The sequence below is a fragment of the Rutidosis leptorrhynchoides genome, chromosome 4, assembly GCF_046630445.1.
Source record: "Rutidosis leptorrhynchoides isolate AG116_Rl617_1_P2 chromosome 4, CSIRO_AGI_Rlap_v1, whole genome shotgun sequence".
Lineage (NCBI taxonomy): Eukaryota > Viridiplantae > Streptophyta > Magnoliopsida > Asterales > Asteraceae > Rutidosis > Rutidosis leptorrhynchoides.
Window position 1 is genome coordinate 361,326,670 of NC_092336.1, and position 72,089 is coordinate 361,398,758.

The 72,089-nt window shown below is 35.6% G+C and overlaps 2 protein-coding genes across 4 annotated transcripts; both read left to right on the forward strand.

Moving 5' to 3' along the window:
• The first annotated feature begins 2,073 nt into the window (after positions 1-2,073).
• Positions 2,074-25,677, forward strand: LOC139843808 (protein DETOXIFICATION 43-like). 2 transcript variants are annotated; one of them, XM_071833964.1, is made up of 26 exons: positions 2,074-2,095; positions 3,252-3,380; positions 3,540-3,661; positions 3,734-4,006; positions 4,082-4,275; positions 4,362-4,497; positions 4,573-4,669; positions 4,751-4,851; positions 4,983-5,146; positions 5,353-5,424; positions 5,602-5,718; positions 5,822-5,917; positions 6,000-6,121; positions 22,168-22,320; positions 22,426-22,547; positions 22,713-22,991; positions 23,070-23,254; positions 23,340-23,475; positions 23,567-23,663; positions 23,760-23,860; positions 23,975-24,138; positions 24,414-24,485; positions 24,822-24,938; positions 25,031-25,126; positions 25,226-25,347; positions 25,470-25,677. In XM_071833964.1, the coding sequence occupies exons 1-26, from the start codon at positions 2,091-2,093 to the stop codon at positions 25,510-25,512; spliced, it is 3,315 nt and encodes a 1,104-aa protein (XP_071690065.1). In that variant the 5' UTR covers positions 2,074-2,090; the 3' UTR covers positions 25,513-25,677. The 2 variants fall into 2 exon arrangements, with proteins under 2 accessions (XP_071690065.1, XP_071690064.1); XM_071833963.1 differs by lacking the exons at positions 22,168-22,320; positions 22,426-22,547; positions 22,713-22,991; ... (8 more) ...; positions 25,226-25,347; positions 25,470-25,677 and adding an exon at positions 6,900-7,271.
• Positions 25,678-33,425: 7,748 nt separating this feature from the next.
• Positions 33,426-49,850, forward strand: LOC139843810 (protein DETOXIFICATION 43-like). 2 transcript variants are annotated; one of them, XM_071833966.1, is made up of 26 exons: positions 33,426-33,447; positions 34,606-34,734; positions 34,894-35,015; positions 35,088-35,360; positions 35,436-35,629; positions 35,716-35,851; positions 35,927-36,023; positions 36,105-36,205; positions 36,337-36,500; positions 36,707-36,778; positions 36,956-37,072; positions 37,176-37,271; positions 37,354-37,475; positions 46,341-46,493; positions 46,599-46,720; positions 46,886-47,164; positions 47,243-47,427; positions 47,513-47,648; positions 47,740-47,836; positions 47,933-48,033; positions 48,148-48,311; positions 48,587-48,658; positions 48,995-49,111; positions 49,204-49,299; positions 49,399-49,520; positions 49,643-49,850. In XM_071833966.1, the coding sequence occupies exons 1-26, from the start codon at positions 33,443-33,445 to the stop codon at positions 49,683-49,685; spliced, it is 3,315 nt and encodes a 1,104-aa protein (XP_071690067.1). In that variant the 5' UTR covers positions 33,426-33,442; the 3' UTR covers positions 49,686-49,850. The 2 variants fall into 2 exon arrangements, with proteins under 2 accessions (XP_071690067.1, XP_071690068.1); XM_071833967.1 differs by lacking the exons at positions 46,341-46,493; positions 46,599-46,720; positions 46,886-47,164; ... (8 more) ...; positions 49,399-49,520; positions 49,643-49,850 and adding an exon at positions 38,254-38,625.
• The last annotated feature ends 22,239 nt before the right edge of the window (positions 49,851-72,089 follow it).

Sequence of the window (72,089 nt, forward strand, 5' to 3'; positions counted from 1 at the left end):
CTAGAGGAGAAACCTAAACAAACAAACCAATAGTAAGAGCCGTACAAGTAGGTAAAACATTCCAATTTCGAGTAAGAAATGATTTTATTCATTAAGTAGGTAAAACGCTCCAATTTTGAGCCCGTGATGTTTCCTTTTCTTACCTCTGTCTTTCTGATTAATCATTTCCCTTCCACCCTTGCAACGAACACACAACATCACACATGGATTGAAGAACACTGACAGGAACTGCACCTGACTCGATAGTGGCCATAACCTTTACGACATCACCCGAAGACGAGGCGTCAACCAGAAAATCAAATACAGATGGGAACCATCTGACCCCATAATAGGAGGCTTATCCAAACGATGAGATCAGACGTCCTTTCTAAATTCAACACTACACGAATTCTTAAAGGAACCCGAACCCTTACCGAAATCATCCTGATTAAAATTGATGGAGTGACCTGTAACACCCTAGGCAAATCCCACATCGCCCACGAACATGAGTGATCATGGGATTATAAGGTAATACTCACGCTTAAATGGCACAACGCGTTTTGGGATCACAGGCTGAGTAGAAGTGCGAGTACGTTGTGGTTAAGCGTGCTCGGGCGAGAGCACTACCAGGATGGGTGACCTCCTGGGAAAGTGCTCGTCGTGTTTGGTCGCCAAGAAAAAGCCGTGCGCCTACGGGCAAAGCGGACAATATTGTGGTCATGTTAAGCTGGGGTGTTACAGAATGGTATCAGAGCCAGGCCCCGGACCAAACGTGCACAGTGAGGACGCTGTGTCCCATTAGGGGGGAGGATTGTAACACCCATGTTACATCCGTCCCACATTAGTTGGAGAGGGGAACGAAACATGCCATATAAGGGTGTGGAGACCTTTCCTAGCATGACGCGTTTTGGGACCACAAGCGCAGCAGATCCCATGAGAACTCTGCAGTTAAGCGTGCTCAGGCGAGAGCACTATCAGGATGGATGACCTCCTGGGAAAGTGTTCATCGTGTGTGGTCGCCAAGAAAAATCCGTGAGCAACCTACGGGGGAGACAAGGGTACGTCCCTATCTCTGCAAAGCGGACAATATCATGCTACGGGGAACGTTTTACCTAGGGTGTTACATGACCATCACCCGACACCCCTAAATTATGAAAAAGGCCATCCAACAAGATTTTAACACCACAATTTACCACACCCACGTCAACCTTAAGGTGGAGCGGAGAACAAGAATCAGCAACAGTAAAACGCAAGATAAGGGTTCAGGATTACGACTTCACGAGGTTGATAATAATAAAAAGTTACATATGAGGAAGACTAAAAAGTTTAAGATGAAGGAGGCCGTTAACGATTTCACGCTTTGGGATGAGGACGAAAATGAGGAGCTTGAGTCGGATTATAACGGGCTTGGTAAAACTATTGGTAACTGGTAGTTAATAACTGATAGCTTGTAGCTGTTAAATTTTTAAATGTATTTAAGTGTTTGACATATTAACTGGAGCTGTTACAAATAAAATTAACATGAGAAAAAATTATGAGTTTTTTTAAACGCTAGATCTAGGAGTTTTAAGCTATTAAATTTTGTCCTCCATATTTTCTTCTAAGCTATTCTAAATTAAAGAAACTTTTTAGTATATAAATATTTTTTTCATAAAAGTTTAAAGCTCCTAAAACTCTATACCAAACATAACATACTTTGAGATATATTTTGCTTTTTAAGAAAGTTAAAGAAAACAAATATAAGATTTAACGAAAAAGTATTACTGTAATTAATATAGTAATTATTTTAATTTTAATAAATTAATAATTAATAAAATAAACTATAAACAAGAAAGTTAAAAAAAAAAAAAAAAATTTAAAATTAAAATTAAAAGTTATTTATAACCAACCGATTTTAAAATTAACACATTTTTATGACACTGCTTAACTAAAAAGAGTCAGAAATACTTCCATCTGCATTCTTTAACACAAAAAAAAGTTGGATGCAATGTGACAAAAAGTACGACGATTCATGGCGATGGTTCACTGGAACGCCGTTTAGAACGCCGTAAGGAGTTGCTGTACGCGAGCTTTCCAGACCGGAATACTGTCGGAAATTTCGCCCGCTCTTTATGCTGTTAGGGTTTTGCTTTTTATAATTGAATCCCGTAACCATAAATTAATCGAAATGAAACCAAAACTACACACATTCATCCAAACTTTGATCAATTCTGATTCTCAATTTCTTGAAAACCTCCCAAAAATTTCATCTTTATACATTTTTCACCTTCTATTTTTTACCCTAACAATTATATAATAATGCTGTATAAGAGAGAAAATGATTGTATGTATGATCACTCCTGCATTTTCAGTAAGTTTTAGGGATTCTGAATTGTTGATTGTAATTTCGTTTAATAAATTGCAAATATTTAGGGTTTTCTATGACCATGATGTTTCTGTTGCTTTCGAAGTGTTAATACATACAATATAATGGCATTATTTTCGTGGATTGTGTAAAGATTATTTGGAGTTAAGTTTGGAATTCACTTCAAAGAAGGTGGTATCTGAGGGCGGCATCTTTTGTATTATTAGTAATTATGGCTTTTAAATTTAATATAATATGACAATTTTCGAGGACCTCAGAAAGGGGTCGATAACTCGGTTAGAATGTGTACATACGAGTAAAATATCTCCCATATTTCGGGTATATGTTTTTCCTGTTCAAGAACCGGTTAAAAAAAAAGTGTTTATGGTGTCATTTAGTTTACTTGGTGGTGGGTTTTTTTTTTTGTGTGTGTGGGGGGGTGGGGGGGGGGGGGGGGGGTCGGGTACACTTGTTTGAGTGAGGCTGTAGTTCTGGATATCTTAAATTTGAGAACTTTGTAATATGCTGTTTCTATGTTGGTCCTTAAATCTGGATATCATATTTAGTTTTTTGAATTGAATGTCGGTAATGATAGTATGAATCAAAGCCAGGTTTGTAATATCGATTATTAAAAGTCTTGTATTGATGTAGAATTTGTCATGAAGTAGTGTCCTTGGTTTGTATTTGATATAGGTCTGCAGTAAGTCCTTATGCGAGTTTACGTACATTGCATAAAACTTTTTTAGATGCATTGGTTTATTACATGAGATGAAACCTTTTACCCCTTAACTTCTTGCATGCTGTTAGCTGAAAAATCGTAAACATTGATATCACTATTTGTACATTGATTATGCTGGTTATAGGTAACTAGCTACGTTGTCGAGCACATTCTAAAAATGCTACTAACATGTATGTATGCATCATACAGATTTTGGATCTTACACGTTCAGGACTCCAAAGTTTTCACGTTGTTCCCTTCTATGGCCGAAGATGGCGTTGTGCTTCCATCAGAGAGAAATTGCAAACTTCCAATCTTTGTTTTCTTCAAAGATCTTAGGTACCTCCCTCAAATGGTTCATAAATTTGTACTTTACGCACTACATACTTGTTGATGACGGTGTTCATTTTTTATGAATCCTCGAGTCGTTAGATTTTCACTGAAACTGTGTTATTTTCTTAATTATTATGTTTTTTTTCTTTTTTAATAATTTTGTAGGCTTGTCTTGAAGATGGACTCACTTGGAAAGGAAATACTTACAATTGCTGTACCGGCAGCCATGGCATTAGCGGCTGATCCTATCGCTTCTTTAATTGACACTGCTTTTATTGGTCGTATTGGTATGTATTATAGCAAGTAACTTAGTTTTGTGCGAGTGTATCATTTTTTAAAACATTTATTTTTATGTATAGGCCCGGTTGAAATTGCTGCTGTTGGGGTATCTATTGCTATTTTCAATCAAGTGTCGAAAGTAGCCATATTCCCACTTGTTAGTATTACAACTTCATTTGTTGCCGAGGAAGAAACGATCGAAAGAATAAACAGTGAATCAACCAAGCTTGAGAAAACTTGGGTGAGTAAACGGGAGACAAACGAATTGAAGCAAGATGATGTCAAACTTGAAAACTTGGAAAATGATTCGACAGTTGAGGATGAGAAAACCGAATTGGCACCAGATAATAACAGTATGTCAAGATTATAAATGAAGCTATAAATTTATCACATCAATAAGTTGTATTCATGATTTTGCTTTTAATCAGGTTTCAAAACAAGTCCATGCAAGCATGTGGTTACTATCGAAAGCAACTCAAACGGGTCAAAGGTCAAAAGACAAAAGAGAAATATCCCTTCTGCATCAACTGCATTGTTCTTCGGTGCAGTGCTCGGTCTTGTTGAAACGCTACTGCTTGTACTTTTAGCAAAACCGTTATTAAGTTTGATGGGTGTAAAAACCGTAAGACTCTACGTCCTAGTAGTTTTTTGTCTTTAGGTTTTAGTAATGTTATCAATATCTCACTCATGTTTTTTATAATCAAATAGGGTTCTCCAATGCTATTACCGGCTCATAGATACTTATCGTTACGTGCACTCGGTGCTCCGGCAGTTCTACTTTCGTTAGCAATGCAAGGTGTTTTTCGGGGCTTCAAGGATACTAAAACTCCTTTATACGCAACTGGTATGAGTTGATCACACAACTACTTTTCGTGGTCGTTTTAAAAACGGCGTTTACATCTTTACGTTCCTAATGCAGTTGCAGGGGATGTAGCAAACATAATCTTGGATCCAATTCTTATCTTCGCCTGCAAATTAGGAGTTAGTGGTGCAGCCATTGCCCATGTTCTTTCCCAGTAAGTTGACATATTTGTTCGATATATATTTTTCGCATTATTACTACAAAATGTGACTAAACACGGTCTCTTATTTTGTAGGTACTTGATATCGGCAATCCTGTTTGTCAAATTAATGCAACAGGTTGACCTACTACCTCCGAGTATTAAAGCTTTGCAGTTTAGTAGGTTTCTTCAAAATGGTATGCAAAGATTTTCCAATTGTGATAGTAAATTGGTACCCCACTTTAGATAATTAGAACATGATAAATATATTAAAGTTATGCTATATAATCATCGGACACCGTTACAATTCTTGGTGGCTTTTGTGCAGGTTTTCTGTTACTGTTTAAAGTAATAGCAGCAACCATATGTGTAACGTTGGCTGCATCATTGGCTGCAAGGTTAGGTTCAACGCCTATGGCTGCATTCCAAATTTGCCTACAAGTATGGTTGACGTCTTCTCTTCTTGCTGATGGTTTGGCCGTTGCTGGACAGGTAGATTTTTTTTTTTTTTTTTTTTGATATATCATCATCCAAATAGTCAATTTGTAAATATTGATCCTTTACATGCTTTTAGCACAAGTATAATCGATTTTTCTCAATATCTTCTAGTTAGTAGGATGCGTTGATCAATATCTTCCAAATTGTCTTAAAGGCCTACACATAGGTGATCAATATATGGTTTACTTGGGATTTTGTAGGCGATTATTGCTTCATCATTTGCTGAAAAGAACTACGAGAAGGCAACGGCAGCAGCAGCTCGAGTGTTACAGGTATGCTTGTTTTGTATGGTTATTAACTATATCAAATATAGATGATGGTTGATGAATTCATGTCCTGTCCTTATAACAAAAAGTTGTTTATCAATCTTCTTTTTTTATTTTTGTTGGATATTAACACATCAAGTGTACGTAAAAGTATAACTCTTGAAAAATGTTGCAACTTTGTAGATGGGATTCATAATGGGTCTGGGGCTCGCGCTGCTTGTTGGACTCGGGTTGAAGTTTGGTTCTGGGGTGTTTACTAAAGACATAAATGTTAAGCACATAATAACCATAGGTGTTCCGGTATTTATCCTATCCTTTTTTAATTATCAACTGCAACCGGTTTGATTTATTTTGTATCATTGTTATGGTTGTTTCATTTAACTATAATGTCTCCTGCAATCAGTTTGTTGCTGGCACTCAACCAATCAATTCAATAGCATTTGTTTACGACGGTGTTAATTTTGGGGCATCTGATTTTGCTTATTCTGCGTACTCGATGGTTAGTATTGACCACTTTAGAGACAGCTTTTTCATATGCGTTAAATTTATATTAACTTTTTATGTGAATATTGTCTTGTTAGATCTTAGTGGCGATTGGGAGCATTGGATCATTATTGGCGTTGTACAAAGCTGGTGGTTTCGTAGGAATATGGGTCGCTTTATCCATTTTCATGGGATTACGTGCTATCGCAGGCATTTGGAGGTAACCTTCTTACGTTTTATCTCTGAGGCATTAAATCTGTAAATCCTAAGCATATTACTAAAACAGTGACCGAACATATATATAATCTTCCATAGTGTATTTAAATGCATCGAAACCTCCGAAATCTCCTATTTATTAAAAAAAAAAAAATTGCAGATGATTTTTGTAAGATTATAGCATATGGAATCATATTTAGCAAAGTCAAATTTACAAAGTTTTAAAAGTATATTACAAAATGTTTGTGGATCAGCACAACCATCACCTAGGTGGACTAATGGTAAGGCATCAATGCGCTTACCAGATCTTATATTCGAACCTCATTAGCCGCACATACTGATGTGGACATGTAAAAGGTCGCAAATTAGACCGAGTACAACCAAGTAAAAAAAGACTCACCCTCCCTGGGTAACCTAAAATTCGTTTACCGTTTATCTGTTTGTGGGTTAGCCCAACCCGACCTAACTCGTTTCGATGCACTAACGTTTGACCCATCATCTAGCCCCCAAATTGACAGCCTCGATCGTCTTTGACCAAAGGACTTATAGCCTAGCAGTATTCGAGGAGCCTTTCAACCAAAGAGGTGGGGCATTCAAGCCCTATCGTGGCATATTCATGGATAAATTCGTGTTGGGTGTTCCATCTTACTTATTTCACGATGTAAACGAGTCGCGATCATTAAGTGAACAACAACAAACCACTTGTCCAAATCATTAAATGAACATTTAATAACCAAATATTTATGATTCGCTTATAAGTTTGTATCTCTGCATGCTTGCAGGATGGGAACGGGAACTGGTCCATGGTCATTTCTTAAGAAGTAGAAAATCGTTACGAGATTTTGAAAATTAACGAATAAGTGTTTCATTGTTAGATGTCGAACTCCTTGTGTAGAGTATGTGTCACCTTACCTACATTTTGTATGTTATGTAAAGCTGATTTTGTAATCTTAATTAGCACTACTATGTTATGGTACCCTTAGTACACTGCTTTACTTAAAGGTTCCACACAACGTTACATCCATTGCTTAACCTTATTTGGCCGAACAAATTTGTACGTAACCATAGTTGTAAACATCAATCAACTATGAATCTTAATCACATTACATTACCCTCAAGTTAGAAAGTAAGCGTAAAGCATGAAATTATGAAAATGGAAGAACCCAACAAGCTTGTATGGACCTAATTTATACGCGGTTTTTGGATTTTGAGACCGTTTGCACATAAATTCGTTAAATATGGCGCTCTAATAAAATCATTTTTATATTATTAGTGAAGAAGATCGACTACTCATAAATGAACAGGATGTATGATGATAATGATGAAGTACTGACCCGTTTGACTCACGGAATTCAATTGGATTCCAGCGGATTTTGAATTGAATTTAGACACGAGCATGTCTGAATTCGTTAAGTAGTTAACCAATCATGTACACTATAGTTAATTTTTTGTTTGCATTTACACTGACCAGTTAGTCATAAAGTTGTAGAACATGAATTAAAGTTCATTGATCAACAAATGGCAGCTTGAATATGATGTTTCTGTTGCTTTCATTTGAAGTTATGTTACTTATGAGTATGTCTACATCCTTGAATAATTGTTTTTGATTATTCAATTACAAGTTGATAATTACTTAAAAGTGGGTGTTATCTAGGGGAGAATCTACACATTGTTATAATAATAATAATAATATAGATATGGATAGTCAATTTTGGTGTATACATATAGTCAATTTTGGTACACAAAGTATGTATTTTTATATTGAGATTTTAGGCTATAAATACTCATGAATGCAAGCATTAAACTTGCACCATTTCTCACACTTACAAAGTGTTTCTTTCTTTCTCTCCATTATCATCTTTGTTCTTACACTTCATTATTAGTATTCTAAATCAAGAATCAAATCACTAAAGGTAGTTATAAGCCTACTGAATTATAACATCAAGAATCAAACCACTAAAGGTAGTTATAAGCCTACTGAATTATAACATCAAGAATCAAACCACTAAAGGTAGTTATAAGCCTACTGAATTATAACACGTTATCAGCACGATAATCTTAATACTAAATATGGTTGGCTCTGCCACCAAAATGATATATGGTCGGTTATACCACCAAAATGATATATGGTCGGTTATACCACCAAAATGATATATGGTCGGTTATACCACCAGAATGATATAGGTCGGTTATACCACCTGAAAAAATATATGGTCGACACTGTCGCCAAATTTTCATTTATGTTTACTAATATTTATATTTTTGTTATATAACATTTATTTATGATTGCTTACACATGGTCGACACTGTCACCTACTTATCATTTATGTTATATTAAATTTATGTTTAATGTTTATATACTTATGAATATAAATTGACTCTAATTTATCATGATGTTTGTTTTAATTTTTGATAATAGAAAATGTCGAATCTGGAAAAGCTTAAATTTACTCCTTTAGAATCAACTGGAAACAACTACATGCCATGGGTTATAAAAGTAAAAATGCATCTTAAATCAATGGGCATTCTTGAAACCATAAATGAAAACAACACTTGTTCTGAAAAAGAACAAGCTACGGCATGTTGCTTTATTCATCAACATATTGATGAATGCTTACAAAATAATTATGTGACTGTAGAAGATCCCCATGTTTTATGGGAAGGTCTCAAAAGCAGATTCAATAATCAAAGAGAAATTTTACTTCCAGCTGCAATGGAACAATGGAGAACATTAAGGTTCCAAGACTTTAAGAAAGTAAATGAATACAGCTCAGCTTTGTATAATACATGTTCACAACTTAAATTCTGTGGACATGAAATTAGTGATGCAGACATGATGGAGAAAACTTTCTCCACAATGAATGCTGCAAACATCACAGTGCAAAGAAATTTGAGAATGCTAAAGTTCAAAACATATCCTGAACTTAATTCATATCTCTTAGTTGCAGAGCAAAATGATGAGCTATTAATGAAAAATCAGCAATCCCGTCCTACTGGTACACTTGCAATCCCTGAAGCAAATACTGCAAATAATTATAAACAGGGACAAGGACGCGGGCAAGGTCGTGGTTATAATAACCATCACCATCATCATGCCAAAAGCCATAACTATGGTAGAAACCATCCTTATGGTAATGGTAATGGGCGTGGACGTGGTCGTGGTCGTGGCCGTGGTGGTCAAAGAAATAGTAATCCACGAAAATATAAATATCAACCACAAAACAAGCCCATTAAACAAGATGTTGAAGAAAATTCTTCTAAAAATTCTGAAGAATCTTGCTACAGATGTGGTAGAATGGGCCACTGGGCTAATACTTGCCGAACATCTAAACATCTTGTTAAGATGTATCAGGATTCGCTGAAAGGTAAAGAAAAGGAAGTAAATTTTGTGGATAATATTGATCCAACAGTCACTGAGAAACCATCTGATTTATATGAAGATTTCTTGAATGTTTAAGTTGTGTGTCTTTTGAAAAATAAACGATTTAATATCGTCTGTCTTTGTCATTATGTTTGCTAAATGTTTCAGTACTATCTATTTGCGTTTAAAATATTGTGTAATATTAATGTACTCACTATTTATTTCTTATATATGAAGTTCAATATGAATTTTGCTGGAATACAACATCAATCAAGTGGTGGAGATCTCTGTATAGCAGACAGTGGAACTACACACACTATACTTAAATCCGAGAAATATTTTATTGATCTAAAACCAACGGAAGGAACTATACATACAATATCAGGACCTGCTAACTTGATAAAAGGGATAGGAAAGGCAAATTTCATACTACCAAATGGTACAAAATTTTTAATAAATGATGCCTTATTTTCTCCCAAGTCAAGCAGAAATTTATTGAGTTTCTCCGACATATACCTTAACGGGTATGATTATCAGTCAGTGACAACAGAAAATGAGAAATATTTAAGTATCACTGACAAGAGTCATGTGGTTGAAAAACTGCCAAGACTTAGTTCTGGATTACATTATACACATATAAATGTACCAGAAATACATATGGTAGTTAACGAAAAATATATTGATCCTGGTGTATTCAGTTTATGGCATAACAGATTAGGCCATCCAGGATCAACAATGATGAAAAGGATTATTGAATGTACTCATGGACATCCACTAAAGGATAGAAAAATCCATCATGATACAATGGTTCCATGTACATCTTGCTCTCTTGGAAAATTGATAACTAGACCCTCACCACTTAAGGTTGAGAAAGAATCACCAATGTTTCTTGAAAGAATTCAAGGTGATATATGTGGACCAATTCATCCACCATGTGGACCATTTAGATATTTCATGGTTCTAATAGACGCATCTAGCAGATGGTCTCATGTTTGTCTGTTATCAAGCCGTAATGTGGCATTTGCAAAATTTCTTGCCCAAATTATTAAATTGAGAGCTCATTTTCCTGATTACACCATTAAAAGGGTGAGACTTGATAATGCTGGTGAATTTACATCTCAAGCATTTAATGACTATTGCATGTCTATAGGAATTGTTGTTGAACATTCTGTTGCTCATGTGCATACACAAAATGGTTTAGCCGAGTCATTGATTAAACGTTTACAGTTAATCGCTAGACCATTGATAATGAGAACAAAACTCCCTGTATCTATATGGGGTCATGCAATTTTACATGCTGCTGCATTGATTCGCATCAGACCAAGTGCAAGTCATAAATATTCCCCCCTACAACTTGCTTTTGGTCAAGAGCCAAATATTTCCCATCTTAGAACATTTGGTTGTGCAGTGTATGTTCCAATTGCGACACCACAACGTACAAAAATGGGTCCTCAAAGGAGGTTGGGAATATATGTTGGATATGAAACATCTTCAATATTAAGGTATATTGAACCTATGACAGGTGACGTTTTTACAGCACGTTTTGCTGATTGTCATTTTAATGAAACATTGTTCCCTAGATTAGGGGGAGAAATGAAAAATAAAGAAAATGATGTTTCATGGTGTGAACCTCAATTAAAGTATCTTGATCCTCGCACAAAAGAATGCGAGACAGAAGTTCAAAAGATAATGCATATACAAGAACTTGCAAATCAATTGCCTGATGCATTTACAGATACAAAAACGGTGACAAAATCATATATACCAGCAGTAAATACTCCAGCTCGAATTGAAATTCCAAAAGCTGGCAATAACGTCACTCATGAATCTTTGCCACGTCAGAAACGTGGAAGACCAATCGGTTCAAAGGATAAAAATCCTCGAAAAAGAAAATCAGCTGATAATGAAGTAAAAGAAAGTGTTCAAGAAGAACCACAAATCAGTACTCCTACTGCAGAGGAGATTGATGATGTCAATACAGAAATTGCAATCAATTATGCATATTCAAAAATATTATGGAACCGAAATGAAATGAAAAATCTTGATGAGAAATTTTCATTTAATGTTGCATATGACATCATGAATAATGATGATGATCCAGAACCAACATCTATGGTTGAATGTCAAAATAGACATGATTGGGCTCAATGGAAAGAAGCAATACGAGCTGAATTAGAATCACTCAATAAAAGAAAAGTTTTCGGATCCATCATTCTCACTCCTAAAGATGTGAAACCTGTAGGATACAGATGGATTTTTGTCCGAAAAAGAAATGAGAAAAATGAAGTTACAAGGTATAAAGCTAGACTTGTAGCTCAAGGTTTTTCTCAAAGACCGGGAATTGATTATGAAGAAACTTATTCTCCTGTTATGGATGCAATTACTTTTAGGTACTTAATCAGTCTGGCAGTTTCTAAAAATTTAGAAATGCATCTCATGGATGTTGTGACTGCTTATCTATATGGATCACTTGATAGTGATATATATATGAAGATACCTGAAGGATTTAAGGTACCAGAAGCATCAAATGCAAAACCCAAAGAAATGTATTCGATTAAATTACAAAGATCTTTATATGGGTTAAAACAATCGGGACGTATGTGGTATAACCGATTAAGTGATTACTTGATAAGCAAAGGGTATACAAATAATCTTACTTGCCCTTGTGTTTTCATTAAGAAAACAACATCCGGATATGTGATCATAGCTGTTTATGTTGATGATCTTAACATCATAGGTACAAATAAAGAGATCCATGAAGCCATTCAACTTCTAAAGAAAGAATTTGAAATGAAAGATCTCGGAAAAACCAAGTATTGCCTTGGTTTACAAATTGAGCATATGCCTAATGGTTTACTTGTACATCAAACAACATATACTGAAAAGATTTTGAAACGTTTCAATATGGACAAGGCAAAACCATTAAGTACTCCTATGGTTGTTAGATCACTCAATGTTGAAGCTGATCCATTTCGTCCATGTGAAGATCAAGAAGACATTCTTGGACCAGAAGTACCATATCTTAGTGCAATTGGAGCTCTTATGTATCTTACAAATTGTACAAGACCTGACATTTCTTTTGCAGTTAATTTGTTGGCAAGGTTCAGCTCTGCTCCTACCAAAAGACACTGGAATGGGATCAAACACATATTTCGATACCTTCGAGGAACTACTGATTTAGGATTATTTTATTCTAACGAATCAAAACAAGATTTGGTTGGTTATGCAGATGCAGGTTATTTATCTGATCCACATAAAGCTAAATCTCAAACTGGATATGTATTCCTAAATGGAGGTACTGCAATATCATGGCGTTCTCAAAAACAAACACTTGTTGCTACATCGTCAAATCATGCCGAAGTGATTGCATTACATGAAGCTACTCGAGAATGTTTTTGGTTGAGATCAATGACACAACTCATTACTGATTCTTGTGGACTAGAACGCGATAAAAGTCCAACAACTATCTATGAAGATAATGCAGCTTGCATAGCACAGATGAAAGAAGGGTATATCAAAAGTGACCGAACAAAACACATACCACCTAGATTCTTCTCATACACTCAAAATCTCATTAAGGACAACCAGATTGAAATGAGATATGTGCAATCTAGCAAAAACTCTGCTGATCTTTTCACGAAAGCACTTCCAACTGCTATTTTCAGAACACACGTTCATAACATTGGCATGAGACATGTTCAAAAGATGTAACAGCTGAAGCGATGTCTACTTGAGGGGGAGTCAACTCCATGCTGCACTCTTTTTCCCTTAGCTAAAGTTTTTTCCCACTGGGTTTTCTTTAGCAAGGTTTTTAACGAGGCAGTAATTTATAGTTGATCTTCAACAAAATAAAATTGCTATCCAAGGGGGAGTGTTATAATAATAATAATAATATAGATATGGATAGTCAATTTTGGTGTATACATATAGTCAATTTTGGTACACAAAGTATGTATTTTTATATTGAGATTTTAGGCTATAAATACTCATGAATGCAAGCATTAAACTTGCACCATTTCTCACACTTACAAAGTGTTTCTTTCTTTCTCTCCATTATCATCTTTGTTCTTACACTTCATTATTAGTATTCTAAATCAAGAATCAAATCACTAAAGGTAGTTATAAGCCTACTGAATTATAACATCAAGAATCAAACCACTAAAGGTAGTTATAAGCCTACTGAATTATAACATCAAGAATCAAACCACTAAAGGTAGTTATAAGCCTACTGAATTATAACACACATATATATCTTTTGCCTAATTATTTTATGCATAACTTATAATATCTCACGAGGTCCAATTTCTGACAATCTTTAATATCCCAAGAATTACATGTTTGTTTCCTATACAATGAAATTATTCTAGATTAGTAGGGAATGTTGAGTGGGGGAGGTATACTTTGTGAGTCTTTTCTTGACACGTTATCATATAATAACTATAACTATAACTATTAATTATTAATTATAATAACTGATAATTGATAAGTAGTCAATATGAGTTTATATTTAAAGCAATGAGAGACTGACACGTGTGAGACCAAGGTAAAGTACATGTTAACTTTTGAAAGTTGGTCATATGATCTTAAAAGCTGTTGATTATAGGTATAACATTTGCTCATATATAATACTGCTGAAATGTTAGATGCATGTTTAACATTATTAGTGTTAGAAAATGATTATTTATCACCCACAAACAATGAAAGAGTAGTTGAACCAACTAATGTCTTCTTGGCACATAGTACATGTTTGTTTAATATAATGGGAGTTGTTAACCCATTAAAGAGTACAATCACTACATATAACACTTAACAAACATAGAACAAAAGATGCAGAGAAAAACATACATATAATTCTATTGAGATTTTGTGAGTATACTTGTTCAAGTGGAACATTGCGAACCGTCGAAGGAATATAGGCTGTGAAACTGTGAAAGCTTTCCATTTGTGATTGCTTTCCCGACCGGTGATCTAAACGTCGATCCTATTCGCTTCCGCCGCTCGTATTCGGTATGTCTCGAACTTATATAAATTCAACATTGGCATCAAGAGCTATCTAAGTTTATTTTCCGGTTAACATGCTAAGTTTCCTTTCATGGTACTTGATGTTGCATAAACATACTAAATGATAAAATTTCATAAAAGAGGCTTTTTGAAATACAAGTTAACAAAGATGAAGTCTTGACGGTATCTTTTCCTAGCTAGTTAATTGTGTTCAGCCTTATTCATAATTAGACCTTTGCTATTCGGTTTGTAGTTACTTCGCTTGTTTTGCTAGAAAGAATTGGCTTTAACATATTAATAAATTAATATAAAAAGTGCAATCGTATAGAAGAACACCTGCAAATAGTTAACCCTAAAGATATAAAAACATAACTATTAGATTCGAAGTAAAAAAAATAAAAAAATAAAAAATATGAACAACCAATTTTTTTTAAATACCTGAAAAGTGTGATAGTAAAAATTTGGGAATTAATTGATCTTTCAAAAAGTGTGATAGTAAAAATACTTGGAAAGAGTATGAATATAATGGAGATAAAAGTTAAAGTCATCATGATTTTCATCTAAGAGTGACAGATGTCATCACTTTTTAAACAATACGTGGTAGCTTTTATTACATGTGTCATAACAAAAAGGTAAACCAATAAAAAAGTGACGGTTGACAATACTTTACTTGTATGAATTCACCTAAATAATGAAAATTAAGGGGTAAAGATGTATAGCCTTTCTAGAAAAAGTCTTACGCAAGCTAAAAAAAAAAAAAAAAAAAAAAAAAAAAAAAAAAAAAAATCGGACAAACACCATAATTGGTTACGTTGAAAGCCCAACTAGTGCCACGTGTTTTAAGCAAAAGATGAGAAAATAGTTGAGATATTAATATTTTCAACTTTTATGCAACTAACAAGTTTTTGTTTCGAGATGTCTATTATGCATACTTACAAGTTTATCTTTTGATACTTGATTAATTAAAACTTCATATTACTAGTGATTTTTTTTCGTAACATTACATTAAGCATGTCTTAGATAATAATGATCACTATAACATGAGTACCTTGTAGTACACTTTTTATATGTACATAAATATATCTATGTGAATGAGTATGTATCATTTATTGCATAGATCATTGTTTATGAAAACACTTATATGAATTGATATGTTTTCAAAGTTTGAAATATGGTACCGAAAAGTCGTGCCAATTCGGATTTATAAGAATTATAATCTTGTATATTATTGTGTTAATAATAGTTTCATAATAGGTTTTATAGATGATAATTGGAAACATAGTGACCTTTTTCTCTATAGCCTATGATGACCTATTATTAATACAATAATATAGTTGCAAGATGATTGCATATTTTGATGGATATAACTAATCTTGCATTATTGTCTTTCATATAGAATTTTTTGTTCAATCATGGCTTCCGCATCAAAGAACATTGTTGCTGAACTTAACAAAGGTGTTAAGTTGAATGGTGACAACTATGAAATATGGAGCATGAAACTCGAATATGTGTTGGAAGAGCAAGAGGCTCTTGTTGCTCTTACTCAATCAATGGAAGTACCTGAGGTGGGTGATACGGAACAACATAAAAGGGATGCTGAAGTGTATATCACTTGGAAACGTAAGAACACCATTGCTCGCATTACGTTGCTGAGCAGCATGGATGATGACATCATGCGTGATTTTTGCAAGTATGAACTAGCAAAAGATATGTGGAAAGCATTGGCTGACAAGTTTGGTGCAACCTCGGTGACCAAACTGAGATCTCTCACTATCAAGTTTGACCAATATAAAAAGAAGTCTGATCATACCATGAAAAAGCATGTCAGACAAATGTCAAACATGATAAGTGAATTGAGAAACGCAGGTCATGTTCTTACTGATGAACAACAGGTTCAAGCTATGATCCGTTCCTTGCCTCAAAGTTGGGAGCAAATGAAAATGCATCTCACACACAATGAGAATATCAAGACTTTTGAGGACTGTGCACGCCATTTAGAGCTAGAAGAAGATCGGATTGAGGCCGGTAAGTCAATCACTGAGGTGAATATGGCGACAAGCTCTAAAAATGCTTTTGGGCATAAGCGCAAGTTTCATCACCATAAGGGTAAAGAAACTTATAAGTCCAACAAAAGGCTAAACACCAATCATCGTGGCAAGGGAACACGTCCCTCCAAGAAAGTAAACATTGCAAAGGTAAAATGCTACAATTGTAGCAATAAAGGGCATTTTGCTCGTGATTGTCCTGAGCCTAAAAAGGTATACTCTTACGATGCTTATGTTAGCAAACTTTGTGTTGCTAGTTCTGTTTTCTTAACTGAATCTCAACCTTTGTGGATTGTAGACTCAGGAGCAACAGACCATGTAGCTAAGGACAAAGACGCCTTTGTAGAATTTCGACGAGTTTCTCATGGAGCTATGTGGATTTATGTGGGAAACAACTCAAGAGTTCCAGTTGAAGGGATCGGGTCATGCAAGTTAGTCATGCGTGAAGGACGAACCCTAATCCTACATGATGTTTTATATGCTCCTCAAATTCGTCGAAATTTGATTTCTGTTTTGGTTTTGTTAAGACTTGGTTTTCATTTGTACTTTCGTGATAATGTTGTTGAGTTGTCTTTGGGAACAAACTCTTATGGTTTTGGTTATGTTCTTAACGGTTTTATCGTGATGGATGTTGATTATCTTAATAATAAACCATGTTTTTCCTTAGTTGCATCTTCTAATAAATTTGATAATGATGTAAACAACTGGCATGCTAGACTTGGTCATATTGGCCAACAAAGAATGAATAGATTAGCTAGAGATGGTTTACTAGCTAATATTGATAAAGTGGAATTGTCTACTTGTGAGCACTGTCTGGCAGGAAAAACTGCGAGAAAACCATTTGGAAAAGGAACTCGTGCCGATTATCCATTGCAACTAATACATTCAGATATATGTGGTCCTATGAATGTTCGAGCAAGGCATGGAGCGTATTATTTCATCACATTCATTGATGATTATTCTCGATTCGGTTACGTCTACTTGATCTCTCACAAATCCGAAGCATTGGATTGTTTTCAAAGTTATATGAATTTTGTTGAGAATCAATTAGAACGTAAGATTAAAGCATTAAGAACCGATCGAGGACGTGAATACCTATCTGATTCGTTCAAAGCTCTATGTGATGCTAAAGGTATTCAACGTCAATTAACTACTCCCAGGACTCCGCAACAAAATGGTGTTGCAGAAAGGCGGAATAGAACGCTTCTTGAAATGGTTAGGTCAATGATGGCACACGCAAATTTACCTATCACTTTTTGGGGTGATGCTTTATTAACTGCCACATTTGTACTTAATCGTGTGCCTTCAAAATCAGTAACTTCCACACCATATGAGTTATGGACAGGTCGCAAACCTGACTTGAATGTGTTAAGACCTTGGGGTTGTGCAGCGTATACTTTGGATTCCTCGCACAAATATGGAAAATTAGGTCCAAGAGGAAAGAAATGTGTTTTCATTAGATACTCTGAACAATCAAAAGGTTATGTGTTTTTAGGTGAACACGAAAGTGGGAGCATAACTGAATTTGAATCTCGAGATGTTACATTCTTGGAAAATGAGTTTCCAAAACAAGGAGACCTTGATAAAGATTGGTCTTTATTTGAGACTACAGAATTACCTCATTCGAGTGGGAGATATTTGAGGAGTGAAGACGAAGAATTTGTTTCTTTGGATACAACTCCTCAACCTATTGCGAATGAAGATAATTCTTATCCGAGTGGGAGCAATATGGCAAATCAAGAACATGTTTCCGAAGAACCTCAACCCGTTGCTACCGAGCATAATTCTGATCCAAGTGGGAGCAATTTGGTAAACCAAGAATCTGTTTCACTGGATAACCAACCACGACGAAGTAGTCGTCAAAGTAAACCTCCACTTCGGTATGAGATCGAAGATGGTTATACTTTTATGGTTCAACTAGAAGAGGATGAACCAAGAGATATAAATGAAGCTCTCACTTGTCCTGCAAAGGATGAATGGTTCAAAGCAATGGAAGAAGAGATGGAGTCTATGAGATCCAACAACGTTTGGGAATTGGTTGATCTTCCAAAAGAAAGAAAAGCCATTGGGAGTAAGTGGATTCTCAAAATAAAGCGTAAAGCTGATGATAGTATTGAAAGATACAAAGCTCGACTTGTGGCAAAAGGCTACAATCAACAGGAAGGGATTGACTATGAGGAAACATTTTCACCTGTTGTAAGACTCACATCAATTCGTTTGATTCTAGCAATAGTAGCAAGTATGAACCTTGAATTACATCAAATGGATGTAAAGACTGCTTTCCTCAATGGAAATTTAGATGAAGAAATCTATATGGAACAACCGACGGGTTTCATTAAAGAAGGCCACGAACATAAGGTTTGTAGATTGCTTAAATCAATATATGGCCTCAAGCAGTCATCAAGACAATGGTATATACATTTTCACAATGTGATCACGTCACATGGCTTCACTGTGGTCAATGAAGATAATTGTGTTTATATCAAAAGGTCTAAAGGAAAAATAGTCATATTGTCATTATATGTTGATGATATATTGATTGCTGGAAATGATAAGGAGTATGTTTTCGAGGTTAAAAAATGGTTATCATCTAACTTTGAAATGAAGGATATGGGTGAAGCTGAATATATCCTTGGAGTTAAGATTTCAAGGGATCGCTCAAGGAAGTTGTTGGCTCTTTCGCAAGAGACTTATATCAACAAGATTCTTGAACGTTTTAACATGCATAAATCTAACCCCATAGACACTCCTATGGCGATTAGTGATACGTTGAGCATTAGAGAGTGTCCGCAAACTCCACAAGAGAAACATAAAATGAAAAATGTTCCTTATGCTAGTGCGGTTGGAAGTCTCATGTATGCTATGATGTGTACGAGACCGGATATCTGCTTTGCTGTTGGCATGGTAAGCCGATACCAATCCAATCCAGGTTTAACCCATTGGAAAGCCGTGAAAAGGATTCTTAGGTATCTTAAGGGTACTAGTCATTACTCTTTGTGCTACGAAGGAAATAATCTGCAAATGAGAGGCTATACTGATGCTGATTGGGGAAGAGATATGGATGAAAGAAAATCTACCTCTGGCTTTGTTTTTCTGTTAAACAAAGGTGCTATATCTTGGAGTAGCAAGAAACAATCATGTATAGCATTGTCTACAATGGAAGCTGAATTTGTGGCATTTTCAGCGGCTGTACAAGAAGCCGTGTGGCTTAATCGATTTTTGAGTAATTTGGGGGTTGTTGGCAATACCATTGATCGAGCATTGATATACTCTGATAATGAGGCTGCCATTGCATATTCAAAAGACCCCAAGTTCCATTATAAGACAAAGCACATAGACATAAAGTACAATTTTGTGAAAGACAAGGTTGCAAGAAAAGAAGTAAGTATAGAGTACATATCTACGCATGATATGGTAGCAGATCCTTTGACAAAACCCATACCTAGAGATGCATTTGTTAAGCATGTTAGGTCTCTAGGATTGCGTAGATTTTAATAAATGTACTATTTTAATAAATGTACTTATAAGTTTAAGTTTATATCCAATGCAATGAATTTCTTTTAAATCCTTGTTTTATTGTTCGCTCTTTGTGTTGCGAATCGAGAAAAGTATGTCGGACAGATACATGATTAGCCCACTCACATGGGTAATCAATTCCATTTCATGTGACAAATGGAAAAGTGGTGTATATTAAGCACATTGTTTTAGTGACAATTGAGAGCTCGAGATTGAGATAATTTGACGCCACATTCATAAGTATATAAATATTATGTGAATTTTCACAATTCACCTTATCTGTCATGAGTATCCAGATGTGAGTTCTTAATAGTTTTATGAGTAGATAAGTGAACTCGAGTTTTGAACATTGAGTATGTTTGAACTATCATCTGTGCAACATTAATTTAAAGACATACCTCCATTGTGAAAGGAGTAATGTTGCAGCATGTGATTCATACCACATGTGATCAAGACGACCAATAAGGGAAATAGAAGAAACGATCTCTACTTCTATGTTATGTGAGTCCCTTGAGGTATTAGTAACCTCAATTTAATGTCCTTATGACTTTTTCTTGTCTCTTGAAGCTTAGTTTAATGTTTGCTATCTTAAGGCGTTGCTTAAGGGTTATGAGTAATTCAACCTGGCTGGACGTTCTTAGAAAAGCAAGTTGACCTAAGGCCAACGGATTCTAAGAAAAGGGAAGATCATTTGAAGTTCACATTAACTTGTATTCACCGGTCGACCAATTATCTTTTGTCTTAGTGACAAGTCTTAGTGATAAATGATAATTGTGAATGCAAAAGGGTTTTATAAGTAAAACTGAGATCATGCGAGTTACTAATATGATTAATGATCTAGGACATTGCATACTAAATCTACTCTTTCCAAGATTATAGAGATGCTATATATTCCTAACAGATGTATAGCAATTGAGCTCTCAAAGTATGCCGGTCGCACAGCCTAGTTCCCAGTATGAATGGTTTGCGTACTACACGGTATGTTTTTCAAGATATATGAGTATATCAAAATTGTTTGTGTGCGAGTGGGAGATGTTAGAAAATGATTATTTATCACCCACAAACAATGAAAGAGTAGTTGAACCAACTAATGTCTTCTTGGCACATAGTACATGTTTGTTTAATATAATGGGAGTTGTTAACCCATTAAAGAGTACAATCACTACATATAACACTTAACAAACATAGAACAAAAGATGCAGAGAAAAACATACATATAATTCTATTGAGATTTTGTGAGTATACTTGTTCAAGTGGAACATTGCGAACCGTCGAAGGAATATAGGCTGTGAAACTGTGAAAGCTTTCCATTTGTGATTGCTTCCCGACCGGTGATCTAAACGTCGATCCTATTCGCTTCCGCCGCTCGTATTCGGTATGTCTCGAACTTATATAAATTCAACAATTAGTGTGACTAACTAGCTAGTTGTTTGATTGTTTGATAACCATTATAAAACACACTTTAACTAATATAAAAATAACGTATATTAACTATAAAATAAAAGAATATAGTTGTTTGATAAGAGCATCATTTGTAATTCGGAGATTACAAATAAACGTGTTGAATGCCGAATGATTTAGCATTCAGAACAGAAACATTCCATTAAAGGTTATAAACAAACGAGTTTCAGTTCATTCTTTTAAACACCGACACGGGTTAGGTGTAGAGATCTTGATGGAAGCATCATTGGAAATTTCGCATTGAAACGGGTAGTCAACAGGAGACTATAGTTTTTCTAACTTAATCTGACATCCAGGGGAGGTTATATGTGCTTTTACAGCTCCTTAAATTGACTTGCAGTATGTCATCAAGAAGTGTCTTACTGCATACTGATACATTCTTGTCGCGTTCTTAACATCGCTATATCGCTTTAAAAAATATCAGATAGAGGCTTCTACGTAGTCCATATCTGAGTCGGCGAGCCTTGTATGACATTTGTTTGTTTGTTTGTTTGTTTTTGTTAATTCTCAGTTTTAACTTCTTATGATTACTGTATTAGTGTAATTAAGTACCACATTTCATTACCATGATTTAATTTATTCATCCATGCTACTACTACATTGCCTATAGCTACATTGTGTTACACATACTTAAACTCAACACATTCTGATCATTTATGAATGCAGTTTGCAGATTTTGAGTGTTAAGCGTCTGCAAGTTCCAATTTTTTTCAAGTTTTTGCATACAATTCGTCTTTCGACCATGGCTGAGGAAAACAGTGTAGCTCCCATAGAGACAAAAAAACCACATCCCATCTTTGTTTTCTTCAAAGATATTAGGTATATATGATGAAATGAGATCTCATGCTCGGTTACTGAACTTCCAATTTTATATAAGTTACTCGAGTACTAGACTTGTTATAGTTATATGTAATGGTTTTGTAGGCTCGTCCTAAAGATGGATTCGCTTGGAAAAGAAATACTTACTATCGCGGTACCTGCAGCCATGGCATTTGCTGCAGATCCCGTTGCTTCGTTAATTGACACCGCTTTCATTGGTCATATAGGTGTGCATTCTTAATTAGCTCATCTACTTTTACAATCTCTTACTCATCTCCAAAAAAAAAAAAAAACTCAATGTTGTTCTGAAAAGCAAGTTCTCACGAATACATACATTAATCCACGGATATTTACAGTTTGTAATCTCTAAAATGATTTATTCTTGTGTATAGGCCCAGTGGAAATTGCTGCAGTTGGAGTATCTATTGCTATTTTCAACCAAGTGTCGAAAGTAGCCATATTCCCACTAGTAAGTATCACAACTTCCTTTGTTGCTGAGGAAGAGACTTTAGAAAGACTCGAAAGTAAAGTACCCAAAGTTGAGAACGAAGATAAAAGTTCGAAGAATACAGAGGAGACAAAAGAACTCATGACAGATGATGTGAAAGTTGAAAACTTAGAAAATGGTTCGACAATTAAGGACGACAAAAAGGAGTTGGCATTAAAAGATGGCAAGTGTATTCTCTTGACAATGTTATGGCACATTACAAAACGAAACATGTTTTCATGATCTTATGTGTCTTGATCAGGTTTTAAAACAAGTCCGTCGAATCATGTGACGATTACTCCAAAAAAGTCAACTTTCAAAAGAAAAAAACGAAATATCCCGTCAGCATCAACTGCTCTGCTCATTGGTGCAGTACTTGGTATACTTGAAACGCTACTACTTGTCTTTCTTGCTGAACCGCTTTTGAGCTTGATGGGAGTAAGACATGTAAGTATCTTCATTCAAGTAGTACTTTGTGCATAGTATTATGTACCGGTTAAATAAATAAATCTTCAATTTAATTATATTACAGGGTTCGAAAATGTTGTTACCTGCACATAAATATTTAACATTGCGTGCGCTCGGAGCACCAGCAGTTCTACTTTCGTTAGCAATGCAAGGGGTCTTTCGTGGTTTTAAAGATACTAAAACTCCCTTATATGCCACTGGTACAAAATTTTTATCCTTTCTTGATTTTAAATATTGACTCCAGTACGTTTTCTGATTAATGTTTTAACATATTGTTGTGTTCGAATGCAGTTATTGGTGACGTTGCAAACATAATTTTGGATCCAATTCTTATATTCGTTTGCAATTTAGGAGTTAGCGGTGCAGCCATTGCACATGTGCTTTCCCAGTAACTGTTCCATCTTTTACTCATTAATCAACTTCAAAATACAGTTATATATTCATAACTGTCTCGTGACTGATTCATGTGGTCTTTGTTTTGCAGGTACTTAATATCGATAATCTTGTTAGTCAAGTTAATGAACCAAGTTGATCTACTGCCTCCAAGTTTGAAAGCTTTGCAGTTGAGTCGGTTTCTTAAAAATGGTACGTAACCCTTAATCCTATCTAATTATCTTTTGAACACTTAAAAATGGTTTAGTGATTGACAATATGCAATACCGTTGAATTCATTAAATTTGGTGGTTATTATATATGCAGGTTTGTTGTTACTTTTTAAGGTGTTAGCTGCAACCAGCTGTGTGACGTTGGCTGCATCATTGGCTACAAGGTTAGGTACAACGCCAATGGCTGCGTTCCAAATTTGCTTACAAGTTTGGTTAACATCTTCACTTCTTGCTGATGGTTTGGCGGTTGCTGGACAGGTAAAAATCTGTTCGTGTCGATTCGCTTTTATTCATTTCATCATCATAAATGGTTTGTGATGACAAACTAAAGAACATAGGAGATTGTATTTACTAATAGTTATGTTGTGATGAGTATGACTTTCAACCTTTTTGACCCGTTCTGCTGTTAGCTGACTATTTAGATTTGGCCCGTGTAAGATAGATCATAACCCAAATTAATGTATAGATAAGTAAATGGATCATAAATGGAACCTCGAAAGATTAGTACTAACACCTCTAATTAACATTTGTAGGCGATAATTGCTACATCTTTTGCTGAAAAGAACTATGAGAAGGCAACAACAGCTGCAGCTAGAGTACTACAGGTATATCTGCAGCTTATGGTTATTATCAAACTTTGTTTATTAAGAGGTAATTTAGATAGATGATAATGATAATATATTTTTTCTATTGCATTCAACACTTCATTCCTAAAACGAGTTATCATACGCAAAACCATCCACGATAGCCTAGTGATGGGGTCCTAATCTCTTTGGCTGGCTAGGCAAAAGGGTAGCAAACTATCACGAAATAACCCGGCTAGACTGCGTACTGAACAGGAAAAACCATATATTGTTTACCCATTTATACGCAAATCTATTGCTTACTTTATATTTTACATGAAAAAGCTAACTCATAGAGATGAATGTTATAATTTGCAGATGGGATTCATAATGGGTCTAGGACTCGCCTTTCTTGTTGGACTAGGATTGCAGTTTGGTTCAGGGATGTTTACAAAAGACATAAATGTTAAACACATCATTACCATAGGCATTCCGGTACGTTAATCAACCTCCAATCATTTTTTTATTTATTTATTTACTTTTCGTAATTTTGACCATTTATTCATACGAACTTTTCTTGTGATCAGTTTGTTGCTGGTACTCAACCAATTAATTCAATAGCGTTCATATTCGATGGAGTTAACTTTGGGGCTTCTGATTTTGCTTATTCTGCATACTCCATGGTTAGCAATTCACCATTCTTGTCCACCAACACCATCATTTTTCTTTATTTATTTTTCCGCATATATTAAGCTTATCTCAACATATGTATCCCATGTTAGATCGTAGTGGCGATAGCAAGCATTGGGTCAATATTTGCTCTTTACAAAGCTGGTGGTTTTGTTGGAATCTGGATCGCGTTATCCATTTTCATGGGCTTACGTGCACTTGCAGGCATATGGAGGTAACTTTAGTTATGTTTTACATCAAAAGTGAACCTGTTTTTAATATATTATTACTACGTAATTAATTAATATTAATATATAATTAAATTAAAATTGATAAGTGTCTAAACCATATTTGCAGGATGGGAACAGGAACAGGTCCATGGGTTTTTCTTAGGAAGTAGAAGATGCTGATTGTTACTTCCATAATTTTGATTATATTTTTATCATATTATATTTGATATAAATATTATATATAGAAAATCATCATGTACAGTATGCATGGCACCCTTTTCTTGTTCATAGTAGCGATTTTGTATCACATTTGTTTCCGACATTTGTTACATGTTTTTGAGAATATTTACTTTTCATGCATCTGCGCTTATATATCTATGCGATCGGTAGTAGTAATATTAAAAGTTTATATTTGTCTATTAATTGGTTACTAGTTACTATTACTTCACTATGTTTCCCTTGTATCATCACTATTAGCTGCGATTACGAGTTGAACCAAGTAATGATTAATTAACCGGGTATATATGATTCCATCATTACACATCCAATCAATGAACAATAGTTATAATTATCTTTACAATACCTTTTGAAGAATTAGTGGCTGGTTATGAAGTGGATTGGCAAGGTTCACGAATTCTGGGCAGACCAATATCTGAAATCTTAGAAATCAAGTTTTGATCCAGGAGAATTTGTCAGTCTTGAGCTCACTATGAATAATCACATAATTTGTACGAGAATGAAGGTAATTAAGACCTTCTGCCACCATTAAGCAGATCTCAAGGTGCTGCACACTACGATCAATCTAGGAGTGCGGTTTTTGTTTGAATGAAGATAATCATACAACGAACCATTTGGCATGAATCTGTATAGGATATGATATTATGATCACAAACTTTCAGCAATGAAAGTAAATAAAGATATGATATTGATATGATCACAAGCTTTCAACAATTGTATGTACATGTTAAACACATCAAGTCATCGCTCGAGGTTCTTGGTCATACGCTTCACGACAACCACTCCACCTCAAGTCTGTAACTATCCCAAGAGATGTTTCCTCGGTAGACTTTTCCAAACTCGCCTTCTTCTAAATACTTTGAAATACTGAAATTCTTTGTTGCCTTTCTTATGTTTGAAAGTAAGAAACTCTAGAGGGGTGACCAGTGGTAGAGACAGTAGGGTGGTGACCAGTGGTAGAGACAGTAGGGTGGTGACCAGTGGTAGACTTCATGGTGCTCTTCCACCTCCAACTCGCTCATTCGAAACTGGTATCTTAATTGGAGAAATTTATATGAAACAACCAAGCCAATAATCTTATCATGCTTTTTATAATTAGCCAAACTATACTTTATTAGCCCGAGCCCGAATTATACTTAAATAAAAATACCATTAGAAATGCAACTAAGGAATTATAAGATCTTACTACACAAATTCCGAAATAAAATGAGATATCATTCCCGACTTTCTTTAAAGGTTCTTTTAAATTGTCTTTTTTCTTTAATAATTTACGTTAAAGTTTAAATACTCTGTATTTTATTATTTAATACATACTACTTAAATTATGAATGAAGTTTAAATATAAAAGAAAAGATAAATAATAAATGTATTATATTTGTGAATCATTTTAGGGAGGAATTAAAAGAAAAACTCAATGAAATTGAAAGGAAACTCTAGAAATGAAACAAAAACAAAAGGAAATGAATAGAAGTTAATAATGTTTTTATTTGATATATTTTATTACATCTAAAAATAATTCGATTAGAAAGAAAGAATGACTATGTAATTTTATTATAGAATATACTATTTATTTCTATTCTTTATATGCAAGTGGAGTCTCTCTTAAATTAAAATTCTATCTCCGCCTCTGGGTGACGAACTTGGATTATTCAACTGCGAGGACTGCATACTAAATAGTATCGTCATTTAAAATTATAAGGTGAAATGTAACAAACTGTGACAAGAATAACTTAAATATGGGTAATAACCACTTATATATCATTAGTCAACGTTATAGATTTAGATCCTGACTTATTGACTAATAGCCTTGCCAGATACTTCTCATGCAGTTTCAATGCTCAAGCTCTCCCATGACTTGACTTATAATAAAAAAGACGTTTATTCGGAACAACATCTAGACAATCTCTTATGAGATTTTGTCATGCCTACTGTTGGTGCATGAATCCCCAGCCGTAGTTTATTCTTACATTTAGTACACTCGGTTATGTAGTAATGTTATTTACTAGTGACTATTGATTACTATGGTGATTGTGCGTTCTTAGTTTATTAAATAATCAATATGTTAAACTGCACACAGTCGACCGAGTGTGTGTACACAGTCGACCGACTGTGTAAGTCAGTCGACCGACTGACAGACACACTCGACCGAGTGTGTCTGACTTGCAGTATATATACGGGTTTAGACTTCTTTGATGAGGTTACTCGTCCCATTTGTTCCAAATCGTTGTTTCTCGTCTCCAGAAATCCCTAACACCGAATACCACCGAAATACATCGTCTAGGTGTCGATCTAATCTAGGTTTTGCACTAGGTTCGACCAATTCGATCTCGAAACGACCCGTATCTCGATTTACCTCTATTCTATTGTGTTCCGCCTTTAGTTTAGAGTTCAAGCGACCTAAGATCCATAGATTTATCGTCTACAAAGTGGTATCAGAGCTGGAGTCTCTGGTTTTTGCTTGATCAAATCGTTTTTTGGGTCAAAGTTTGTGTTTTTGGTGTTTTTTAGGTTTTTGGTCTATTAATCTGTGTTTACACGTTATTGATAGTGTTTTTATTGTCAAAAGGTATTTCTGGAGTGCTTATTTTCGTTATCTACGTGTTGTTTTTGAGTTTTCCATCCATAATCGATTGCAAAATCGATTTTTGTCTAGAAAACCCTAATAGTCGACCAGCTTCTGTCAAGAACACACTCGGCCGTGTGTGTCCTGACAACCGACCGAGTGAGTCCTAAGATCGACTGTGTGTATTGTTCCACCGATCGTGTGAGTTTTACTAGAGCCGTGCCAGATTCCCTAAGTCAGTCGACCGTGTGAGATTGTCACTCGACCGTGTGAGAGTTTCAATCGACCGTGAGAGTTAGACAATCGGTCGTGTGTGTTTGCAATACCCAAGGCTTATATAGTAACGAAGTGCTGCCAAAATTTTGTTAGACAATCGACCGTGTGATAAGTACAATCGATCGTGTGTCTTATAGAGTCGACCGTGTGTCAGAGATAGTCGACCGTGTGACTTAATCAGGATCTTAATTAATCTTTTATTTTCAAACTTAATCAGTTAACATGTCGGACACTAATGAATAAGTGACAAATGAATATAGCGCGTTAGTAATTGCACCTGGACTACAAAAACTGTTACTTAACGAAAGCGAATCTGGATCGACAAATAAAGTACCTCGACTTGACAATCTTAAAGACTTCTTAGACTGAAAAGTTAGGTTTGTTATTTACTTAAATGGTGTTGACTCTAGACTTTGGGAATGTATTGAGAATTCGTTTGTTTGGCCTTGTGGAGGTGATGGTGAACCCAAAGAAACACAACAGTTTAGTCCTACAGAGCGTGAACAATATAATCTTGAGTGTAGATGTTATGCTCAGCTAACGCAAGCGTTGTCAAAGGACATTTTCCAGCAGTTCAAAAACCGTAACAAAACTGCGTATACTCTTTGGTTGGCCCTTCAATCTGCAACAGAGGGTACTGCTACTTATCGGGCAATAAAAGGTAAGGTATTGAAGGATGAATGGAGGGCATTTGCTGCTCTTCCATCAGAGTCACTAGGACAAACTTTGGAGAGATATCGTTTACTGGTAGCAGAGATGGCGGATTATGGGATTGATGTACCTGATGATAAGGCAGTCAGGGTGTTGAAAGATGGTCTTCCAGAAAAGTGGGACCATGAGATTGAAAAGATTCAGAACATGTACAGCACATCAGGTCATACGTTAACATTGACAGCTTTTACTTCTAAGTTGATGGAGAAGGATATTCAGGTAGAAGCTAAGAGGAAGAGACTTGGTTCAGTAGTTGCTTCTGCATCCACTTTAGCTTCATCTTCTGGTCATGCTCCATTACAAACAGCTTATATTACAGCAAAGCTTCTTAAATGTCTGCTCCACAATCTCATTCTGGCTACTTTAATGCTAAATCACAAGCTCAGACTCAGAATTCTCCTTCTCAACAGACTCAGACTCAGACTCCTGTGTTTCAAACTGAGAATATCAGGAAGAGACCCATCGAATCAATTCAGGAAGATATGGCTCTGGCAGCTATTGTTGTTAACTCATACAACGATATGATTAGTGGACAAGTGATTAATAGTCATCTTGAAAATGAAGACTATGATCAGATTGATGAGGACGATATCGAAAGGATGGATATACTTTATTGCATGGGTAGCATTGTTAGACGGGCTAGGAAGTACTTGAAGAAAACCGGACAGAGGTCTTTGAGTTTGAATCGAGACTCGAAGTTTGGTTTTGATATGTCAAAGGTTAGATGCTTCAATTGTGATGAGCTTGGTCATTTTAAGAAGACTTGCACGAGGCCACCCAAGACTGGTTTTTCTGATCCTTTTCACAATACAACCATTTCAGTTACTCCACAACATGTTATTGTTGAGAAAGAATCTTCGGGGTCTACTCAATCTAAGGCCTTGACGACCACGTATGCTGATGAAGTGTGTGACTGGTCCATCACGGCAGATACGCATTAAGCTAATGTTGTGTTTGTAGGTAAAACTGAAGCTGAAATTGAAGAAGAAAGAATTGCTAGGAGAAATGCAGGTTGTACTGGAAAAGATAATCCGAATTGCACCTGCTATGTGTGCAAATGTGATGCTAGAATGAAAAGAGCTGAGGAGATTATGAAGTTGTGCCTCAGAAAGAGGATTAAAGATCGACTGTATGATAAGTTTCGCCAAGCTCGAGACCTATCAGATTTTGAGTTTACGACTGATTCTTCCGATGAGGATGAAGAAAGATTAAGCCCCTCATGATGATATCATTAAAATAATTAATTATTTTTAATAAAAATATTAACATGTTAATTGTATAATATATGAAGCATTATGTACAACCTTATGATAAAATATCATATGACTATATGTACAATATTTGAAGAATTATGTACAACGTTATGGTAACTCACCCATGACCATATGTACAATATTTGAAACATTATGTACAACCTTATGATAAAATACCCACATGATTATATGTACAAACTTTAAAACAAATTGTACAATCTTTTACAAAATACCCAATGAACACATGTACAAACTTTGAAGCATATTGTACAACCTTCATATAATAATTGTATTTTAGTTTTAAAAAAATTTAAAGAAGCATTTGTTATTACTAATAATTATTATTAAAAATATAAATACTCAATTTTAGAGCAAACTTTATTAAAATTATTCAAATATGTGTTCTCTTTACGGGATTAATTACGTTACATATGTATGCGAAATACATGTCTCAATAAAATGTTGTAAGTAGCTTTTATGACAAGAATATTAATTGTGATGAAAATGGGAAGAAAGTGGTGGGAGAATAATTGTAGTTCATTTATTTTGACAAAGTTAATTATATCAATATGTTTGTAAAAATAATGACAAGTTTCTTAGTCAGAATTTGTGGTTTCACGGGTCATTAAACTAAATAACTTTAGCATTTACGTTCACTTAATACCTCAAATATATCATTAAACTATTTCGTTTAAACAAACTCGTGGTTTCACTGGTCATTTCACTAGCATTATTTTATTTTTGCAGCTTAAAACAATAATTTCAATAAATAAAAGAGTGACCTCCATAAAATCAATGAAGGCCTAAGAAATTACAAATTTAATCAAAGATAAACAGAAAGAAAATAAAGCTTGATAAGAACTCACCAAACACAAAACATGACTAAAAACGCACAAAACAAAGCTCAAAAGATACTAACAACCCGACGACCCAACAAAGCATAATGACATAGAAACATGCATAAAAAATCCTAGAGGAGAAACCTAAACAAACAAACCAATAGTAAGAGCCGTACAAGTAGGTAAAACATTCCAATTTCGAGTAAGAAATGATTTTATTCATTAAGTAGGTAAAACGCTCCAATTTTGAGCCCGTGATGTTTCCTTTTCTTACCTCTGTCTTTCTGATTAATCATTTCCCTTCCACCCTTGCAACGAACACACAACATCACACATGGATTGAAGAACACTGACAGGAACTGCACCTGACTCGATAGTGGCCATAACCTTTACGACATCACCCGAAGACGAGGCGTCAACCAGAAAATCAAATACAGATGGGAACCATCTGACCCCATAATAGGAGGCTTATCCAAACGATGAGATCAGACGTCCTTTCTAAATTCAACACTACACGAATTCTTAAAGGAACCCGAACCCTTACCGAAATCATCCTGATTAAAATTGATGGAGTGACCTGTAACACCCTAGGCAAATCCCACATCGCCCACGAACATGAGTGATCATGGGATTATAAGGTAATACTCACGCTTAAATGGCACAACGCGTTTTGGGATCACAGGCTGAGTAGAAGTGCGAGTACGTTGTGGTTAAGCGTGCTCGGGCGAGAGCACTACCAGGATGGGTGACCTCCTGGGAAAGTGCTCGTCGTGTTTGGTCGCCAAGAAAAAGCCGTGCGCCTACGGGCAAAGCGGACAATATTGTGGTCATGTTAAGCTGGGGTGTTACAGAATGGTATCAGAGCCAGGCCCCGGACCAAACGTGCACAGTGAGGACGCTGTGTCCCATTAGGGGGGAGGATTGTAACACCCATGTTACATCCGTCCCACATTAGTTGGAGAGGGGAACGAAGCATGCCATATAAGGGTGTGGAGACCTTTCCTAGCATGACGCGTTTTGGGACCACAAGCGCAGCAGATCCCATGAGAACTCTGCAGTTAAGCGTGCTCAGGCGAGAGCACTATCAGGATGGATGACCTCCTGGGAAAGTGTTCATCGTGTGTGGTCGCCAAGAAAAATCCGTGAGCAACCTACGGGGGAGACAAGGGTACGTCCCTATCTCTGCAAAGCGGACAATATCATGCTACGGGGAACGTTTTACCTAGGGTGTTACATGACCATCACCCGACACCCCTAAATTATGAAAAAGGCCATCCAACAAGATTTTAACACCACAATTTACCACACCCACGTCAACCTTAAGGTGGAGCGGAGAACAAGAATCAGCAACAGTAAAACGCAAGATAAGGGTTCAGGATTACGACTTCACGAGGTTGATAATAATAAAAAGTTACATATGAGGAAGACTAAAAAGTTTAAGATGAAGGAGGCCGTTAACGATTTCACGCTTTGGGATGAGGACGAAAATGAGGAGCTTGAGTCGGATTATAACGGGCTTGGTAAAACTATTGGTAACTGGTAGTTAATAACTGATAGCTTGTAGCTGTTAAATTTTTAAATGTATTTAAGTGTTTAACATATTAACTGGAGCTGTTACAAATAAAATTAACATGAGAAAAAATTATGAGTTTTTTTAAACGCTAGATCTAGGAGTTTTAAGCTATTAAATTTTGTCCTCCATATTTTCTTCTAAGCTATTCTAAATTAAAGAAACTTTTTAGTATATAAATATTTTTTTCATAAAAGTTTAAAGCTCCTAAAACTCTATACCAAACATAACATACTTTGAGATATATTTTGCTTTTTAAGAAAGTTAAAGAAAACAAATATAAGATTTAACGAAAAAGTATTACTGTAATTAATATAGTAATTATTTTAATTTTAATAAATTAATAATTAATAAAATAAACTATAAACAAGAAAGTTAAAAAAAAAAAAAAAAATTTAAAATTAAAATTAAAAGTTATTTATAACCAACCGATTTTAAAATTAACACATTTTTATGACACTGCTTAACTAAAAAGAGTCAGAAATACTTCCATCTGCATTCTTTAACACAAAAAAAAGTTGGATGCAATGTGACAAAAAGTACGACGATTCATGGCGATGGTTCACTGGAACGCCGTTTAGAACGCCGTAAGGAGTTGCTGTACGCGAGCTTTCCAGACCGGAATACTGTCGGAAATTTCGCCCGCTCTTTATGCTGTTAGGGTTTTGCTTTTTATAATTGAATCCCGTAACCATAAATTAATCGAAATGAAACCAAAACTACACACATTCATCCAAACTTTGATCAATTCTGATTCTCAATTTCTTGAAAACCTCCCAAAAATTTCATCTTTATACATTTTTCACCTTCTATTTTTTACCCTAACAATTATATAATAATGCTGTATAAGAGAGAAAATGATTGTATGTATGATCACTCCTGCATTTTCAGTAAGTTTTAGGGATTCTGAATTGTTGATTGTAATTTCGTTTAATAAATTGCAAATATTTAGGGTTTTCTATGACCATGATGTTTCTGTTGCTTTCGAAGTGTTAATACATACAATATAATGGCATTATTTTCGTGGATTGTGTAAAGATTATTTGGAGTTAAGTTTGGAATTCACTTCAAAGAAGGTGGTATCTGAGGGCGGCATCTTTTGTATTATTAGTAATTATGGCTTTTAAATTTAATATAATATGACAATTTTCGAGGACCTCAGAAAGGGGTCGATAACTCGGTTAGAATGTGTACATACGAGTAAAATATCTCCCATATTTCGGGTATATGTTTTTCCTGTTCAAGAACCGGTTAAAAAAAAAGTGTTTATGGTGTCATTTAGTTTACTTGGTGGTGGGTTTTTTTTTTTGTGTGTGTGGGGGGGTGGGGGGGGGGGGGGGGGGGGTCGGGTACACTTGTTTGAGTGAGGCTGTAGTTCTGGATATCTTAAATTTGAGAACTTTGTAATATGCTGTTTCTATGTTGGTCCTTAAATCTGGATATCATATTTAGTTTTTTGAATTGAATGTCGGTAATGATAGTATGAATCAAAGCCAGGTTTGTAATATCGATTATTAAAAGTCTTGTATTGATGTAGAATTTGTCATGAAGTAGTGTCCTTGGTTTGTATTTGATATAGGTCTGCAGTAAGTCCTTATGCGAGTTTACGTACATTGCATAAAACTTTTTTAGATGCATTGGTTTATTACATGAGATGAAACCTTTTACCCCTTAACTTCTTGCATGCTGTTAGCTGAAAAATCGTAAACATTGATATCACTATTTGTACATTGATTATGCTGGTTATAGGTAACTAGCTACGTTGTCGAGCACATTCTAAAAATGCTACTAACATGTATGTATGCATCATACAGATTTTGGATCTTACACGTTCAGGACTCCAAAGTTTTCACGTTGTTCCCTTCTATGGCCGAAGATGGCGTTGTGCTTCCATCAGAGAGAAATTGCAAACTTCCAATCTTTGTTTTCTTCAAAGATCTTAGGTACCTCCCTCAAATGGTTCATAAATTTGTACTTTACGCACTACATACTTGTTGATGACGGTGTTCATTTTTTATGAATCCTCGAGTCGTTAGATTTTCACTGAAACTGTGTTATTTTCTTAATTATTATGTTTTTTTTCTTTTTTAATAATTTTGTAGGCTTGTCTTGAAGATGGACTCACTTGGAAAGGAAATACTTACAATTGCTGTACCGGCAGCCATGGCATTAGCGGCTGATCCTATCGCTTCTTTAATTGACACTGCTTTTATTGGTCGTATTGGTATGTATTATAGCAAGTAACTTAGTTTTGTGCGAGTGTATCATTTTTTAAAACATTTATTTTTATGTATAGGCCCGGTTGAAATTGCTGCTGTTGGGGTATCTATTGCTATTTTCAATCAAGTGTCGAAAGTAGCCATATTCCCACTTGTTAGTATTACAACTTCATTTGTTGCCGAGGAAGAAACGATCGAAAGAATAAACAGTGAATCAACCAAGCTTGAGAAAACTTGGGTGAGTAAACGGGAGACAAACGAATTGAAGCAAGATGATGTCAAACTTGAAAACTTGGAAAATGATTCGACAGTTGAGGATGAGAAAACCGAATTGGCACCAGATAATAACAGTATGTCAAGATTATAAATGAAGCTATAAATTTATCACATCAATAAGTTGTATTCATGATTTTGCTTTTAATCAGGTTTCAAAACAAGTCCATGCAAGCATGTGGTTACTATCGAAAGCAACTCAAACGGGTCAAAGGTCAAAAGACAAAAGAGAAATATCCCTTCTGCATCAACTGCATTGTTCTTCGGTGCAGTGCTCGGTCTTGTTGAAACGCTACTGCTTGTACTTTTAGCAAAACCGTTATTAAGTTTGATGGGTGTAAAAACCGTAAGACTCTACGTCCTAGTAGTTTTTTGTCTTTAGGTTTTAGTAATGTTATCAATATCTCACTCATGTTTTTTATAATCAAATAGGGTTCTCCAATGCTATTACCGGCTCATAGATACTTATCGTTACGTGCACTCGGTGCTCCGGCAGTTCTACTTTCGTTAGCAATGCAAGGTGTTTTTCGGGGCTTCAAGGATACTAAAACTCCTTTATACGCAACTGGTATGAGTTGATCACACAACTACTTTTCGTGGTCGTTTTAAAAACGGCGTTTACATCTTTACGTTCCTAATGCAGTTGCAGGGGATGTAGCAAACATAATCTTGGATCCAATTCTTATCTTCGCCTGCAAATTAGGAGTTAGTGGTGCAGCCATTGCCCATGTTCTTTCCCAGTAAGTTGACATATTTGTTCGATATATATTTTTCGCATTATTACTACAAAATGTGACTAAACACGGTCTCTTATTTTGTAGGTACTTGATATCGGCAATCCTGTTTGTCAAATTAATGCAACAGGTTGACCTACTACCTCCGAGTATTAAAGCTTTGCAGTTTAGTAGGTTTCTTCAAAATGGTATGCAAAGATTTTCCAATTGTGATAGTAAATTGGTACCCCACTTTAGATAATTAGAACATGATAAATATATTAAAGTTATGCTATATAATCATCGGACACCGTTACAATTCTTGGTGGCTTTTGTGCAGGTTTTCTGTTACTGTTTAAAGTAATAGCAGCAACCATATGTGTAACGTTGGCTGCATCATTGGCTGCAAGGTTAGGTTCAACGCCTATGGCTGCATTCCAAATTTGCCTACAAGTATGGTTGACGTCTTCTCTTCTTGCTGATGGTTTGGCCGTTGCTGGACAGGTAGATTTTTTTTTTTTTTTTTTTTGATATATCATCATCCAAATAGTCAATTTGTAAATATTGATCCTTTACATGCTTTTAGCACAAGTATAATCGATTTTTCTCAATATCTTCTAGTTAGTAGGATGCGTTGATCAATATCTTCCAAATTGTCTTAAAGGCCTACACATAGGTGATCAATATATGGTTTACTTGGGATTTTGTAGGCGATTATTGCTTCATCATTTGCTGAAAAGAACTACGAGAAGGCAACGGCAGCAGCAGCTCGAGTGTTACAGGTATGCTTGTTTTGTATGGTTATTAACTATATCAAATATAGATGATGGTTGATGAATTCATGTCCTGTCCTTATAACAAAAAGTTGTTTATCAATCTTCTTTTTTTATTTTTGTTGGATATTAACACATCAAGTGTACGTAAAAGTATAACTCTTGAAAAATGTTGCAACTTTGTAGATGGGATTCATAATGGGTCTGGGGCTCGCGCTGCTTGTTGGACTCGGGTTGAAGTTTGGTTCTGGGGTGTTTACTAAAGACATAAATGTTAAGCACATAATAACCATAGGTGTTCCGGTATTTATCCTATCCTTTTTTAATTATCAACTGCAACCGGTTTGATTTATTTTGTATCATTGTTATGGTTGTTTCATTTAACTATAATGTCTCCTGCAATCAGTTTGTTGCTGGCACTCAACCAATCAATTCAATAGCATTTGTTTACGACGGTGTTAATTTTGGGGCATCTGATTTTGCTTATTCTGCGTACTCGATGGTTAGTATTGACCACTTTAGAGACAGCTTTTTCATATGCGTTAAATTTATATTAACTTTTTATGTGAATATTGTCTTGTTAGATCTTAGTGGCGATTGGGAGCATTGGATCATTATTGGCGTTGTACAAAGCTGGTGGTTTCGTAGGAATATGGGTCGCTTTATCCATTTTCATGGGATTACGTGCTATCGCAGGCATTTGGAGGTAACCTTCTTACGTTTTATCTCTGAGGCATTAAATCTGTAAATCCTAAGCATATTACTAAAACAGTGACCGAACATATATATAATCTTCCATAGTGTATTTAAATGCATCGAAACCTCCGAAATCTCCTATTTATTAAAAAAAAAAAAATTGCAGATGATTTTTGTAAGATTATAGCATATGGAATCATATTTAGCAAAGTCAAATTTACAAAGTTTTAAAAGTATATTACAAAATGTTTGTGGATCAGCACAACCATCACCTAGGTGGACTAATGGTAAGGCATCAATGCGCTTACCAGATCTTATATTCGAACCTCATTAGCCGCACATACTGATGTGGACATGTAAAAGGTCGCAAATTAGACCGAGTACAACCAAGTAAAAAAAGACTCACCCTCCCTGGGTAACCTAAAATTCGTTTACCGTTTATCTGTTTGTGGGTTAGCCCAACCCGACCTAACTCGTTTCGATGCACTAACGTTTGACCCATCATCTAGCCCCCAAATTGACAGCCTCGATCGTCTTTGACCAAAGGACTTATAGCCTAGCAGTATTCGAGGAGCCTTTCAACCAAAGAGGTGGGGCATTCAAGCCCTATCGTGGCATATTCATGGATAAATTCGTGTTGGGTGTTCCATCTTACTTATTTCACGATGTAAACGAGTCGCGATCATTAAGTGAACAACAACAAACCACTTGTCCAAATCATTAAATGAACATTTAATAACCAAATATTTATGATTCGCTTATAAGTTTGTATCTCTGCATGCTTGCAGGATGGGAACGGGAACTGGTCCATGGTCATTTCTTAAGAAGTAGAAAATCGTTACGAGATTTTGAAAATTAACGAATAAGTGTTTCATTGTTAGATGTCGAACTCCTTGTGTAGAGTATGTGTCACCTTACCTACATTTTGTATGTTATGTAAAGCTGATTTTGTAATCTTAATTAGCACTACTATGTTATGGTACCCTTAGTACACTGCTTTACTTAAAGGTTCCACACAACGTTACATCCATTGCTTAACCTTATTTGGCCGAACAAATTTGTACGTAACCATAGTTGTAAACATCAATCAACTATGAATCTTAATCACATTACATTACCCTCAAGTTAGAAAGTAAGCGTAAAGCATGAAATTATGAAAATGGAAGAACCCAACAAGCTTGTATGGACCTAATTTATACGCGGTTTTTGGATTTTGAGACCGTTTGCACATAAATTCGTTAAATATGGCGCTCTAATAAAATCATTTTTATATTATTAGTGAAGAAGATCGACTACTCATAAATGAACAGGATGTATGATGATAATGATGAAGTACTGACCCGTTTGACTCACGGAATTCAATTGGATTCCAGCGGATTTTGAATTGAATTTAGACACGAGCATGTCTGAATTCGTTAAGTAGTTAACCAATCATGTACACTATAGTTAATTTTTTGTTTGCATTTACACTGACCAGTTAGTCATAAAGTTGTAGAACATGAATTAAAGTTCATTGATCAACAAATGGCAGCTTGAATATGATGTTTCTGTTGCTTTCATTTGAAGTTATGTTACTTATGAGTATGTCTACATCCTTGAATAATTGTTTTTGATTATTCAATTACAAGTTGATAATTACTTAAAAGTGGGTGTTATCTAGGGGAGAATCTACACATATATATCTTTTGCCTAATTATTTTATGCATAACTTATAATATCTCACGAGGTCCAATTTCTGACAATCTTTAATATCCCAAGAATTACATGTTTGTTTCCTATACAATGAAATTATTCTAGATTAGTAGGGAATGTTGAGTGGGGGAGGTATACTTTGTGAGTCTTTTCTTGACACGTTATCATATAATAACTATAACTATAACTATTAATTATTAATTATAATAACTGATAATTGTTATAATAATAATAATAATATAGATATGGATAGTCAATTTTGGTGTATACATATAGTCAATTTTGGTACACAAAGTATGTATTTTTATATTGAGATTTTAGGCTATAAATACTCATGAATGCAAGCATTAAACTTGCACCATTTCTCACACTTACAAAGTGTTTCTTTCTTTCTCTCCATTATCATCTTTGTTCTTACACTTCATTATTAGTATTCTAAATCAAGAATCAAATCACTAAAGGTAGTTATAAGCCTACTGAATTATAACATCAAGAATCAAATCACTAAAGGTAGTTATAAGCCTACTGAATTATAACATCAAGAATCAAACCACTAAAGGTAGTTATAAGCCTACTGAATTATAACATCAAGAATCAAACCACTAAAGGTAGTTATAAGCCTACTGAATTATAACACGTTATCAGCACGATAATCTTAATACTAAATATGGTTGGCTCTGCCACCAAAATGATATATGGTCGGTTATACCACCAAAATGATATATGGTCGGTTATACCACCAAAATGATATATGGTCGGTTATACCACCAAAATGATATATGGTCGGTTATACCACCAGAATGATATAGGTCGGTTATACCACCTGAAAAAATATATGGTCGACACTGTCGCCAAATTTTCATTTATGTTTACTAATATTTATATTTTTGTTATATAACATTTATTTATGATTGCTTACACATGGTCGACACTGTCACCTACTTATCATTTATGTTATATTAAATTTATGTTTAATGTTTATATACTTATGAATATAAATTGACTCTAATTTATCATGATGTTTGTTTTAATTTTTGATAATAGAAAATGTCGAATCTGGAAAAGCTTAAATTTACTCCTTTAGAATCAACTGGAAACAACTACATGCCATGGGTTATAAAAGTAAAAATGCATCTTAAATCAATGGGCATTCTTGAAACCATAAATGAAAACAACACTTGTTCTGAAAAAGAACAAGCTACGGCATGTTGCTTTATTCATCAACATATTGATGAATGCTTACAAAATAATTATGTGACTGTAGAAGATCCCCATGTTTTATGGGAAGGTCTCAAAAGCAGATTCAATAATCAAAGAGAAATTTTACTTCCAGCTGCAATGGAACAATGGAGAACATTAAGGTTCCAAGACTTTAAGAAAGTAAATGAATACAGCTCAGCTCTGTATAATACATGTTCACAACTTAAATTCTGTGGACATGAAATTAGTGATGCAGACATGATGGAGAAAACTTTCTCCACAATGAATGCTGCAAACATCACAGTGCAAAGAAATTTGAGAATGCTAAAGTTCAAAACATATCCTGAACTTAATTCATATCTCTTAGTTGCAGAGCAAAATGATGAGCTATTAATGAAAAATCAGCAATCCCGTCCTACTGGTACACTTGCAATCCCTGAAGCAAATACTGCAAATAATTATAAACAGGGACAAGGACGCGGGCAAGGTCGTGGTTATAATAACCATCACCTTCATCATGCCAAAAGCCATAACTATGGTAGAAACCATCCTTATGGTAATGGTAATGGGCGTGGACGTGGTCGTGGTCGTGGCCGTGGTGGTCAAAGAAATAGTAATCCACGAAAATATAAATATCAACCACAAAACAAGCCCATTAAACAAGATGTTGAAGAAAATTCTTCTAAAAATTCTGAAGAATCTTGCTACAGATGTGGTAGAATGGGCCACTGGGCTAATACTTGCCGAACATCTAAACATCTTGTTAAGATGTATCAGGATTCGCTGAAAGGTAAAGAAAAGGAAGTAAATTTTGTGGATAATATTGATCCAACAGTCACTGAGAAACCATCTGATTTATATGAAGATTTCTTGAATGTTTAAGTTGTGTGTCTTTTGAAAAATAAACGATTTAATATCGTCTGTCTTTGTCATTATGTTTGCTAAATGTTTCAGTACTATCTATTTGCGTTTAAAATATTGTGTAATATTAATGTACTCACTATTTATTTCTTATATATGAAGTTCAATATGAATTTTGCTGGAATACAACATCAATCAAGTGGTGGAGATCTCTGTATAGCAGACAGTGGAACTACACACACTATACTTAAATCCGAGAAATATTTTATTGATCTAAAACCAACGGAAGGAACTATACATACAATATCAGGACCTGCTAACTTGATAAAAGGGATAGGAAAGGCAAATTTCATACTACCAAATGGTACAAAATTTTTAATAAATGATGCCTTATTTTCTCCCAAGTCAAGCAGAAATTTATTGAGTTTCTCCGACATATACCTTAACGGGTATGATTATCAGTCAGTGACAACAGAAAATGAGAAATATTTAAGTATCACTGACAAGAGTCATGTGGTTGAAAAACTGCCAAGACTTAGTTCTGGATTACATTATACACATATAAATGTACCAGAAATACATATGGTAGTTAACGAAAAATATATTGATCCTGGTGTATTCAGTTTATGGCATAACAGATTAGGCCATCCAGGATCAACAATGATGAAAAGGATTATTGAATGTACTCATGGACATCCACTAAAGGATAGAAAAATCCATCATGATACAATGGTTCCATGTACATCTTGCTCTCTTGGAAAATTGATAACTAGACCCTCACCACTTAAGGTTGAGAAAGAATCACCAATGTTTCTTGAAAGAATTCAAGGTGATATATGTGGACCAATTCATCCACCATGTGGACCATTTAGATATTTCATGGTTCTAATAGACGCATCTAGCAGATGGTCTCATGTTTGTCTGTTATCAAGCCGTAATGTGGCATTTGCAAAATTTCTTGCCCAAATTATTAAATTGAGAGCTCATTTTCCTGATTACACCATTAAAAGGGTGAGACTTGATAATGCTGGTGAATTTACATCTCAAGCATTTAATGACTATTGCATGTCTATAGGAATTGTTGTTGAACATTCTGTTGCTCATGTGCATACACAAAATGGTTTAGCCGAGTCATTGATTAAACGTTTACAGTTAATCGCTAGACCATTGATAATGAGAACAAAACTCCCTGTATCTATATAGGGTCATGCAATTTTACATGCTGCTGCATTGATTCGCATCAGACCAAGTGCAAGTCATAAATATTCCCCCCTACAACTTGCTTTTGGTCAAGAGCCAAATATTTCCCATCTTAGAACATTTGGTTGTGCAGTGTATGTTCCAATTGCGACACCACAACGTACAAAAATGGGTCCTCAAAGGAGGTTGGGAATATATGTTGGATATGAAACATCTTCAATATTAAGGTATATTGAACCTATGACAGGTGACGTTTTTACAGCACGTTTTGCTGATTGTCATTTTAATGAAACATTGTTCCCTAGATTAGGGGGAGAAATGAAAAATAAAGAAAATGATGTTTCATGGTGTGAACCTCAATTAAAGTATCTTGATCCTCGCACAAAAGAATGCGAGACAGAAGTTCAAAAGATAATGCATATACAAGAACTTGCAAATCAATTGCCTGATGCATTTACAGATACAAAAACGGTGACAAAATCATATATACCAGCAGTAAATACTCCAGCTCGAATTGAAATTCCAAAAGCTGGCAATAACGTCACTCATGAATCTTTGCCACGTCAGAAACGTGGAAGACCAATCGGTTCAAAGGATAAAAATCCTCGAAAAAGAAAATCAGCTGATAATGAAGTAAAAGAAAGTGTTCAAGAAGAACCACAAATCAGTACTCCTACTGCAGAGGAGATTGATGATGTCAATACAGAAATTGCAATCAATTATGCATATTCAAAAATATTATGGAACCGAAATGAAATGAAAAATCTTGATGAGAAATTTTCATTTAATGTTGCATATGACATCATGAATAATGATGATGATCCAGAACCAACATCTATGGTTGAATGTCAAAATAGACATGATTGGGCTCAATGGAAAGAAGCAATACGAGCTGAATTAGAATCACTCAATAAAAGAAAAGTTTTCGGATCCATCATTCTCACTCCTAAAGATGTGAAACCTGTAGGATACAGATGGATTTTTGTCCGAAAAAGAAATGAGAAAAATGAAGTTACAAGGTATAAAGCTAGACTTGTAGCTCAAGGTTTTTCTCAAAGACCGGGAATTGATTATGAAGAAACTTATTCTCCTGTTATGGATGCAATTACTTTTAGGTACTTAATCAGTCTGGCAGTTTCTAAAAATTTAGAAATGCATCTCATGGATGTTGTGACTGCTTATCTATATGGATCACTTGATAGTGATATATATATGAAGATACCTGAAGGATTTAAGGTACCAGAAGCATCAAATGCAAAACCCAAAGAAATGTATTCGATTAAATTACAAAGATCTTTATATGGGTTAAAACAATCGGGACGTATGTGGTATAACCGATTAAGTGATTACTTGATAAGCAAAGGGTATACAAATAATCTTACTTGCCCTTGTGTTTTCATTAAGAAAACAACATCCGGATATGTGATCATAGCTGTTTATGTTGATGATCTTAACATCATAGGTACAAATAAAGAGATCCATGAAGCCATTCAACTTCTAAAGAAAGAATTTGAAATGAAAGATCTCGGAAAAACCAAGTATTGCCTTGGTTTACAAATTGAGCATATGCCTAATGGTTTACTTGTACATCAAACAACATATACTGAAAAGATTTTGAAACGTTTCAATATGGACAAGGCAAAACCATTAAGTACTCCTATGGTTGTTAGATCGCTCAATGTTGAAGCTGATCCATTTCGTCCATGTGAAGATCAAGAAGACATTCTTGGACCAGAAGTACCATATCTTAGTGCAATTGGAGCTCTTATGTATCTTACAAATTGTACAAGACCTGACATTTCTTTTGCAGTTAATTTGTTGGCAAGGTTCAGCTCTGCTCCTACCAAAAGACACTGGAATGGGATCAAACACATATTTCGATACCTTCGAGGAACTACTGATTTAGGATTATTTTATTCTAACGAATCAAAACAAGATTTGGTTGGTTATGCAGATGCAGGTTATTTATCTGATCCACATAAAGCTAAATCTCAAACTGGATATATATTCCTAAATGGAGGTACTGCAATATCATGGCGTTCTCAAAAACAAACACTTGTTGCTACATCGTCAAATCATGCCGAAGTGATTGCATTACATGAAGCTACTCGAGAATGTTTTTGGTTGAGATCAATGACACAACTCATTACTGATTCTTGTGGACTAGAACGCGATAAAAGTCCAACAACTATCTATGAAGATAATGCAGCTTGCATAGCACAGATGAAAGAAGGGTATATCAAAAGTGACCGAACAAAACACATACCACCTAGATTCTTCTCATACACTCAAAATCTCATTAAGGACAACCAGATTGAAATGAGATATGTGCAATCTAGCAAAAACTCTGCTGATCTTTTCACGAAAGCACTTCCAACTGCTATTTTCAGAACACACGTTCATAACATTGGCATGAGACATGTTCAAAAGATGTAACAGCTGAAGCGATGTCTACTTGAGGGGGAGTCAACTCCATGCTGCACTCTTTTTCCCTTAGCTAAAGTTTTTTCCCACTGGGTTTTCTTTAGCAAGGTTTTTAACGAGGCAGTAATTTATAGTTGATCTTCAACAAAATAAAATTGCTATCCAAGGGGGAGTGTTATAATAATAATAATAATATAGATATGGATAGTCAATTTTGGTGTATACATATAGTCAATTTTGGTACACAAAGTATGTATTTTTATATTGAGATTTTAGGCTATAAATACTCATGAATGCAAGCATTAAACTTGCACCATTTCTCACACTTACAAAGTGTTTCTTTCTTTCTCTCCATTATCATCTTTGTTCTTACACTTCATTATTAGTATTCTAAATCAAGAATCAAATCACTAAAGGTAGTTATAAGCCTACTGAATTATAACATCAAGAATCAAATCACTAAAGGTAGTTATAAGCCTACTGAATTATAACATCAAGAATCAAACCACTAAAGGTAGTTATAAGCCTACTGAATTATAACATCAAGAATCAAACCACTAAAGGTAGTTATAAGCCTACTAAATTATAACAATAATTGATAAGTAGTCAATATGAGTTTATATTTAAAGCAATGAGAGACTGACACGTGTGAGACCAAGGTAAAGTACATGTTAACTTTTGAAAGTTGGTCATATGATCTTAAAAGCTGTTGATTATAGGTATAACATTTGCTCATATATAATACTGCTGAAATGTTAGATGCATGTTTAACATTATTAGTGTGACTAACTAGCTAGTTGTTTGATTGTTTGATAACCATTATAAAACACACTTTAACTAATATAAAAATAACGTATATTAACTATAAAATAAAAGAATATAGTTGTTTGATAAGAGCATCATTTGTAATTCGGAGATTACAAATAAACGTGTTGAATGCCGAATGATTTAGCATTCAGAACAGAAACATTCCATTAAAGGTTATAAACAAACGAGTTTCAGTTCATTCTTTTAAACACCGACACGGGTTAGGTGTAGAGATCTTGATGGAAGCATCATTGGAAATTTCGCATTGAAACGGGTAGTCAACAGGAGACTATAGTTTTTCTAACTTAATCTGACATCCAGGGGAGGTTATATGTGCTTTTACAGCTCCTTAAATTGACTTGCAGTATGTCATCAAGAAGTGTCTTACTGCATACTGATACATTCTTGTCGCGTTCTTAACATCGCTATATCGCTTTAAAAAATATCAGATAGAGGCTTCTACGTAGTCCATATCTGAGTCGGCGAGCCTTGTATGACATTTGTTTGTTTGTTTGTTTGTTTTTGTTAATTCTCAGTTTTAACTTCTTATGATTACTGTATTAGTGTAATTAAGTACCACATTTCATTACCATGATTTAATTTATTCATCCATGCTACTACTACATTGCCTATAGCTACATTGTGTTACACATACTTAAACTCAACACATTCTGATCATTTATGAATGCAGTTTGCAGATTTTGAGTGTTAAGCGTCTGCAAGTTCCAATTTTTTTCAAGTTTTTGCATACAATTCGTCTTTCGACCATGGCTGAGGAAAACAGTGTAGCTCCCATAGAGACAAAAAAACCACATCCCATCTTTGTTTTCTTCAAAGATATTAGGTATATATGATGAAATGAGATCTCATGCTCGGTTACTGAACTTCCAATTTTATATAAGTTACTCGAGTACTAGACTTGTTATAGTTATATGTAATGGTTTTGTAGGCTCGTCCTAAAGATGGATTCGCTTGGAAAAGAAATACTTACTATCGCGGTACCTGCAGCCATGGCATTTGCTGCAGATCCCGTTGCTTCGTTAATTGACACCGCTTTCATTGGTCATATAGGTGTGCATTCTTAATTAGCTCATCTACTTTTACAATCTCTTACTCATCTCCAAAAAAAAAAAAAAACTCAATGTTGTTCTGAAAAGCAAGTTCTCACGAATACATACATTAATCCACGGATATTTACAGTTTGTAATCTCTAAAATGATTTATTCTTGTGTATAGGCCCAGTGGAAATTGCTGCAGTTGGAGTATCTATTGCTATTTTCAACCAAGTGTCGAAAGTAGCCATATTCCCACTAGTAAGTATCACAACTTCCTTTGTTGCTGAGGAAGAGACTTTAGAAAGACTCGAAAGTAAAGTACCCAAAGTTGAGAACGAAGATAAAAGTTCGAAGAATACAGAGGAGACAAAAGAACTCATGACAGATGATGTGAAAGTTGAAAACTTAGAAAATGGTTCGACAATTAAGGACGACAAAAAGGAGTTGGCATTAAAAGATGGCAAGTGTATTCTCTTGACAATGTTATGGCACATTACAAAACGAAACATGTTTTCATGATCTTATGTGTCTTGATCAGGTTTTAAAACAAGTCCGTCGAATCATGTGACGATTACTCCAAAAAAGTCAACTTTCAAAAGAAAAAAACGAAATATCCCGTCAGCATCAACTGCTCTGCTCATTGGTGCAGTACTTGGTATACTTGAAACGCTACTACTTGTCTTTCTTGCTGAACCGCTTTTGAGCTTGATGGGAGTAAGACATGTAAGTATCTTCATTCAAGTAGTACTTTGTGCATAGTATTATGTACCGGTTAAATAAATAAATCTTCAATTTAATTATATTACAGGGTTCGAAAATGTTGTTACCTGCACATAAATATTTAACATTGCGTGCGCTCGGAGCACCAGCAGTTCTACTTTCGTTAGCAATGCAAGGGGTCTTTCGTGGTTTTAAAGATACTAAAACTCCCTTATATGCCACTGGTACAAAATTTTTATCCTTTCTTGATTTTAAATATTGACTCCAGTACGTTTTCTGATTAATGTTTTAACATATTGTTGTGTTCGAATGCAGTTATTGGTGACGTTGCAAACATAATTTTGGATCCAATTCTTATATTCGTTTGCAATTTAGGAGTTAGCGGTGCAGCCATTGCACATGTGCTTTCCCAGTAACTGTTCCATCTTTTACTCATTAATCAACTTCAAAATACAGTTATATATTCATAACTGTCTCGTGACTGATTCATGTGGTCTTTGTTTTGCAGGTACTTAATATCGATAATCTTGTTAGTCAAGTTAATGAACCAAGTTGATCTACTGCCTCCAAGTTTGAAAGCTTTGCAGTTGAGTCGGTTTCTTAAAAATGGTACGTAACCCTTAATCCTATCTAATTATCGTTTGAACACTTAAAAATGGTTTAGTGATTGACAATATGCAATACCGTTGAATTCATTAAATTTGGTGGTTATTATATATGCAGGTTTGTTGTTACTTTTTAAGGTGTTAGCTGCAACCAGCTGTGTGACGTTGGCTGCATCATTGGCTACAAGGTTAGGTACAACGCCAATGGCTGCGTTCCAAATTTGCTTACAAGTTTGGTTAACATCTTCACTTCTTGCTGATGGTTTGGCGGTTGCTGGACAGGTAAAAATCTGTTCGTGTCGATTCGCTTTTATTCATTTCATCATCATAAATGGTTTGTGATGACAAACTAAAGAACATAGGAGATTGTATTTACTAATAGTTATGTTGTGATGAGTATGACTTTCAACCTTTTTGACCCGTTCTGCTGTTAGCTGACTATTTAGATTTGGCCCGTGTAAGATAGATCATAACCCAAATTAATGTATAGATAAGTAAATGGATCATAAATGGAACCTCGAAAGATTAGTACTAACACCTCTAATTAACATTTGTAGGCGATAATTGCTACATCTTTTGCTGAAAAGAACTATGAGAAGGCAACAGCAGCTGCAGCTAGAGTACTACAGGTATATCTGCAGCTTATGGTTATTATCAAACTTTGTTTATTAAGAGGTAATTTAGATAGATGATAATGATAATATATTTTTTCTATTGCATTCAACACTTCATTCCTAAAACGAGTTATCATACGCAAAACCATCCACGATAGCCTAGTGATGGGGTCCTAATCTCTTTGGCTGGCTAGGCAAAAGGGTAGCAAACTATCACGAAATAACCCGGCTAGACTGCGTACTGAACAGGAAAAACCATATATTGTTTACCCATTTATACGCAAATCTATTGCTTACTTTATATTTTACATGAAAAAGCTAACTCATAGAGATGAATGTTATAATTTGCAGATGGGATTCATAATGGGTCTAGGACTCGCCTTTCTTGTTGGACTAGGATTGCAGTTTGGTTCAGGGATGTTTACAAAAGACATAAATGTTAAACACATCATTACCATAGGCATTCCGGTACGTTAATCAACCTCCAATCATTTTTTTATTTATTTATTTACTTTTCGTAATTTTGACCATTTATTCATACGAACTTTTCTTGTGATCAGTTTGTTGCTGGTACTCAACCAATTAATTCAATAGCGTTCATATTCGATGGAGTTAACTTTGGGGCTTCTGATTTTGCTTATTCTGCATACTCCATGGTTAGCAATTCACCATTCTTGTCCACCAACACCATCATTTTTCTTTATTTATTTTTCCGCATATATTAAGCTTATCTCAACATATGTATCCCATGTTAGATCGTAGTGGCGATAGCAAGCATTGGGTCAATATTTGCTCTTTACAAAGCTGGTGGTTTTGTTGGAATCTGGATCGCGTTATCCATTTTCATGGGCTTACGTGCACTTGCAGGCATATGGAGGTAACTTTAGTTATGTTTTACATCAAAAGTGAACCTGTTTTTAATATATTATTACTACGTAATTAATTAATATTAATATATAATTAAATTAAAATTGATAAGTGTCTAAACCATATTTGCAGGATGGGAACAGGAACAGGTCCATGGGTTTTTCTTAGGAAGTAGAAGATGCTGATTGTTACTTCCATAATTTTGATTATATTTTTATCATATTATATTTGATATAAATATTATATATAGAAAATCATCATGTACAGTATGCATGGCACCCTTTTCTTGTTCATAGTAGCGATTTTGTATCACATTTGTTTCCGACATTTGTTACATGTTTTTGAGAATATTTACTTTTCATGCATCTGCGCTTATATATCTATGCGATCGGTAGTAGTAATATTAAAAGTTTATATTTGTCTATTAATTGGTTACTAGTTACTATTACTTCACTATGTTTCCCTTGTATCATCACTATTAGCTGCGATTACGAGTTGAACCAAGTAATGATTAATTAACCGGGTATATATGATTCCATCATTACACATCCAATCAATGAACAATAGTTATAATTATCTTTACAATACCTTTTGAAGAATTAGTGGCTGGTTATGAAGTGGATTGGCAAGGTTCACGAATTCTGGGCAGACCAATATCTGAAATCTTAGAAATCAAGTTTTGATCCAGGAGAATTTGTCAGTCTTGAGCTCACTATGAATAATCACATAATTTGTACGAGAATGAAGGTAATTAAGACCTTCTGCCACCATTAAGCAGATCTCAAGGTGCTGCACACTACGATCAATCTAGGAGTGCGGTCTTTGTTTGAATGAAGATAATCATACAACGAACCATTTGGCATGAATCTGTATAGGATATGATATTATGATCACAAACTTTCAGCAATGAAAGTAAATAAAGATATGATATTGATATGATCACAAGCTTTCAACAATTGTATGTACATGTTAAACACATCAAGTCATCGCTCGAGGTTCTTGGTCATACGCTTCACGACAACCACTCCACCTCAAGTCTGTAACTATCCCAAGAGATGTTTCCTCGGTAGACTTTTCCAAACTCGCCTTCTTCTAAATACTTTGAAATACTGAAATTCTTTGTTGCCTTTCTTATGTTTGAAAGTAAGAAACTCTAGAGGGGTGACCAGTGGTAGAGACAGTAGGGTGGTGACCAGTGGTAGAGACAGTAGGGTGGTGACCAGTGGTAGACTTCATGGTGCTCTTCCACCTCCAACTCGCTCATTCGAAACTGGTATCTTAATTGGAGAAATTTATATGAAACAACCAAGCCAATAATCTTATCATGCTTTTTATAATTAGCCAAACTATACTTTATTAGCCCGAGCCCGAATTATACTTAAATAAAAATACCATTAGAAATGCAACTAAGGAATTATAAGATCTTACTACACAAATTCCGAAATAAAATGAGATATCATTCCCGACTTTCTTTAAAGGTTCTTTTAAATTGTCTTTTTTCTTTAATAATTTACGTTAAAGTTTAAATACTCTGTATTTTATTATTTAATACATACTATTTAAATTATGAATGAAGTTTAAATATAAAAGAAAAGATAAATAATAAATGTATTATATTTGTGAATCATTTTAGGGAGGAATTAAAAGAAAAACTCAATGAAATTGAAAGGAAACTCTAGAAATGAAACAAAAACAAAAGGAAATGAATAGAAGTTAATAATGTTTTTATTTGATATATTTTATTACATCTAAAAATAATTCGATTAGAAAGAAAGAATGACTATGTAATTTTATTATAGAATATACTATTTATTTCTATTCTTTATATGCAAGTGGAGTCTCTCTTAAATTAAAATTCTATCTCCGCCTCTGGGTGACGAACTTGGATTATTCAACTGCGAGGACTGCATACTAAATAGTATCGTCATTTAAAATTATAAGGTGAAATGTAACAAACTGTGACAAGAATAACTTAAATATGGGTAATAACCACTTATATATCATTAGTCAACGTTATAGATTTAGATCCTGACTTATTGACTAATAGCCTTGCCAGATACTTCTCATGCAGTTTCAATGCTCAAGCTCTCCCATGACTTGACTTATAATAAAAAGACGTTTATTCGGAACAACATCTAGACAATCTCTTATGAGATTTTGTCATGCCTACTGTTGGTGCATGAATCCCCAGCCGTAGTTTATTCTTACGTTTAGTACATTCGGTTATGTAATAATGTTATTTACTAGTGACTATTGATTACTATGGTGATTGTGCGTTCTTAGTTTATTAAATAATCAATATGTTAAACTGCACACAGTCGACCGAATGTGTGTACACACTCGACCGACTGTGTAAGTCAGTCGACCGACTGACAGACACACTCGACCGAGTGTGTCTGACTTGCAGTATATATACGGGTTTAGACTTCTTTGATGAGGCTACTCGTCCCATTTGTTCCAAATCGTTGTTTCTCGTCTCCAGAAAACCCTAACACCGAATACCACCGAAATACATCGTCTAGGTGTCGATCTAATCTAGGTTTTGCACTAGGTTCGACCAATTCGATCCCGAAACGACCCGTATCTCGATTTACCTCTATTCTATTGTGTTCTGCCTTTAGTTTAGAGTTCAAGCGACCTAAGATCCATAGATTTATCGTCTACAAAGTGGTATCAGAGCTGGAGTCTCTGGTTTTTGCTTGATCAAATCGTTTTTTGGGTCAAAGTTTGTGTTTTTGGTGTTTTTTAGGTTTTTGGTCTATTAATCTGTGTTTACACGTTATTGATAGTGTTTTTATTGTCAAAAGGTGTTTCTGGAGTGCTTATTTTCGTTATCTACGTGTTGTTTTTGAGTTTTCCATCCATAATCGATTGCAAAATCGATTTTTGTCTAGAAAACCCTAATAGTCGACCAGCTTCTGTCAAGAACACACTCGGCCGTGTGTGTCCTGACAACCGACCGAGTGAGTCCTAAGATCGACCGTGTGTATTGTTCCACCGATCGTGTGAGTTTTACTAGAGCCGTGCCAGATTCCCTAAGTCAGTCGGCCGTGTGAGATTGTCACTCGACCGTGTGAGAGTTTCAATTGACCGTGAGAGTTAGACAATCGGTCGTGTGTGTTTGCAATACCCAAGGCTTATATAGTAACGAAGTGCTGCCAAAATTTTGTTAGACAATCGACCGTGTGATAAGTACAATCGATCGTGTGTCTTATACAGTCGACCGTGTGTCAGAGATAGTCGACCGTGTGACTTAATCAGGATCTTAATTAATCTTTTATTTTCAAACTTAATCAGTTAACATGTCGGACACTAATGAACAAGTGACAAATGAATATAGCGCGTTAGTAATTGCACCTGGACTACAAAAACTGTTACTTAACGAAAGCGAATCTGGATCGACAAATAAAGTACCTCGACTTGACAATCTTAAAGACTTCTTGGACTGGAAAGTTAGGTTTGTTATTTACTTAAATGGTGTTGACTCTAGACTTTGGGAATGTATTGAGAATTCGTTTGTTTGGCCTTGTGGAGGTGATGGTGAACCCAAAGAAACACAACAGTTTAGTCCTACAGAGCGTGAACAATATAATCTTGAGTGTAGATGTTATGCTCAGCTAACACAAGCGTTGTCAAAGGACTTTTTCCAGCAGTTCAAAAACCGTAACAAAACCGCGTATACTCTTTGGTTGGCCCTTCAATCTGCAACAGAGGGTACTGCTACTTATCGGGCAATAAAAGGTAAGGTATTGAAGTATGAATGGAGGGCATTTGCTGCTCTTCCATCAGAGTCACTGGGACAAACTTTGGAGAGATATCATTTACTGGTAGCAGAGATGGCGGATTATGGGATTGATGTACCTGATGATAAGGCAGTCAGGGTGTTGAAAGATGGTCTTCCAGAAAAGTGGTACCATAAGATTGAAAAGATTCAGAACATGTACAGCACATCAGGTCGTACGTTAACATTGACAGCTTTTACTTCTAAGTTGATGGAGAAGGATATTCAGGTAGAAGCTAAGAGGAAGAGACTTGGTTCGGTAGTTGCTTCTGCATCCACTTTAGCTTCATCTTCTGGTCATGCTCCATTACAAACAGCTTATATTACAACAAATGCTTCTCAAATGTCTGCTCCACAATCTCAGTCTGGCTACTTTAATGCTAAATCACAAGCTCAGACTCAGAATTCTCCTTCTCAACAGACTCAGACTCAGACTCCTGTGTTTTAAACTGAGAATATCAGGAAGAGACCCATCGAATCAATTCAGGAAGATATGGCTCTGGCAGCTATTGTTGTTAACTCATACAACGATATGATTAGTGGACAAGTGATTAATAGTCATCTTGAAAATGAAGACTATGATCAGATTGATGAGGACGATATCGAAAGGATGGATATACTTTATTGCATGGGTAGCATTGTTAGACGGGCTAGGAAGTACTTGAAGAAAACCGGACAGAGGTCTTTGAGTTTGAATCGAGACTCGAAGTTTGGTTTTGATATGTCAAAGGTTAGATGCTTCAATTGTGATGAGCTTGGTCATTTTAAGAAGACTTGCACGAGGCCACCCAAGACTGGTTTTTCTGATCCTTTTCACAATACAACTATTTCAGTTACTCCACAACATGTTATTGTTGAGAAAGAATCTTCGGGGTCTACTCAATCTAAGGCCTTGACGACCACGTATGCTGATGAAGTGTGTGACTGGTCCATCACGGCAGATACGCATCAAGCTAATGTTGTGTTTGTAGGTAAAACTGAAGCTGAAATTGAAGAAGAAAGAATTGCTAGGAGAAATGCAGGTTGTACTGGAAAAGATAATCCGAATTGCACCTGCTATGTGTGCAAATGTGATGCTAGAATGAAAAGAGCTGAGGAGATTATGAAGTTGTGCCTCAGAAAGAGGATTAAAGATCGACTGTATGATAAGTTTCGCCAAGCTCGAGACCTATCAGATTTTGAGTTTACGACTGATTCTTCCGATGAGGATGAAGAAAGAAGTTGTCATGTTGGTACTTGGTTCAGACAAGAGTTGGGACATTTGCTCAACTGTGATCTTAAGAGTGGTGACAAGAAGATTGTTACAGTTCGGAGTCCAGTGTGTTCAGACGAAAGCGAGAACAAAGGAGGTTATGAGGCTGACTACGCGGACAGTACGAGTTCAGAGTCTGAGTCAGAATCAGATGAAGACACTCAGGTTGGAAGAAATACATATGCATTTATGGCCAACACATCCGGTAACGATAAGGTATGTAATGATTCAGTGTCTAAATGTTCTAGATGCGTTGATTATGAACAGGAAATTGAGAGACTCGAGTGTGTAATTTCGAAGCTTAATGAGATATCTGTTACATGTGAGACCTGTCCTAAGCTTTTAGTTGACCTTAAGGATCTTAGATTGGAGAATCAGACTAATAAAAAGAACTATGATGATGCACTTTTCTACCTTAACAAACCGAAAACTATGTTGATGTTATTAAGTCTTTAGAGAATCAGGTAGGTCACTTAAAATCAACTGTTATAGATGATGGAAAAGTGATTACTATGTATTTGGGCCAGATAGAGACTCTTAAGGCTGAAAGAGATTCATTTAAGTTGAAATACGAGTCTGAAAAAGCTAGGATCGACAATTGGCAGAGGATGTCTTATGTGAAACAGACTTTGAATCCTCCTAAACAGCAGGGTTTAGGTTATAACCAGGTTGCCCCGCCACTTTTGGGTGAGTACATTAACAAACCAGTTGAGAAAAGTAAGGGTCATGTTGTAGAACTAGAATATGGTAAGCCTAAAGGAGCACCTGTTGAGAACACTGTTAAGATAGTTGAGTCGAAGAAGCCTTTAGATGCTGTCTATGAAACAGAGTCAGATACTGATATCGATACTGAAAAAGACAGCAAACCATTTGAGCTTGTCACTAAACCTGTTACCATTCTGAAAAATCCAGTTAATGCTAGTAAGATGACTCAGAGTCAAAAGGCTCAGCCTAAGAAAACTGTGAGTCCCAAACAGAATAAGAAGAAGAGCACCCAGGGAGTGTCACCTAAGTTTATCAGTAAGGGACGAATAGATGAATCATGTCCTAAGGTAGAATAATCACCAACAAAGGCGAGTTCCAAATCTGAGAATGTGTCCAAGTATGTTCCACCTGGTCGTCGACAGACTGTTAAGCAACAAGTCTCGTCATCCCCTACGACTAGACAACATACTGAACCACCTAGAAGACAGTTTTCACCAATTAGACGCAAAGTGTTTAATTCTCATGATTTTGATAATGTTAACTGCTTTAATTGTGGGAGGTTGGGACACAGGGCTATGAATTGCAGACACACTCGCCAGACACCAAGAAGGAAGGTTGATCTTAGTCCAAATCGGTTCTCTAATAGGAGATCACCGTCACTGGTGTTTAATTCTTTTTCAGTGCAAACAAATGATAAAAAGGTTTTTCAAACTAATGATTATTATAGAAAACCATTATCGAATAACACAGTTTGGAAACCTAAATCAGAAGTTAAAAGTGTTCAGCATCCTGAAGGTCCTTCTGGATCTAAAGGACAATGGGTGGAGTTGCCAGTTGTTGGTGTTGATGGGAAACCCACTGCCATTAGGGCATGGGTGGCCCTTTCTAACTAATCCTCTTACTTTAATGTGCAGGTCGCCTACAATCCACGTTGCAGTACTTGGATTGTTGATAGTGGGGCATCTAGGCACATGACAGGGAACTTGTCTTTGCTGTCTAATGTGAAAACAGTAGATGGAGGACCAGTTTCTTTTGCAGGTAGTGAAGGAGGATTTATTACTGCTCAGGGTGTTATTGCTAATGAGAATGTCAGCTTTGATAAAGTTAACTATGTAGAGCAGATGTCGAACAATCTGCTTTCTGTTTCACAAGTTACTGATAAGAAATATACTGTTGCTTTTGATGATAAGTTTTGTTATATTTTAAGAAAAGAGTTCGTAATTCCGGAGGACATGATTCTGATGACTGCTCCAAGGTGCAAGGATCTCTATATCCTTGATATGCGTAAGGCTCATGTTAAGGCAGCTACAGGCCATCAGGCTTTTGTCTCTAAAGTTACTGAACAGGAGTCGATTCTTTGGCACAAGCGTATGGGTCATCTGAGTCTGAGGAAGATGAATAATCTAGTCCACAATGGATTAGTTGATGGTGTGAATGTTAAAAGTTTTCATATTCCTGAGGTTTGTCTTCCGTGTAAACAGGGGAAGCAGACTAGAAAGTCACATACTACCAAAAAGCATCATTCTATCAATATTCCTTTGGAGCTGTTACACATGGATCTCTTTGGTCCAGTTAATTGTAAAACTCTCACTGGAGAATCATATTGCTTGGTAGTTACAGATGAGTATTCCCGGTTTTCATGGGTTGTGATGTTGAAACTCAAGTCAGACACGTTTGAGCATATTAAAGTGTTGATTCTGAAGCTCGATAGTCTGTATAACTTGAAGGTAAGGAAGATTCGTACTGATAATGGTACAGAATTTAAGAACATTCAGATGCAGCTGTTTTGTAATGAGAAAGGGATACAACAACAGTTCAGTCCGGCTTATATACCTCAATCAAACGGTGTTGCTGAACGAAAGAATAGGACTCTAATCGAAACCGCAAGAACTATGCTAGCTGATTCATGTCTTCCAATAGTTTTCTGGGGAGAAGCCGTGAGTACTGCGTGTTATGTGATGAACCGAGTTCTGGTAGTAAAGAGACATGGTAAAACGTGTTATGAGCTATTGCACAAGAGAAAGCCTAATATCAAACATTTCGAACCTTTTGGTGCTCCTTGTACTATTCTGGTACGAGACGCTGGAGGGAAATTCAATTCAAAGGTGATCTCTGGTATCTTCTTGGGATATGGGAATCCAAACAAACGAGTATATAACACTGAGTCTAGGCGTGTGGAGGAACGTTATGAGGTGGATATTCAGCGCAATGCTCCACCCCGTGTCAGTAAAGGGTTCGCTTGGCAATTTGAATATGATAAATTATTTGATTCCTTCAATCTTCCACCCGATGCTACAGAGGAGGAGATTTTAACTCAGGTTTTGTTTGATTCTCAAAACTCAACTGAGAATGTTGTTACTATTCCATCGCAGTTTCAGAATCCGATTTCTAGCTTGCAACCTAGTCCACAGAGAGTGACAGATGCTTTTGATTCAAATGCGGACGGGGTAGAATATACAGATAACGATAGTGATCTTGAAGATGATGAGGAAGTTAACCGATCACGATTGACAGAGGAACATCTTAATCCTCTATATAATCAACCACCAACTGTGACAGTGCCTGAACGGCCAACTGAAGCAGGAGGGGTGAGAAGATCCAATCGTGTTATTTTACCGCCTAAACGTCTACAGGATTATTATGTGGACGCACGTGGAATTCCTCATATTAATATTCCCCAGAGTACGACAACAGAGGCATCAACTTCTGAGGTTTCGACCACATCAGAGATCCCGGTGATTAACAATAGTTCAACAGCAGCAGATGATGTTCAGACTGAAAGTGCGAATGTGGTTACAGCATTTTATTCTTCGCTGAATAAGACAGGTAGGATATTTGTGCATGCTCACTCATGCTATGTATGTCAAATTGAACCGAAAGATGCGTATGAGGCACTGAAGTATGATGAGTGGGTTAGTGCAATGCAAGAGGAGCTGTTACAGTTTAAACATTTGAAGGTTTGGAAACTAGTCAATCCACCGCATGGTTGTGTGCCCTATGGTCTTCGATGGGTTTTGAAGAACAAGAAGGATGAACAGGGTATAGTTATCAGAAACAAAGCTAGATTGGTGGTAAAGGGATATCAACAAATCCCTGAAGTTGACTATGATGAGGTTTTTGCTCCGGTTGCATGACTGGAAGCAATCAGGATTTTCTTGGCATTTGCATCCTTCATGGGATTTAAAGTTTTTCAGATGGATGTGAAAAGCGCGTTTTTTTATGGAGAGATCAATGAAAGGGTGTTTGTTGAACAACCAACCGGTTTCAAAGACCCTCATTTCCCAGAAAAGGTTTATAGACTTGAAAAGGCACTTTATGGTCTTCACCAAGCTCCTCGAGCATGGTATGCAACGTTGTCCAATTACATGATTGAAAACGGTTTTCGAAGAGGTGTCATTGATCAGACACTTTTCATCAAAATGAAAGGAAAACATCTTATGTTAGTGCAGGTTTATGTTGATGATATTATATTCAGGTCAACAGATCAGGGTATGGTTGATGAGTTTGAGATGGTCATGCAGCAGAAGTTCAAGATGAGTTCAATGGGAACGATTAAGTTTTTCTTGGGTCTACAGGTAGCTCAGACAGATAAAGGCATCTTCTTGCATCAAACCAAGTATGTTGCTGATATTCTGAAGAGGTTTCAAATGGAAGCAGAAAGACCGGCTAAAACTCCGTTGTCTGTGAACCATGGTATTTCACCTGAGTGTGAGGGTGCCGCAGTGGACCAAACGTTATACAGGGCTATCATAGGTTCTCTAATGTATCTTACAGCTTCTCGACCAGATATCATGTTTGCGATTTGTCTGTGTGCTCGTTATCAGGCAAATCCTAATGTTCATCATATGTTAGTGGTTAAGAAGATTATGAGGTATTTGAAAGATACACCGAGTTTAGGGTTATGGTATCCATGTGAGGATGGGTTTGATCTCACAGCTTACAGTGATTCTGACTAGGATGCAAGAAGGATTTCAAGTCAACATCAGGAGGTTGTCAGTTCCTTGGCAGCAAACTAGTTACATGGCAGTGTAAGAAGCAGACTGCAGTGGCTCAGTCCACTTGCGAGGCAGAGTACATTGCCGCGGCCAGCTGTACATCACAGGTCATCTGGATTCAACAGCAACTACGTGACTACGGTTTGCAAATTTCTAACACTCCTATTTATGTTGATAATACTGCTGCCATAGCTGTCACTAAAAATCCCGTAAATCATTCTAAAACGAAACACATAGGGATTAAATACCATTTCATTAGAGACTGCTATGAGAACAAGTTGATAGATGTTGTGCAGATAGACACTATGTTCCAAAGGGCTGATCTTTTCACAAAAGCTTTTGATAAACCACGTTTTAATTACTTATTAAACGAAATAGGTATTAAATTGCTTTCAGACATGGTTCCTGAAAATGAGGTTCCTGACACAGAGGAACCTACACCTGAGACTGAGTTGTGATTTGTTAAGAAACTGCTTGTAGAGTATGTATAGTTTTGCATGATAGTTTGTAGATTATTTGCATGATAGATTCGTTTTTCCTGATATTTCTGCATGTTTGCTTATGTTTTTAGATAAATCTATACTATTGTACAGAGAAAATTGAAAAGCCATAAAAATCAGAAAAACCAGAAAAACAAATAAAAATTGAAAAATGAAAAATCTATAAAAAATTGAAAAGCCTGAAAATGAGTTGCTTATTATATTTGTGGGGAAGTGATTACAATACTGAACCGACATGTAAGTTGTATAAAACAAGTAATACAGGATGATTGATAATGTGTTAGTAGACTTTATTGACCTAACTCTAGATAGAGGTGATCACACGAACAAAGCGTAAATATCATGATAAGGAAATCATGGAAAGGTTTACAGCGGTTGAGGGTAGTCACCTACTTATCACTGAATATGTACTGAGAAATGGTTGTTCAGAAACTCAACAGACGATTGAGGTCTCCCCTACTGCGGTTTATACTCGGTAGCAAAAGGATAATTTTGTGAGTCCCCAAGGTGAGCATACTTTGTCTAGGATGCATACTTGTTTCTATTTACCTTTATTACTTGAACCGAAATCCAACAACGTACATATCGGATACCCAAAGGGAGGTGTTTTATCTTGAAGGGTTGAGAAGTGCAGTCTTGTATCACAGACATAGAATGATGTGTATATTGCAATGTCATCGGGTTCTAGATTTCAATATCAGAAGATTGGTTTTCCGTGAAGTTACTACTAACGTTGAAGACTGTAGTGCATCATCATCATGTATAGTTGTATTTACTTATTTATTTTGTTTGTTTTATTTATGGAGAAAAGGCAACATCAGAAAATCCAAAAAAAAAAAAAAAAAAAATTTATGGTTTGTTTGTGGTTGTTCATTTATGTTGTAAATAATTTGATGCACCACCAAGCTGCACGAGAATCATGGATCAAGAATTGAACATAGCTTCAGAGATTCCTCGGTTATCTAAGTCTGAGACAACATATATTCCAATCGGAGACTTTTTGAACGATTTAGTTATCTACATCCGAGGGGGAGAATTTATCAGATCATCAGATATAGAGAACTTAAATCATTCAGTTCACATCTCAATTAGTGAACTTTAAATCGTTTATCTGTGATATGGGATTGTGCATGTTGACCTGGATAGAGGGAATATCTTCTGGAAGGTATCTTAGCATTCCATCACTCAAATATATTTATCACTTCCATCCATCAAACATCATACATCATACGATTTCCGTTTAAGTATGGGGTTTATAGCGGTCGGTATGCGCCTTAACAAAGTATGCAATAAATTTGAGATTCACAAAGTTATCTGAAATGAAAAGTGTAAGTTTAAGGTAGAAGCTCATGGCTGACAGGGTTGCTAGAAACATTGTGAGATGGTTCTGTTCAATCAGATTGAAAGTACATTGATGTGATAAGAGGACAGCGTCAACATGTTGTGCTCAATTGTTCTACCTGAAACATCGTGCGATCTCAAGTGAGGACTGACTTCGTGATTAAAATCTAACATTGTAAAATGTTAAAGTAATTAATCAATGTGATCATCAAAGTCTAGTGTGAAAGTTGGTAAATGTTTATTGATATGTTTGAAAGTTGTTTTGTATATGCTTTATCAAGTACTTTATGAATGAAGCGTGAAATTACATGTCAAATTTAGTTCAGTTCTGATCCCCAAATCATAAGATTAAATCAGTGTGATATGTTAACTCACAAAAACATGTGTTATGCTTTTCGTACTGGGCTTCATGATAAGTTGTATTATTTATTCTTACGCTGATAACCTCATTTATCTGCTAATCATGATATGCTGGATCTTGTACAGTAGTTTGCTTTATGAATTTGCATATGCTTTCCTATCTGAAAAGTCCATATTTGATTACTTGAATTAGATTAGCTGTATGTGCATCTTTGTTTAGTGTATTATGTCAAGCAACTCAATTCTCGGAAAGGTTTATTGTGAAAGGAATTCTTTATTTTTAGTTAATTTTTTAAAACCAAGCTGTTTGAAACATAAAGGTACAAAGCGTGTTAAATATATACTGTGGAGATCAGTCCCAGGGGGAGTGGAATAGGAAAGGGTTTGTGAAATTGAAATCAAAATTTCCTAAGTTGTAAACCCTAAAGACAGACGACCGATTGAGGCTACACACTCGACCGAGTAAGTGTACACACACGACCGTGTGTGACAATCATTCGACCGATCAAGTTTTAAATAATGTGTTGTGTTCAGAACACACTCGACCGAGTATATATACTCAAACGGATGAGTGAGAGACACACTCGACCTAGTGTGTCTGTGAGTATAAATAGGCTGAGGTCTCGAACGGCTCAGAACACTTTGGTGTTTTTGAGCGGATTTTACCTAGATTTTTCAAAGCTAAGGAAGGAGTTTTTGATCGTGCTTTTTACCTACATCGTTTTCTTGTGATCACAGCGCCACTAACTAGGTATTCTAACTCGTTTTAATTTGTTCGTAATCTTTGATTTTATATTCGAAGTGCTAAACTCAAATCGAACGATGTTAAGACTTAATCTATTATAATTGATGCTATGAACTTGTTAGTCGGCCTGTTTAGATGTTATTGTGACTAGATCTTGAAGCAAAATCAACGGATTTGATTGATTTGAAAAATTGAAGGTCTCAGATCTGATGAACACGATCGACCGAGTGTGCAACACACTCGACCGAGTGAGTTCACACATTCGACCGTTCCAAAACACACACGACCGTGTGTGTATTCACACTCGACCGAGTGTATAGAAACCCTAATTTTTAAGATTTTGCTATTTTTGATTGTTTTGTTATGATATCATGTTTAAACTGAATATGTTGCATAGTTTTGCTTTTAGAATGTCAGGTCCAAGTAGTAGGTTAAGTGGAACATGGAAGTATGACCTGGAACGTAGGAAAGCATTGGCCGAACATAGGCCTATCCTTGTAGAGACCAAAGTTGTTGCATCCCAGTTCACAAAGGATCAGTGGAAAGGTTTAGATTGCTTGACGTTTCTTCAGATTGGGAATCATTACTGTCCTAAGCTAATCCAAGAGTTCTATTCTAGTGTGACCATAGAGAAGAAGTATGTTCAGGCTAATTTCTTTGGTGTTGAATATAAGTGGACCATAGATGACTTTGCAGATAACCTTCTATTGAATTACTGGGGAGCCAAGATTTACTGTTCTAGTAAAGATCTTAGGAAGATTTCTAGCAAGTTTGATGCCGGTGGGGTAGCTTCTCACATCACTAAGCCAGGATATGTAATTGGTTCTAACAGTATTGAGGTCAGAGAGAGCGATGTTAGGGATGACTTTGAAATGTCCCGTTCTTATTGATTAAAAACGTTCCATATTAATTGATTTCGTTGCGAGGTTTTGACCTCTATATGAGACGTTTTTCAAAGACTGCATTCATTTTTAAAACAAACCATAACCTTTATTTCATAAATAAAGGTTTAAAAAGCTTTACGTAGATTATCAAATAATGATAATCTAAAATATTCTGTTTACACACGACCATTACATAATGGTTTACAATACAAATATGTTACATCGAAATCAGTTTCTTGAATGCAGTTTTTACACAATATCATACAAACATGGACTCCAAATCTTGTCCTTATTTTAGTATGCAACAGCGGAAGCTCTTAATATTCACCTGAGAATAAACATGCTTTAAACGTCAACAAAAATGTTGGTGAGTTATAGGTTTAACCTATATATATCAAATCGTAACAATAGACCACAAGATTTCATATTTCAATACACATCCCATACATAGAGATAAAAATCATTCATATGGTGAACACCTGGTAACCGACATTAACAAGATGCATATATAAGAATATCCCCATCATTCCGGGACACCCTTCGGATATGATATAAATTTCGAAGTACTAAAGCATCCGGTACTTTGGATGGGGTTTGTTAGGCCCAATAGATCTATCTTTAGGATTCGCGTCAATTAGGGTGTCTGTTCCCTAATTCTTAGATTACCAGACTTAATAAAAAGGGGCATATTCGATTTCGATAATTCAACCATAGAATGTAGTTTCATGTACTTGTGTCTATTCTGTAAATCATTTATAAAACCTGCATGTATTCTCATCCCAAAAATATTAGATTTTAAAAGTGGGACTATAACTCACTTTCACAGATTTTTACTTCGTCGGGAAGTAAGACTTGGCCACTGGTTAATTCACGAACCTATAACAATATATACATATATATCAAAGTATGTTCAAAAATATATTTACAACACTTTTAATATATTTTGATGTTTTAAGTTTATTAAGTCAGCTGTCCTCGTTAGTAACCTACAACTAGTTGTCCACAGTTAGATGTACAGAAATAAATCGATAAATATTATCTTGAATCAATCCACGACCCAGTGTATACGTATCTCAGTATTGATCACAACTCAAACTATATATATTTTGGAATCAACCTCAACCCTGTATAGCTAACTCCAACATTCACATATAGAGTGTCTATGGTTGTTCCGAAATATATATAGATGTGTCGACATGATAGGTCGAAACATTGTATACGTGTCTATGGTATCTTAAGATTACATAATATACAATACAAGTTGATTAAGTTATGGTTGGAATAGATTTGTTACCAATTTTCACGTAGCTAAAATGAGAAAAATTATCCAATCTTGTTTTACCCATAACTTCTTCATTTTAAATCCGTTTTGAGTGAATCAAATTGCTATGGTTTCATATTGAACTCTATTTTATGAATCTAAACAGAAAAGTATAGGTTTATAGTCGGAAAAATAAGTTACAAGTCGTTTTTGTAAAGGTAGTCATTTCAGTCGAAAGAACGACGTCTAGATGACCATTTTAGAAAACATACTTCCACTTTGAGTTTAATCATAATTTTTGGATATAGTTTCATGTTCATAATAAAAATCATTTTCTCAGAATAACAACTTTAAAATAAAAGTTTATCATAGTTTTTAATTAACTAACCCAAAACAGCCCGCGGTGTTACTACGACGGCGTAAATCCGGTTTTACGGTGTTTTTCGTGTTTCCAGGTTTTAAATCATTAAGTTAGCATATCATATAGATATAGAACATGTGTTTAGTTGATTTTAAAAGTCAAGTTAGAAGGATTAACTTTTGTTTGCGAACAAGTTTAGAATTAACTAAACCATGTTCTAGTGATTACAAGTTTAAACCTTCGAATAAGATAGCTTTATATGTATGAATCGAATGATGTTATGAACATCATTACTACCTTAAGTTCCTTGGATAAACCTAATGGAAAAGAGAAAAATGGATCTAGCTTCAATGGATCCTTGGATGGCTCGAAGTTCTTGAAGCAGAATCATGACACGAAAACAAGTTCAAGTAAGATCATCACTTGAAATAAGATTGTTATAGTTATAGAAATTGAACCAAAGTTTGAATATGATTATTACCTTGTATTAGAATGATAACCTACTGTAAGAAACAAAGATTTCTTGAGGTTGGATGATCACCTTACAAGATTGGAAGTGAGCTAGCAAACTTGAAAGTATTCTTGATTTTATAAAACTAGAACTTTTGGAATTTATGAAGAACACTTAGAACTTGAAGATAGAACTTGAGAGAGATCAATTAGATGAATAAAATTGAAGAATGAAAGTGTTTGTAGGTGTTTTTAGTCGTTGGTGTATGGATTAGATATAAAGGATATGTAATTTTGTTTTCATGTAAATAAGTCATGAATGATTACTCATATTTTTGTAATTTTATGAGATATTTCATGCTAGTTGCCAAATGATGGTTCCCACATGTGTTAGGTGACTCACATGAGCTGCTAAGAGCTGATCATTGGAGTGTATATACCAATAGTACATACATCTAAAAGCTGTGTATTGTACGAGTACGAATACGGGTGCATACGAGTAGAATTGTTGATGAAACTGAACGAGGATGTAATTGTAAGCATTTTTGTTAATTAGAAGTATTTTGATAAGTATATTGAAGTCTTTCAAAAGTGTATAAATACATATTAAAACACTACATGTATATACATTTTAACTGAGTCGTTAAGTCATCGTTAGTCGTTACATGTAAGTGTTGTTTTGAAACCTTTAGGTTAACGATCTTGTTAAATGTTGTTAACCCAATGTTTATAATATCAAATGAGATTTTAAATTATTATATTATCATGATATTATCATGTATGAATATCTCTTAATATGATATATATACATTAAATATCTTTACAACGATAATCGTTACATATATGTCTCGTTTAAAAATCATTAAGTTAGTAGTCTTGTTTTTACATATGTAGTTCATTGTTAATATACTTAATGATATGTTTACTTATCATAGTATCATGTTAACTATATATATATCCATATATATGTCATCATATAGTTTTTACAAGTTTTAACGTTCGTGAATCACCGGTCAACTTGGGTGGTCAATTGTCTATATGAAACATATTTCAATTAATCAAGTCTTAAAAAGTTTGATTGCTTAACATGTTGGAAACATTTAATCATGTAAATATCAATCTCAATTAATATATATAAACATGGAAAAGTTCGGGTCACTACAGTACCTACCCGTTAAATAAATTTCGTCCCGAAATTTTAAGCTGTTGAAGGTGTTGACGAATCTTCTGGAAATAGATGCGGGTATTTCTTCTTCATCTGATCTTCACGCTCCCAGGTGAACTCGGGTCCTCTACGAGCATTCCATCGAACCTTAACAATTGGTATCTTGTTTTGCTTAAGTCTTTTAACCTCACGATCCATTATTTCGACGGGTTCTGTAACGACCCGACCAAAACCGTTATTGACGGCGCCGTTAACTTAGGTCCCGTTGCGTGGTCGTAGTCCCTATATGAGACTCGTTTGACCAAAATTATGTCGCATTCATTTGAAAGGTACAAGACTTGCAAGTTTAGTTTACAAAACCGTTCGACAACAAGTCTAAGTTTACAAAAGTCATAAAGTATAAATGAAATAACTTGCGACATAATATAAGTTGAAAAACACAGTTGCTATAAATAGCGTAAGTATGTAAACAATGCGTTTGAATCCAAAGGTGCTATCACTAGCGTATGCATGTATGTATGCTTGACTCCAAGCATGAAATCAGAGTGTATGCATGTATGCTTGACCCCAAGCAAGTATGAATGTACGCGGAAGCATGTATCAAATAGCCAAGTATGAACCTGAGAAAACATGTAGAAAACTGTCAACGAAAAACGTTGGTGAGATCATAAATGTATTTGTGAAAGTATGTTTTTGAATCACAAGGTTTAGTATCAAGGCGTATACATCTCTAAAGATGTGTTTGTAAACCATAAGATTTAGTATAAAGTGAATATCAAGCGTATACATTCCAAAAGATGTTGTCTGTATCACGAGCACCCAATTACCAAAACTTAACTGAATCTTCCCTCTGAATTTTGAATATAGTGTTAGAACATACACTATGCACGTTGAAATTATATTTCATCCACTAACGGTAGCGAACCGTCTGAATGAGGGTTCGTTAAACCCGTAGGCCATACAACATAATCACTCGCTTACACTTACACCCTGCAAGTGGAACTAATGATAATTGGATTGAGGACTTTTGTTCTAACTCGTCTGTATCTTTGTATTCGTATTGTGTTCAAAGTATAAAAGTATGAAAAGTATATATACATGTGAAATGTATATAAGTATGTAATGTATATGTTTCTCAGCCCACGATTTAAAAGAATAAAAGTTGTTGAAAAGGTGGGACTATGATCTCACCTCGAGTGCACGAGTATAAAGGTACTTCAACAAGTAAACGTGTGCATGAAAGTTGCTTAGCCTTGACCTAAACAAGTAAGTTATATCAATTAACTGGTTACGACACAAGGTCGGGTGAAATGTGTTCAATTAGTCCTATGGCTCGTTACGACTCGAATAGTATAGCATGTGAATCACGTTGTCAAGTTTCATGCAAGAATCAAGTATAAAAGCATGTTAGAACGATTGTAATAAAGTTTGAGTTGACATTTCAAAACCTTACCATTAGAAAGGAAATCTTATTACTTTTCCAACGATATTTGATTCATCGAAAACGGAGTTACGGTCAAAAAGTTATGGCCAAAACAAGTTTGCTGAAGTTCGGATGAAACAGGCAATTGTCACGGCGCGACAAATTGCTCCGCGGCGCGACAAATGCCTATGTTGAAGGTCAGAAAGCTTGAAAAACATGTTCTAAAATCACCCTTTGGGCCACGGCGCGACAAATTGCTCCGCGGCGCGACAATGGCCGTGGCCTGGTCCCTGGCCTGTTTCACTTGTTCAAGGCTTGGTAAAATTTCAAACAAACGCAAAACTCAAACCGTAAACAATTAGAAAGCGTATCTTATACCGTTGGAAAGCTCTTTTGACAAGGAACACAACTAAACATGTTTCATCAAACAAAAACAACATTTTCCATAACCGATTTCTCGTCAAGTGATCGTTTAAAAGTCCATTTTCAAAGTTTCAAGTTCATCAATTGCATTTTAAGTTTCGGGAATCCAATTTACACATACGATATGCCGTTTCGAAGGTAATTAAGCATACATTACAACTAATCACTAACAATTAACATTCCATGGCATTCAAGCATCAAAAGTTCATGTCAAGGACTATCAAACCCTAGTCAAACATCACAAAATCAATATTCATGTTTTTGAAGTTTTCTTAATCAACCTACGCATCAAAACGAAGCTAGTGATACTAGTAACACAATTAAAACATGCACTTTAACAATCTAACAACATTAACTCATCCAAAATCAAGGATTAAGCAAACCCATTTCAAGTTCATGCTAGTTACTCCAAAAACAACAAATCGAGCAAACCAAACATATATTCATGTTAGACTTGAGCCATAGACACTAACTAACACCATTTCAAATCAAAAACACGAATTTAGAGAAATCTAGAGTTTTAGAAATGTTACCCAAACGAGATGAAGTTGGTATCAAATTGTAGAGGATGAAGAGAGGATTCCAAATATGTAATTTGTTTTGTTGTAAGCCTCCTAGATCGAATTTAGATGATGAATGATTGAATTGGGTGTTGTGTGTGTGTGTTCTTGCTAGAGAGAAAGAGAGAGATATGGAGGGATTGAATGGTGGTGATTGGGGTGGACTAGTTGACCTAGTCAACTAGTTTGCCCCGTGTCAATTTTAGTCCCTCGAGTTTAGAAGCGGGTGCGGGATTTAACCAAACGAATATTTTAAAAACGCTCGAGTAGACGAGTGATGTTATAATTAAATAACGAGAAGATTATAAACGTTAGTCAACGGAAATTGGGAATTTAAATGGCGAAAGATATTATTTAAAAAAAAAAGACGGTGTTAAAAATAAATTTAACGGAAAAACGCGGGATGTTACATTATCCACACCTCAAAAGAAATTTCGTCCCGAAATTTAGTTGGAAGTAGTAGTTGTTGAATCTTCCTCGAGATTTTGTGTTGCCAATTCTACGAATGAGGGAGAAGTACGTTCTAGGGTATTTCAACGAATTTTGACTGTCGGGATCATATGTTGTTTTAAGGTTTGGCTTCACGATTTATGGTTTCAACCGGTCCTCCTAGGAAGTGAGGGTTATCGTCGATAGTGAGTTCATCAAAGGAGATAACAAGTTCTCGTTTCGCAAAACACGTCTTTGAGTTGATACATCGAATGTAGGATAAACGGAGACCCAAAATGAGTCGGAAAAGTCTAAACGGCTAGCGACGGGTCCAAAACACCCCAAGAATTTAAAGGATCAAAATATCGCGGATTTAGCTTCCTACGTTTCCCGAAACGGATTGCACCTTTCCAAGGTGCGACTCTTAACGTGACGCAGTTTCCCACGCGGAATTTGAAATGTTTACGTCTAACATCGGCGTAGCTCTTGGTGATTACGAGTCGCGTAGGGTTTTACCTGAATATGAATAAATTTTCTCGGTTGTTCATGAATAACCTCGGCCCCGGTGAATTGATCATCGTTTACTTGGTTCGACAAAGGAGAATGACGTTTCCGGTCACATGTGGTTTCAAAAGGAGTGACGTTAAAACTCGAATGAAAATCATTGTAGTACGAGGATTTGGTTTAAGGAAAATACTTTTCTCAAGTAAATTTGAAGTTGGTAATACAAACTTGTATTATGGTTTCCAAGGTTTAAATCGCATGTTTGTTCGGTCCGTCGGGTTGTGGATGGTACGCGGTACTCATGTCTAAACGCGGTCCCGAGGCTTTTTGTAAGGTACTCCAAAATCTAGAAGTGAAACGAGGATCTCAATCCGAAACGGGGTACATTTCCCTAAGGCATAGTGAACAAGTTTGCTAGGAATTGAAAACGTTAGCTAGGACAAGTTTCTCAAGAAAATTCGCGTCGCGGAAGATTTATCGGTTTCCAAAAACGTTCGTCGGAACTATTCACCCTTGAGGCGAATACTAGCATAACGTGAAGAGTCTCTCTCCATTGAGAATTTAGAATAAAAGATTTCCTGAACCGGAATTACGAGTGTAAGGCGAGAGAAGTTTCCGCCTCGATGCGAGCATAACGAGTAAGTTGTAGTTAGTCCATAAGACTGCGCGAGGACGAGCTAGTATACCCGTGTGACATACGGTTGAAGTCGAATGGAATCGGTAATTCATTCGGAAGCATAAATATAATTTGATAATAATTGAAGGTGTGTCCCCGGTATGGTTGTTATAAATATTCTCGGAGTTTTCGGATGTCCAAACCTGAAAAGATGAAGTCATGTACATGGCACATGGTGGTGTTTAGGTTGATCGAGTCTAACCACCATCACGCGTCACTAGAACTTTGGTATGTCTTACCGTAATATAACCACGTTGATCGAGTGTCGTTATATTACGCCAAATCATACTTCCATTCCCACATCACTCCATGAGTTCAAGTTCGTGTCATCGTGAAAATCTAAAATGAACAAAATGTAACGACGTCTCAAACATGATTCGTATTGAATCGAAAGAATTAGTGCAACTCTAAGGATGCGTTCCCCGAGGGAAGTGTATAAATGATTATTCACGTCAATGTGGTTCGAGTCAGACAATAAGGTATTCAGGTATGAAAAGAGTAACGAGTCATGATAACGAGTAGCACGCAACCGTAGCTATAAATGGTGATGACGATACTCACCTAGAGTAGTGATGGTAGTAACACCAAAAAGTAGATAGTAAGAAACACCAGTGGGAAATCGATAGTAAGTTGAAACGGTGGCAAATAACAATCCGGGAGACAGAGTTCCCGAACAAGTGTGACTAATGAAGTCGTCGTCATCCATACGTGTATGAATCATGAATTTACGTGTGTTACCAAAAAGTGGCGGAATACGAGTTCGTATGACGAAGGTTGAGTACCATTAAAAAGTTTGCCTAAGAATGATTCAAATATAATGCACAAGTAGTCAAGTAAGTGCTATCTATAGCAAATATATGTCAGAATGCAAATGCTAACTATCCGGTTGTAGTCTAGACTCACTAATGCGTCCTAACGACTCTGTTAGACACACTAATGCACGTCCTAGTTCCCTACAACCAACGCTCTGATACCACTTGTAACGACCCGACCAAAACCGTTATTGACGGCGCCGTTAACTTAGGTCCCGTTGCGTGGTTGTAGTCCCTATATGAGACTCGTTTGACCAAAATTATGTCGCATTCATTTGAAAGGTACAAGACTTGCAAGTTTAGTTTACAAAACCGTTCGACAACAAGTCTAAGTTTACAAAAGTCATAAAGTATAAATGAAATAACTTGCGACATAATATAAGTTGAAAAACACAGTTGCTATAAATAGCGTAAGTATGTAAACAATGCGTTTGAATCCAAAGGTGCTATCACTAGCGTATGCATGTATGTATGCTTGACTCCAAGCATGAAATCAGAGTGTATGCATGTATGCTTGACCCCAAGCAAGTATGAATGTACGCGGAAGCATGTATCAAATAGCCAAGTATGAACCTGAGAAAACATGTAGAAAACTGTCAACGAAAAACGTTGGTGAGATCATAAATGTATTTGTGAAAGTATGTTTTTGAATCACAAGGTTTAGTATCAAGGCGTATACATCTCTAAAGATGTGTTTGTAAACCATAAGATTTAGTATAAAGTGAATATCAAGCGTATACATCCCAAAAGATGTTGTCTGTATCACGAGCACCCAATTACCAAAACTTAACTGAATCTTCCCTCTGAATTTTGAATATAGTGTTAGAACATACACTATGCACGTTGAAATTATATTTCACTTGTAACGACCCGACCAAAACCGTTATTGACGGCGCCGTTAACTTAGGTCCCGTTGCGTGGTCGTAGTCCCTATATGAGACTCGTTTGACCA

What these genes read in the sequence shown, in the direction of transcription:
- LOC139843808 (XM_071833964.1), top strand. An exon ending in CTTATTCTGCGTACTCGATG is followed by an intron (nt 5,918 to 5,999) that starts GTTAGTATTGAC and finishes TTGTCTTGTTAG; the next exon opens with ATCTTAGTGGCGATTGGGAG. An exon ending in CTGCAGCTAGAGTACTACAG is followed by an intron (nt 24,486 to 24,821) that starts GTATATCTGCAG and finishes TATAATTTGCAG; the next exon opens with ATGGGATTCATAATGGGTCT.
- LOC139843810 (XM_071833966.1), top strand. An exon ending in GTTTTCTTCAAAGATCTTAG is followed by an intron (nt 34,735 to 34,893) that starts GTACCTCCCTCA and finishes ATAATTTTGTAG; the next exon opens with GCTTGTCTTGAAGATGGACT. An exon ending in GCACTTGCAGGCATATGGAG is followed by an intron (nt 49,521 to 49,642) that starts GTAACTTTAGTT and finishes CCATATTTGCAG; the next exon opens with GATGGGAACAGGAACAGGTC.